We start from the raw sequence: 72,089 nt of genomic DNA on the forward strand, positions 1-72,089 counted from the left end.
TTAATATTATATTTTCAATGGTCTATCAAAATAGTAATAAGTATACATGGAGAAACAGTATATTATGTAGGCAGTGGATCATCAACACAGAAATTCCTGAAATAGAATTTCCACATCCATCCTGTTTGATATTTATCACAGTATCATCATTACATTTGTTAAATCTATTGAAGCTTCATAAAAATTTGGGGTATTTTTGGAAGTCACTAGGAGTTTCTCATGATCCACAAATAATTTATTCAAAAATCCTATCATATTTAATGAAAAGCATTAAGTTTCAAATATATATATATATATGTGTGTGTGTGTGTGTTTATGAATATTATATTATTATAATATGGCTGGTGGTCTTTCAAATAAAATTTAAGAAAAATATTCAATATTTTGTGTGCTCAGTTTAGAGTTTATATTAGTACATTCTCGGATGAAAGATTTTTTTCAGCTTAATTGTTAGCGATTGTAATTTTAGTGAATGAAGCTATTTACTTGGCATCTGAATGTAAAAGTTAATCAGGAACATGAATGTCTATGTCCCCTCGGCTTTACCTTTCATTTAAAGTATCCACTTCTCATCTCCTAAGTCACTGCCAACCTCAAGTTCCAGAAAAAGAACTTATGCTTTTCTCATTTTACTCATGGGATCTAGCAAAACGGTAGCTGCTAATGAGAAGTTATTTATACAGTATGATTATTTTGTAGTAATTAAAATATCTCTCAGTTTAACATGACCTTAAATATATAGTATAATGGATCAGTGTTTTGCTTCTTTTGTCTCTATATTCTCTCTCCTTCTTCCTCATTTTTATCTTTCCATCTCGCTTTACTCCCCTCCTAAATTAGTTTCTAGCATACGCACTGCCTAAGTGATCAGTTAAGTATTGGTAGGAGAGAAAGAAGTTTATTCAGGGGCTGGTGTTTTTAGAACATGCAAGAATTATTGATTTCACAATTCCATCCTAGGCAGCACTGAATTTCACAGATGTCCATAGGGAGAGACAGAAAGAACAGACACCCAGAGATCACTGGCCTGTGTATCCATTCTTCTTCTCCAGAAAATTACAAGGTCCATTAGAAGCCTATTTCCTATAATTATTTTTAAATAGACTTTTTTTTTTCTGTTTAAATCTCATATCAATTTACATGTTTCTGTCACATGGTACATAGTATACACATATATCTAGTATTAAAATGTAGGGGGATGTTAAAATTACGAGTTTTAGATACTTTAGATTAAAGACAGATTTTGAAGTTTCTCTGTAACATTTTTGGTGGACTTGCTCTTTATGATGTAAAATGTTAGCTAGGCAAGGTTGCATACATCTTTAATCGTAGGGAGGCAGAGGCACGCCTATCACTGTGAATTCAAGGCCTGCCTAGTCTACAAAGCTAGTCCAGGACAGCCAAGGCCACACAGTTGAACCCAGTCACCAAAAACAAAACAAAACAAAGGTGTGAAAATTTGAGGAAAAAATAGGATACTTAATAATTGTGGATATATAATATGAGGCAATGATCTTACAGAAACCCAGATGATTATAAGTACAACAGAACTCAAAATGAATCGCTCTGTTATATTCTCAACATTTTTATAACTTTTCTACACTCATGCTTCTTTATCCAAGTACAGATCATAGTGCCAGAAGAGCAGACATTGGAATACTTGATAGGGGAATACCCTGAGATTAAAACTGAAGAGCTGAAGTTCTTAGTCATAAACGATGTTTCTGTGCTTGTGAATCCCCACATCCTCACATAAACCTAAACCTCATATGGGCACATGTGGCCATGCCCCTCGACACATACACCTGTGAAATACGAAGGTTTTCCTTAAATGCGATAGTATTCTTAAATAAATTATTTATGGACCTGAATCATTGCAAATGGCTTTTAAAAATACTGAAAAAAAAGCTGCAATAATTTTAACAAATGTATGTGGTAATAAATATCAAACAGGATGTGTATAAAAATTTTATTTCATAATTGCCTATACTGATGATATTAAATACTAAATAATGTTAAGAATTGTATCTTTTTATCTGAGGACAGTGGGAAAAAAGATTTATATTATTTTATATGTTTATATTGTACCTCCCCTTTACTCCTTTAAGTTTTACCAGATCCATTATTTCATGGCAATTTTTTATCTACATATTTAGAGCATGAGGTCTATCCCCGGGTCTGATTTCAACCCTTATTTATCTCCATGCTTCCACTGTTACCCTGTTCGCTCTCTTTAACTTCTTCCGCTGTCTATTCTGCTTCCACATCTGGGTGAGATTTATGCATCCTCTCTAGGGTCCCTCTTGTTTCTCATCTTCTTTGGGTCTGTGAATAGTGGTATGGTTATCTTGTACGTTATGGCTAAAATCCACTTTTCCATGAGTACATGCCATGTGTGTCTCTAACCCTAGCCGAAACCATGACTATACCCTTACTCCCAAAACGTAACCCTAACCAGGACACTGTTAATGATACTTTGCTATGCTTCCTATGGAGCTACAGTATCTGTCCTCTGAGTGGCTCTACCCAGCAGCTGATGGAAACAGATACAGAAAACCAAAGCCAAACATTGTGTGGAGCACAGAGAGTCTTGTGAAAGACAGAGGGAGTGTGTGTGTGTGTGTGGAAGGGGAGGTGCAGACAGAATAATGCGGAGGGGACAGGAGCTCCATAACTAGACCAACAGAACCAACTAACAAGGGCCTACGGGGGCCTCTAGAAACCGAATCTCCAACCAAAGAACATGCAAGGACTGGACCCAGGCCTCCTACACAGATGTAACCAACCAGCGTCTTGATCCTGATATGGGTCTCCTAGTAAGAGGAATCAAGGCTGGTTCTGACATAGGATTTTTTTGTCTATTTTCTGCCATTTCCCCCTGGTGGGGCTTTCTCACCAGGCCACAGAGGAAGAGGGTGAGCTCAGTCCTGATGTGACTTGATATGCTCCAGTGGGCATGGGGTAAATCCCTTTCTCTGAGCAATATGAGAGTGGAGACAGGGGAAACAAGATGTGAGGGAGGGGTCTGTGACTGGGATGCAAAAATAAAGAACATTTGAAATGAATATAAAGCTTTTATTACATATCTGCTACTTTTAGTCAACACATAGCATACTTATGATAAACATCCAAATACAGAGATGTTATCAGTAAGCAGACTGATTGAATGTTCTATAATTATCTTGTTATAGTCACCCCAGACATAAGTATTAAGTAATCATATTGTCTTTATAGAACTACTTGGACTTAGGTATTTTACGCAACTACAGGAAACAGACTAACACATATGCTAACTAATTTAAGCCAAATACTAGAAAAAGTGCAAATAGATTGAACGTTCTTTTCAAAAATTAATAAAGGAAATGAGTCAATAATTAAACTCATTATCAGCCACAATTTGAAATCTGAATGTGCAATAATTACTTCATTAATAATATTTTAAATTTAAATTAGCTAGTTCAAACCTTTTTTCTTTTTCTTGACACTTGTATATGAAAATATTCCAATGATAACTCTTTATAAAATTTATTTTCTTGGTGTATCATATATCGTGCAACATGCTATTTCCATAAGTCTTTTTTATCTTCGAGACCAAGAGCGAAACCATATTTCTCTTTGACTCTGTTATTTTGTTGATATTTAATTCAAAACAAAACCTGATTATATCCTAATGATGCAGAGAATCCCCCAGGATTTGGAGAGGAAAAGCTGACATAATATGACAGATGCTTGCTTTCAACTGTTACTTTCAGGAAACACCTTCTGAATGTGAAGTCAGTTTGTAGTCAGGAAATTTATTACCGGGTAGAGTAAAAAGAAAATTAAGCAAATAACCTTTGAGAGAGAGAGAGAGAGAGAGAGAGAGAGAGAGAGAGAGAGAGAGAGAGAGAGAGCGCGCGCCTTTGGCATATGAATAACAAATCACCGCTGTTTGACCTAGAAAGAATGAAAATAAGTATATGTTTTCTCAGTTGCTTATTTCTTTTTCTCAGTCAATCAAACACTAAAACAAAAAGCAAAAATTATACTTAATGGAGAGCACACCGATATATTTCAAGAGGCCAAAGTGAAGAAGTGGTCTTGTCAGATATTTGTGCTGCTTTTGAAACACAAAATTAGCTTTATTAAATATGAATAGTTACAAGATAGTCAAAACAATTTCAGAGATAAGTACCAAATTTTAATAAAAAATCTCTGGTGTGCAGTATCATTCACATTAAACTGACATAAAGAAGTCATTAATGCAAAAATGAAGGAATCTTAGAAAATAAGTGATTTATCATCATGCAATAGAATCTTAGATTTCAAATAAATTAAATCACCCTGCACTGTGAAATTCAGATCAACATACAGAGACAAAGGTATTAAACTATACTCTATAATTTGACATACAAAACATCCATTTAAAATTGATGGAAAAAGTGATAGAGATCATGAGATAAGCACTTATAGACAGAAATGAGTTTGGAAACTTTTCTGGTTTTTGGATTATGAACTAAAGAAAATGCATGTCATATGGCAAGAGATGTTATGGAGGTAAATAAGAGAACATTATGCTATTATCTCAGGTTCTTTTTTTTCTTTTTTTTTCTAGCCTTATAGCAAGAGATGGCCATGTAACTCATGCTGACAAAATGAGTGATAATCATAATTATAAGGAAGACTTATATAAAGAAGATCTATGCACACACAACACACACACACACACATATACACACAAAACCAATATTATGTATATATGTGTGTGTGTGTGTCTCAATTCAGTCTCAGGTTACACATTAACTGTGTTATTTTTACATCAATCTATACCAGGTATGGAGCAGACACAGGGACATAGCATAGCAGAGGTCAGGTGGGCTATGTGTGTTTTGATAGAACCATCTTAACTACTATAAGAAAAACCATAAGCAAAGTGTCTTTATTATGAACACATAAAGGGAGTATTATATAATTTTTGTAGATTTTTATGTGCAAGAACTTTCAGTCTGTAAACATACTGGAGCAGTATGTTGCACTTGCTAGGGTTGTACACATTGGCTAGTTTGTATTTCAACCTTAAGAAAGATGTGCCCTTCCTCTGAGGCTCACCCCAAGATGTGCAAGAGTGTTTAGACTGACTTTGCCATGCTCATAGGTCTAAGAGTTCTGTTCTTGACATGGCCATGCCCATTTCAGCAATAAACACCACTCATGACTTTATCCACTTTACATTTTAACACATCATGAATAAGACAAGTGACCCTTGGCACATTAGAAAAAAATAACACCAAGGTTTTTGGAAATGCTGAAAACATGACAATTTACTAGTACAAGTTAGGGAATTACAATACCACCTTACATCCTTACATCCCTCAAATATTATTGTTTAGAATTCAGTGGACAAATCATGAATATGCATCATGAATATAAAAAAAGAAGTTACACATTTTATAATTTTACATAAATAAATTATACTTCTATTTAGTGTGGTGCAGGCATGTGTTCATGTTTGTCTATCTTTTGAACATCAATGTACTCTTCTACATATAGAGGCTAGATGTCTACTTCAGAAGTCTTCCTTTCAACCGAACCTGGGGTTCATCAGTTTTTCTAATCTACCTGACCAATGAGTTCCAAGAATGGACTTGCCGCTATACAGCCTTGAAGCACAGGGGTTTCAAATGTTTACCATATCTGCGCTTACATGGATGCTGGGGCTTGAATGTTTGAATTCAACTGCTACATAAAGTATTGGCATTTGGCAACTGTGCCATCACTTCATCCCATAAATTAAATTTCTTCACTTACGTATACAGAACATGTGTGTGCATTTTTAATGTTCAGGCATAATATGAGATACATATAACTATATATACTAAGTGCCTTTCATGAAAAGAATAATATTGATAAGACAAGAATTAATGCTATTAATGATAAATGTATTGTACAGTGTTGAAAAATAAAGTCTGTAACACAAGATCAAATTATATTATTCTGATTGGAAGCTTATTTCATACATTAAAAATTATGTTCTGGGATGATAATGAAAGAAGCAGTATCCAGTCTTGAGTCATGGTTATTTTTCATAATATTTAATTGAGTAATTAAAAACACTGTACAGGAATTTCATGTAAACTTAACACACAAAAAAAAAAAAACCCTAGAAGACATAATTACATATGATTCCAAATAGCTATTCAGTATTTTCATATTGTCTGGGGTGGTCTTCATTCTAATCTGAATCAATGGTGAAGACAAATGTTATATCATATATTCCATTGTTATTTGCCTTTGAAATTCTTGATCTAATTATCAAATTGTCTCTCAGACAAAACTGGTGCAAAGGAAAACATTATACATTTAAGTATAATATGTATAAATTGAAGAGAATTACTTACCTTATTACCTTGGATATAATTTCATAAGATTTCATTTCCTTTTTTCTCATTAGGATTTTTAACATGAAGAAAGTTATTGTTAGTAGGAAAGATTTCATTGTTGTTAGATTACAGGTACTACTGTGAAAAGCAACACTGGCATGATTTTCTCTTCCTGTCATTTCTGACAACACTACAATGATGAGTCATTGAGTTCTCAGTCACAATAGTAAGGTTAATGGCTTGAGCTCTCAGAAAATGTCTTAGATCATCAGTAGGCGCAAAGGTGGAGCAAGGGCAAGTTTGTTGTCTGAAGTTGATATCTAAATTGCTCTAGATCCAGCACATCAGAGTGAGATTGGTGTGCCTCTATAGCTGTGATGGATCCCTAGAGACACTTGAAATGTATAGCAGAACTGTCAAAACGTTAGTGGTGGAGATGACTCAGTATTGACCAGGTTTGAGCCTGGTGGTGATGATAATAGTAATACTGGTATTATACAGAAGCTAGGAATGAAGGAACTATCCAAGTTAGAGTGGCTTAGAGGCAAGATAGAATAGGACAGACCATTTAACATTCACTTTAAAAGACAGAAAATGTTTGTCTTCTAACTGCAGACAAAGAAATATAGCAAGGACCATGAAATTCATCCCACAAGTCACAAGCAGTTTCCAAGTTTCATGTTATCTGCCAATAAGTTCTTTGGATGTGGGTTTCCCTATAAATGTGCCTTGTTCCATTCTATTTCCCTAGGAGCTTGGTAAATAAATTTATTGCTGATTAACTACAAATCTTCTAAATTGTCTATATTTGACTCAGCACATGAGTGGGTGTCCTGGCAGAGCCGAATTTTTTTTTTTTTTTTTTACTCTTGGTTCTATTCCTATTATAACTAATGCAACATAGACATTAAAACTTATATGTAATCCTCAAGGGATGAAATATTCCTGGAAAAAAGAAATATTGATATTACAAAGTTCTTAATTAAAATAATAACTATTTGTTAATAAAGTTCCAACACTAAAGTAAATAAAAACAAATATGACCACTGTTTTGTCTAACCATCATCAGAGAAGATTCTTTATGCAACAAATGGGCACAAATACAAAAATACACAGCCATACTTTAAGCATATAATTAGAGACTTTGGAACACTCAGCCCTAAACAGGATGTCTCCATCAAATCACTTTCCTTAGGGTTCAGGAATTTTTCATGGAAGAAGGGGCAGAAATAGTATAAGAGTCAGGGTTGGGTGACATCAAGAAAGCAAAGCACTGTATACCAAGATGAGACTTGATAGCCTATGATCATATAGTGGGGGAGGAGGTCCCCCTTGGCCTTAGACCTAGGGGAAAGGAATAGGGTGAAAGCAGAAGGGACAGAGGGAGAAATGGGATAATACAAGTGATGGGATAACAATTGAGATGCAGTCTGAATAAATTAATAAAAAAGAAAACAAAGCACTCTATATCAACATGATACAGCACATATAAAATGACAGAGACTGAAGCAGCAAGCACAGGGCCTTCCCAGGTCTGTACCTTGTCAGCTATGTATGTATTATGGCTACCAGTTTAGTGTTTTTATGGGATTCCGGAATGTGCAAACAAGTGGGTCTCTGATTCTGGAGCCTTTTCTTCGGCTCTTCTCTTTCTGTTAGCTTGTCTTGTACAACTCTGATGTAATAGTTTTTGTTCTATCTTATTTTATTGTACTTTATTGTAATTTTATAATCATATAGAAATGTATAATGAGCATATAATATATATATAAACAATAAATAAATATTCCTTCATACCATTTAGGGGAACTTTCAGTAAGTTTTTCAAGGGTTTATGTTTTTAGTTTATAGATAGAACAATGAATATATGCTATTAATTAATTTTATAAACTTACTAACACCTGAGAGGAACAGATGTTTTATTTTAGCTTGTGTACTATGATGGTTCCACAAATTGAGAATTGGTGTCATTGCCTGGGGACCACGTTGAGGTCAATGATCATGGAAGAAGGATGTGGGGGAATACAATGCTTATCACGTGGTAGCAAGGTTTCAGAGGCATGGAAGGTCTGAGCATAATTTGAAAAATTGCCTGAGGAACCATGTCCTAGTTTCAACCATAATACTATGAAATGTATATTTATCAGTGATCAATATATTAAATATTTTTTTATTTTTATAATATATTCAGATTACCTCCTCTCACTTCTACTTTCCTGTTCCCCCTTCCTCCCTCCTTCTCTCTATCCCTTTTCCTTAGACCTCTAGGAGAAAGGGACTCCACCCTCCCACCATATGACCACAGCCTGTCTCACGCACATAGCCTGTTTCCCCTTCCTCTGAGTGCTCCTGGGCCTCCACACCAAGGGGCAGTTATCAGATTGGGGGCACCAGAGTTCATTTCAGAGGCAGTGCCCACTCTCTGCACAATAATCTTAACTGTCATTATGCACTCATTTCCCAAATCCTCACTTCTGTACTGATAGTAACACTACAAGCTTAACATATCAGTCACTTGGGGATATATACAAGACACAAAACATATCCCACAGTTTAAAAGAACTTTAATCTAAATCTCAGATGCAAATATTAAAATAGAATGTATGTTCCTAAATATAATTTTAATGAACATTCTTTATAATCTTGAGGCAAACAAAAATTCCCATCAAAGAACACTAATGCTTATAAAAATAAGTAAATTGACATCAATAAAGTTAAAATAAAATAAAAATTCTGAGCTATTCAATGTCAGATAACATGCATGTTCAACTTAAGACTCTCAAAATTTAGGACTTTTCATTATAGAATTCATTTTTCTGTGCTGCTTATTAAAATAAAGTAAAAAAGATAGCATTGAGACAATTTAACATAGGAAATAAATCCTAGCATATCTTTAAAAATTAGAAGTATAAAATACGTTTTAATTTCCCAAGATAAAGAACAATAGGGCATTAAAATGTAACTGTGAAAAAGACACACCACTATAGTAAGTATGACTGAGTATCAAATACTTCAAAATATTTATCAGAATATCTTTTCTGAAAATGGTTGACATATAAAAGACAATGTTTAGACAACTATGAGAACATATTTTAAAAGAAATACACTAGATATTTGGAAAATATCTCTTATTTGTAATGTCATCAACACTTATATCTAGGCACATGAGATATAATGAAAGACAGGATAGAAGAGTTATAATGTCAAAGGATAAAGATATTTGTAGGGAGAGCCTACCCTCTGTATGTAATAGGGGAGACATATCCATGAAACCTTAAGCAATATGCCTGACTGAATAGTTACAACTCTGTTTGACATGCTAATATGGACAGGGAGAATTTCACATTCTTCCATCCATAAACTAAGTGTTTCAGCCAATTATTGATTCCGAAAGAGGGGAAATTAGTCATTCCTATGGTGAGTCCCTTAATTGTTTAATTATTACATATGATATATATAATATTCTATATATGTCTGTACCATATATGTATGTAATATATGTAATACTATTTTATTTATGAATTTAATGTGTTGTATTTATATATTAATATTTATATGTAATACTTGAAGAAAAGAAACCGTGAAGTTGAGAAGGAGTTGAGTGGTAAGAGACACGCAAGAGGAGTTATTGGGAGGAGAAGGAGGAAAAAATTATGTAAACACAGTACACACATATGAAATCTAATAGTGAATTCAAAAAATAAAAATGTAGAATAATTTCCAAGCTGAATTGATCTGTACATGCCAACAATTTAAGGTGAATATTCAGTTAATATATAATGTGTAAAATATTACAAATGTCTTTTTGGATACAGAATACAGAATATGTAAAATATTATTACAACTATCAAATTTTTCTGAATTAATAATATATATAAACATGTAAAAATGAACTGGTATATTCATCATATTAAAGGTGTTATCACACACAACAATTAGTTGTTTTCTTATTATACACTTAACACAAAATTTTAAAAACACTTCAAAAAATCAAAAATGAAAGCAACCAATTTAGTCAAATTTTGGAACAGTCATAGGGGAGGGGAATAAGGGGAAAAGGGGAGGGAGGGAAGAATGGGAGGAGGACACAAGGGATGGGATAACCATTGAGATATAACAAGAATAAATTAATAATAAAAAATTAAAATAAAAAAACAATAAACTTTGCACAAGTGATGGGATAACAATTGAGATGTAATCTGAATAAATTAATAAAAGAAAAGAAAAGAAAAAAATTTTATTGTTGTATGGACTTTGTAGAGGTAGAGGAGATATGACAAAAACACATTAGAAAAATGCACAGAAGTGTGTAATTTGGAAAAACATAATAGGAGAATCTTTAGGAATTAGTAGATCTAGGACAAGAGGAAAAATGACTAAGATTTTTGTTCAGTGGTCATTGTTAGTGTTAAATGCAATAAACCAGCAACCAACCTAGGGGAGATAGTAAAATATCTGAGACACCCACCTGTATCTTGTTTGTGTTGGCTCACTAGTTCACCCAGTTATTAACTCAACTTACTGATTTAGCTTTTTGCAAGAGGCCATCTTACAACAGAACCCTACACTGTTCATTCCGCAGTCTTCACAAACTTGCTGTAAAGATTTTTCCAAACCCAGGTACTTTTAGTATAATGTTTGGTCTTATTTAAAGAACCGTATGAAATTATCTCAGTTGCAAATTAATTTGGAAATAACACAAAAATCTCATCCTCCGCCCTGTGACATCGTCACAAGGCAGAGAAAACGCATGTCAGTTGTACTTGTATTGAAAAACACATTTTAACTGACTTAAATTGCAAACAATTTTTAACTAATTTTGTATAAGGTCTCCATAGACAGTGTCCTAAAAAGGTATTGATTGGCATTAAGTCAGGTGTACAAAAAACATGGATGACGATTATGTTGGACATGTTAGGATCTCTAATACACTTAGCATTTCTTCAAGGTAACCTGGAATTCTTAGACTGTCAGATGTACTAAGAAAAAGATTCTGCAAGCCTTCATTTTATGATCAAATAATTTCTCTTTCGCTTTTCTGATGTGGAAGAAAAACACACAAAAAACACGAATATTACATTTTCAAGAACACTGCTTGATTACTCACGAAATTAAATATAAGTTGGAAGGCTGCATGAAGAGTCGAGTGGAGAACTTTCTAGTGTTAATTAGTGTATTATGCACAAAGGGAGAGCTACACATTTGGAAATGGAAAAGAGATCCAGAGAGTAAAAATAGTTACAGCCAACACATCCTCTGCATTTCCCTTATGTTGAGTGAAGCTGACTGTGGTGGTCTATTACTGTTCCTTAAATAAAATAACAAGTTGTTACTTGGGCAATTTATCATGACATTTGTTAAAGCACTATATTTTTCTAAGAAAATTGGCTTGATGGATAAAGATGAGCCTTTCATACTCAGATGTTCACTTTTTGACAACTTTAAAGAATATTTTTATCATTTCATGTACTCTAAAGTTTAAGCTCTGTGGGAAACAATCTAAGTCAGATTTGTTGAACCGGTCTTTCAGAGAGAGTCTCAGAAATTTATCCCTCTAGGTATGCTAATTTTTGGTGATGTAATGCATATAGCTAACTGTTAAATACAAATAAAAATAGGTATAAAGCACATTAGGACAAATGAATCTGTGTTTTTTTCCTCGCTCTATTCTTTTTTTTTTTATTATTAATTTATTCTTGTTACATCTCAATGTTTATCCCATCCCTTGTATCCTCCCATTCTTCCCCTCCCTCCCATTTTCCCATTATTCCCCTCCCCTATGACTGTTCCTGAGGGGGATTACCTCCCCCTGTATATGCTCATAGAGTATCAAGTCTTTTCTTGGCAACCTACTGTCCATCCTCTGAATGCCACCTCACTCTATTCTTTATAGCACTACTAATGTGAAGGGCAATCCCCAGAAAATCCATCTAATCAGTTTATGCAGTTCAGTGTCATCTGTTAAATTTAATTCCAAAATACTAAACCAATTACTCCTGTGGAAAATGCTACCTGAGACTTCTTTGATGACCAGTGTTCCAAAAGTGATGTTTCATGTTTAACTTGGACTTTGTATGACTCTATTGACTGCAAATAGTTAAAGATTTAAGTGGAGATGAGGAAATTACATAATTGGTGTTCATTTGAAATCTAGGTTTGCTACCTCTTTGAGTTGTTCCTTTAATTTCAGAATTGTTCCTAAGCTCATACTCTATACTTTGATGCTGAAAAGCCATTCCTAATCTGTTTCACCACCTGGATTATGTACTGTTGAGCATATGAGACCAGTGAATGGTCTCATTGCACTAATCTTCCAGAGAACAGGTGTCTCCCTAGTCTCTGCCTTACTCTTAAGCTAAGGACTCACAGGTTATTTTTTCTCTGTGATATACTTGTGAAATTTTAAGCACACTGTGATTGGCTTGAGTTGCACTATTTTAATGATCTTGAAGAGGTGATATTTGTTCAGAGGTTTTTCATGCTACTTTTCTGGTCCTGAGATATTATCTGTTATTATCTTTTAAGAGTGAGAATTATTATTTTTATTTTTAATTGTATTTTGTAGTGGTATTTGATTGATCAAGTTCACTGACTTGTGCAACTCTGGTCAGTAAATATATACTCCAAATATATAAATATATATGCCAAATACATAACAAATTCTGGTGTGTTTTTTGTAACTAAACAGCTTGTAATATGCTGTATTTTATTTCCTTTCATATGTTATATCCTACTGCTACGCAACTACAATTTTCTGTTTCATCTTTTCACAAGGTGAATATATCATCCTTTATTTTAGCTTTAATAATAGTTATTCTATCCCCAAGCCAAGTTTCTATATTTTTTTAAAGTTACCTTTCTACCCAAATATATTTGTGATTCTATAAAAATCTTCATAGCCTTCATGAATTATAAAGATATGAAGAGACAGAACTTTGCTTTTCTTTGGAGTTAGAAGCTCAAGATAAAGATAATGGCAATTTCAATTTCTTGTCATAGTCTGTTCTTTCTGTTTCCAGATGAAATCTTCAGTATTATGTCTTCCACAGAAAAGAAGCTTGTGTCCTCTCATCCTGGCCTTGGAGGGATGTTCTAACACATGTTGTAGGGTGCCTCCCTGTCAAATTGCAGTCCCCACAATTTATCAGCTCTCACCTTCCCATCTCCTCAGTATCTTGCATTAAGTCTTATATTTTAAAATATAAATTTTTAAAGAGACATTGAAGAACTAATTATTAGCATAATAGCTGATATATAAATTTATATTTATAATATATTTGCAGATACAAGTATCACCACAGCAAAGTTAATAAACAAACATAAAATAGCAGGTAAAATGGTATTGGTTTTCCTATGTCCATTTTCCTCACTTTGTCAACTCCTGTCAATGGCAATCACTGATCTATTTTTGAAACCTGGGGAATAATTTACATTTTATGGAATTTTATGTAATATTAACTATACAAAATATGTAATTTTCTCATGGCTCTTTTTACTCAAAATACTTATTTATGACTAAATAATGTGTTCATGCATATCAATAATTTCTTTTCTTGTGTCCCTGAATATTTTGTTTTATAAATATACCATTATTAATTTAATATTGAATATTGGAGGACAACAAATCTATTCCAAAATAAACCAGACACTTTTGGATGCATAACTTTATCCACTGTACATCCTTGCCAACATGTCTATTTTTTACTTAACTGGTGGTAATATCGTAAGATTATAAATGAAGAAACACAAACATATGTTTTAATTTACAAACAATGCATCCATACGATACCCAATATATTCTCTCTACAACTTGTGTAAAAAGGGAAGATATTTCCTACTATGGTTGTTTGCTATCCTATACCCTGAACTGTTTGTTTCTCCTGAGTTTTGTTTCGTCTCTGTACCTCTATCTCTGTCTTAAGTGGTTTTACATTTCTGGCATGGAAACGAAACATACATGGATATGCATTTATCAAAATAAACATATTTAAGAATTTTATAACAATAAATTTTAAGTTGTGAAAGGTTGCTGTTCTGCAGAGAACTGAAGTTCAGTTCCTAGTACTGGGTCAAGCTGCTTAAAACTACCCAAACCTCAAGCCTGTGGTTATGTAATTCACTTTTCTAGCCTCCCCAAGAATCCATACACCCATGTATGTATGTGCATATAAATGTATGTATGTATGCATATATATATATACCTACTACAAGCAGATGGACAGACAGACACATATGCTCGCAGACATAAAAAATATAAAACAAATGTTAAAAAATTTAATAACCACCTTTTTCTCAATTATGTTCATTTTATATTTAAATGTTGTTTTACGTTAATTCAACATGTCTGACACAGATCGGCATATATTGTTTTGTTATAAACCGATAAAAAACATGCTATCTTTTGTATTTAACTACTCTTTTCTTTCTACATTTATCACAGAAAAAAAATAACGTATAATGAGCGTACAAGGCAGAGAAAATTTTCATAATGTCACATGACCTTAATCCCTCATTTCACACCTTTACACAGCCGAGTTGCAATGTTTCACATGCTTAATGTGCTATGCTCATTCATTCATTTTGCCTTTCTGTCATCAAAATGGAACCTGAAGCACAACCCTTGGATATTTCATCTCCATCCCTATGCAATACTTGTCCAGATGCTCAGAAGAGTGTGAGCAGCAAAGGTTCCAGATACATCTTTTTATCCCTACAGAAATGAAGCAAGAAAAACTGGACACATTCTACCAGGCAAAATGCACTTACTTGGGCATTTACCTTAGAAACCAAGGAAAATTGTGACTTCGCTCAAACTGATTAATACCTGTTACACAAAAGGGTGTGGCTAATTCTAATTGTCTCAGGGTGAGAGTGCACTCATAACGATGTTGGGTTTGGAATGGAGTGATGTTTGCTAGACTATGGTGGATCTGTAAGCCACAGTTTAGGAACCCTCATCACCCACATGCTTTTGTGTTTACTACAGCTAAGATGTCAGTGCTTTAAAAGTTGCAGCAGGAAATTCAAGGCCACACTAATGTATTCTGTTTTATCACTCTGTTCAAATAATATTATGATAGACTATATGATCATTATAAGTCACATCACTATCATAAGACCACTTTAAGAAAACAAACATTAAGATGCTTTGATTTTAATTTTGCATTGACATTTATTATTAGTGATTGTGTACATATGTGGCAAACCATGTAGGTGGCAGTCAGAGGACAAACTGGGGGTGCCAGTTTTCTCTGCTGACCTTGAAATGCAAGATCTTTCCTGTTCCTCCTGATACAAAATATTTCTTCGGTTACTCAAACCAAGACCTTTCTTACAAAATGATTGGACTGGTTTGTTTTCTACTTCAATGTAATTTTTTTTTCAGAAGAGTCTAATGACTTTATATTTTAAACAAGTCCTAAATGCACTTCATTTCTCATATCTAGCTATAAAGGAAATTACTATTTCTAGTTTGTTTTGCTGTACCAATTTTCCATCACAATTTCTCTCTTAGATATTTTCTTGTTTTATAATGTTAAACATGGAAAAAACTGGGTTGCTTATATATTTAAGCCATGCTCTATCATTCATAAAATACCTGAATAGTTTGATTGATTATCACCTCAAAACTGTCATTTTAGTTTTCTGTTACTCTCATATCACAGGTGTAAACCTCAATGCATATAACATACCTAGTAAATATTTTATTTTATTTTTACAGACTATAAATTTACTCCAGAGATATCAGTCTGTTCAAATACCCAAACAAGCCTTCACTTCTTGTTCACTTCGGGGAATGTTTATTGTTTATTTTCTGTCTTTTCAGGTTATTTTTGAGGCAAGATCACAATAAGAACCCCTGGTTAGCCTGGGACTTGTTAGGTAGTCCAAGCTGGTCTTAATGCAGAGATATCTGCCTCTCTTTGCCTTTCAAGTGACAGGATTATTAGTATGTGACATCAAACCTGGCTTTATTATTATTATTGTTGCTGTTGTTGCTGCTGCTGCTGCTGTTATTGACAATGGTACTATAGAAACAAGAATGGCCTAAATGTTTTATACCTTACTATGTACCCGTTGTTGCTTCAATTCAGGATCTTCCTGTTTCTATCTCACAAGTGTTCTGTCCACCTTTTCCAAATACAATTTTTAACTGTTTTGATATGAACCGAAAGAAGCAGGTAAATGATAAATGGTCTGCTTAATCAGGCATTTGGACATTTCTCAAATAAAGCCCTTGTTTACAGTTAGGTAGGCTAGAAGGCAATCCCACAGTAGTTTCCTAAGAGGTTCAATCACTGCTCAATAGTCACATCTCCACTGCTCACTTAGTCTGAAATATGGAGTATACAAATTCAAAGACAGAGGTATAAAAAATTTTAAAGTGTGACTATTTTGTCTTTCATGACTAAATTCATGTAATTACTGAGAAACGGGTTATATTATTATAATAATTATTTTTACAACATATTAATTGGAAATTATACATGAAAAATTTGCATTCTCTTTGAAATTTTAGAGACTTTGATTTTTAACAGTTCTAATACTGCTTCTACCATAACCTTCTTTGATTTTAATGTGTTTCATGTAATCTGAACAAAGTCTTCTAAAACTACTAAAACACCAAGAACTCATTAACAGCCTTTCAATTACATAGTACTAAAGTCAAACTTTAAATTTACTTTGTCTAACTCAGCTTCTGATTAGGTAAACTTGAACCACTTGCTTCAAATGACAAAAGAAAGAAAATAACATGTTACTGTTACATATTCCTTTGACTTCAAGGATGGTGAGTATTGCATTCTGGAACACTAGGTGTCCTTTGTCTAGATCAGAATGTCATGGGTTCTAACATTTGTTTGCCTACTTCCCAGTTTCTCTTCTACTACCCATTACAAATTTGTATAATCTGAACGTAACCCTTATCACTGAATAGTGACTAATACTTGCGTTTAGGTAACGGTAATTCTCAAGTTATTATATAGGAAGCAGTTTCTTTCATCTGTTCTCACTGTCATTAAGGAAAGATGTTTTATTCATCTATGCCTTATTTGATTTGTGACTCTTCCCCATGGAGAAATTGTATACTAATTAGATATTATACTTGTCGGAAATAAGGGATAGACTGTTGTTATTTTCTCTCCTTTGAGTGCAAAGACGTGTTCAAGAAGTGTGAATTGTTTATGAACTGAACAGGTACGCAAAGGAAAGGCTGAAATTGAGGAAAGAATAGCCAATGGGATTTGTTCCAGGAGCCCGTTGGAACATCATGAGATCCAGAGGAAATCTGACTTTTCTTGGAATGGTCCTAACAGTAGTATGATGGATGACTAAGAAATAGGATAACAACTTTGAGTAATAACATTACAGACTATTTTTTAGCAACTCTTCTCTTATAAAGTTATTGATTTAAGAATAAGAATAAGAGTTTAGAGCCAGGATTGGTGGTGCATGCCTTTAATCCCAGCACTTGAGAGCAGAGGCAGGCCGATCTGTATGAATTAGTTCAAGGCCTGACTGGTCTACAAAGTGAGTCCAGGGCAGCCAAAAAACAACAACAACAACAAAAACTTTATAATTTACCTCTGCCGAAATATGTCCCGTCACAGGAAATCAGTACTTTAAAAATTACTTTCTACTTGACCAAGTGCAGACACTATTCTATAATAGCAATCAATTGAGAAATTATATTTAAATTTTCCTTAGCTGTCAGGTATAGTTCACAATGAATGCCAGGCTTCTATTGTCTTCTGCTAGATTAAGGTAGTAATTTAAACAAACACTTGCCTAAATCCAATGTCTATTCATCTCAATGGACTTCTATACAGTTAAATAGCAACTCTGATGCCATGGAATTTCACTTGGTTTTGTATTTTCACCATTGCATAGATACGAACTTAAAAAAGAAAAATAAATAAATAAAAAGAAATTCTAAAATAAAACTAAAACTAGAAAAATAATTAGTTTCACATCTTCTGTCATGTCTCCATGCTCGTGTTTCACATGCTAAAAGGTTCAAGTATGCTCAGCAATTACGATAAACACAGCGCTAATTCGGAATTCATGGATTCTGTTTCTGTTCTGAGTTCATGGTAAAACTGCTATTCTTCCTCTTCCTCCAAGTTGGAATTGATCTGGGTTCATGTTGATGACTAATATGACAGTTGTCAGTCAATTTAATATTCTATCTTGTTACCAGAAACATATTACATTTGTTTTGTCACTAATTAGGATATCATGAGAGCCTGAAAAGACATCTAAATTGCTATACTAGATTAATAGAAAGTAGACTAACTTTTTCATTAAAATAAAGAGCTTCAAAGTATTTTTATGTGATTACAAGTTTTATTAAACTGCAGAATTAAGGGTCCAAAATCCACATCACAGTTCTCATCATGAGTCAGAAGAGAAAGAGAAATCATTGAGATTTCAAAAGGGGAAACAGCCTCTATCTTGGAAGTCTGTAGGAACCTCTTACCAAGCAAGGATTTCAGCTTAGTCAACTGCTTATGCCTCTTCCCACTCTCAGTGTTAAAGTTTCAGCATTCCAGAAATCTCACTAGAAATTGTATTTGCAAGAAGAGATGTAGTATAACTTTCTGGAACCTTACTGGTTCCTGATCTTATTTCATTAGATTATAACTCAACCCAAAGCTACATTTCCTATAATCTGATTTGTTAGATGAAGAAAAAGTAGAAACAAAGGTAATCTTTGAAGATGTAGCTCATGAGTCATCAAAACTATATGTCTGAGACATTAATTAAATTTGACTGAACTTAAGGAACTCATATTCATGCTTTATGTGGGCTATTGATAAAAGTATTTTCTACATTGAAGTCAGGAACACCATTTGGGCTAGAGATGAAATCACTAAAAGTTAGGAGACAGTATAGGCCTTTGTCTCTGCCCTTTCAATGACTATATATAAAAGACACGCATCTACTTAGGTCTCTTTTACAGCACTTAGAAAATTTCAAATAGCTGTGATGAAATAACACATAGAACAGAAATAATTGTTAGATGGACCTATACAGAAAAGGGGTTTAATAGTTCACAAATTATTAATTTTATACCACTTAGGAAAATATACATTTATTCTTGGAAACTTTCAAAACTTGGGGGCTGTCTTAAGCCTACATGCATTTGTTTCCATAAACGAGAGTTTTTATTTATGCTAACTAAAAGTACATATAATACTTATGCTGTACTCAATGTTACTATGCAGCCAAGGCTGACCTCAAATTGATGATTCTTCTGAATGCTGGAATTGCGAGCTCATGACACCATCTCCAGATTCATTTTTGCTTGCTTTTTTTTTTCTAAATATCTCACTGTGTAGTTAAGGGTGAGACTGAGATAGCTGTGTGATTATCTTGCCTCAACACTCAGCTCTTTGACTAGGCATATATACCTCCTCATCTGGCTTCTAGTTCTATTTACTTCTGGAATATATTACGGTATTTAACCTCAAAGTTATATAAAACTAGTGGTGAGAACTGTAAAGTTTTATTTTGAAGCTATCTTCGGTTTAACTTATTTATTTAAATGCATCTTCTTGTGAACCACGCCATTTTTCAACTACGAATTTTAAAATAAGACCTATTTTATAATATAAGGATGATGAAAATTTGTTTCTAATATTCATTTAGAAGATACCAGAATGGTGATAGAATATTGAAGTTTAAAATTATTGAGCTAACTTCCCTTCTATAATAAAGTTTATAAAAAAGAAACAAAGGTCTTTACAAAAAAAATTCACATTTTACTTTTTAAACAATTGTATGTGTGACTGACTGCTTTCACATGTGTAGGTGCACCAGTACATTCCTCATGCTCATCAAGGTCAAAAGTGGGCGTCAGATCTTCTGGAACTTGAGCTACAGATCATTATGAATAACCATGTGGGTTTTGGGAACTGAGCCATTTTTCCTCTACAAGTGTAAAAATATTAGTCACTGACCAAACTCTCCCACCCACAGCCCTATGATGTTTGTAGCCGCATGGTAGCTTGTATTACATGCATTAATGATAAAAATATAGAAATAGAATAGACTTACATGGTAATGAACTTTTAAAAGTAATGAGAATGATAAGAAAATTGAATGACAAGCTGATGGCAGTAACATTGTGAAGGTACGCCTTTAATTGGTTTCCTCCTGTAGGGGGCAGCGCCTTTTATTAAATCAGTAGTGATAATAATTTCTTCTTCACTCAGTATGGGATTCTGCAGTAAATATCCAGCTACATGGAAACTGAAATGGAGGCAGATATGCTTGCCTTCCATAAGTTAGCATAATGCTCATTTCTCTTCCCTCCTTATTGCAAAATTTTTAAATATGTGAGGACTTCTAAGCAGGGCTTGTGGATGGGAGGATTAATAGACATATCATAAAGTATTAATAAAATTTAAAATGTATTGGCTACGTTAAATAAAACTCAGCCTTTAGTAACACTTGAGGTGTAGATTAATATCATCGAATAAAGCACAATAAACCACCAACATAAGATAATACAATGTGTTCAAAAGGAACTACTTGCGTTGATTTGATAATGATAAACTAAACAAGTCATTGGGGTTGTAAATGTATTTGAACTTAGTTTGCAAATTAACCCAGTGAGTCACTCCTATAATCGTATAGAGTTTGCATTGCATATATGAAAAGTGTAGTCATTGTTGCTTATGTCATTGCTCAAGAAAAAAAATCATGGTCAAGAGAACAAAGAGACAGCCTACAGACTGGGAAAAGATCTTCACCAACCCTACATCTGACAAAGGTCTAATATCGAAAATATATAAAGAACTCAAGAAGCTAAACACCACCAAACCAAATAACCCAATTGAGAAATGGGGCTTGGAACTAAACAGAGAATTCTCAACAGAGGAATATCAAATGGCTGAGAAACACTTAAAGAAATGCTCAACCTCCTTAGTCATCAGGGAAATATAATTCAAAACAACTCTGAGATTCCATCTTACACCCATCAGAATGGCTAAGATCAAAAACTCAAGCGACACCATATGCTGGCGAGGATGTGGGGAGAGAAGAACACTCCTTCATTGCTGGTGGGAATGCAAACTAGTACAGCCACTTTGGAAATCTATCTGGTGCTATCTCAGAAAAATGGGAATAGGGCTTCCTCAAGACCCAGCTATTCCACTCCTTGGAATATACCCAGCAGATGCTCCAGCACACAACAAGAAAATTTGCTCAACCATGTTCATAGCAGCCTTATTCATAATAGCCAGATCATGGAAACAGCCTAAGTGTCCCTCAGTAGAAGAAAGGATAAAGAAACTGTGGTACATATACACTATGGAATACTACTCAGCTATTAAAAACAAGGAATTCCCGAAATTTCTGGATAAATGGATTGAGCTAGAAATGATCATAATGAGTGAGTTAACCCAGAAGCAGAAAGACTCAAATGGTATATACTCACTTATATCTGCATATTAGCCCAAGGGGCATGTCCCACAAAAGCCTTCACCTACCAGGAAACTGGGACAGAGGGGAGGACATCCTATTGGGACTCTAGATGAGAGAAGCATGGGAGAATAACAAAGTAGAATGATCCAGAGGGTCCTAGAAACCTACAAGTAGAACATTATGATAGACAGATTTGGGCCCAGGGGTCCCGCTCAAACTAAGGCACCAGCCAAGGACAATAGAGGCGGTAAACTTAAAACCCCTACCCAGATCTAGCCAATGGTCAGAACAGTTTCCACAGTTGAGTGGAGAGTAGGGTATGACTTTCTCACATACTCTAGTGCCTCACATTTGACCATGTCCCCTGGAGGGGGAGACCTGGTGGCACTCAGAGAAAGGACAGCAGGTTACCGAGAAGATAACCTTGATACCCTATGAGCATATACAGGGGGAGGTAATCCCCCTCAGGAAGAGTCATAGGGGAGGGGAATAAGGGGGGAAAGAGGAGGGAGGGAAGAATGGGAGGACACAAGGGATGGGATAACCATTGAGATGTAACAAGAATAAATTAATAATAAAAAATTTTTAAAAATCATACTAAATCTAATTGTACTCTTTACATCTATCAGTCCATTTCTATCATATCTGACAATTTGAAGAAATGTATAGAGATGAGAAACTATATTGTTGAAAGTTGAATTCTCCTATGATTAATGTGTGAGAATCGATGTGTGGTTTAATCTTTATTAATATTTCTTTTACAAGTGTGAGTGCCCTTGTATTTTGGGCACAGATGTTCAGAACTGTGAGGTCACCTTAACTAATCCTTTGATAAGTATGAAGTGCCCTTCCTCAACTCTTTTGATTAATTTTGGTTGAAAATCCCTATTATTAGATATTAGGATCGCTACTACAGCCTGCTATTTGAGTCCATTTGCTTGGAAGACCTTCTTTGAGCTTTTTACTCTAAGAAAATGTCTATCTCTGTGGCTCACTTCAGCAGCACATACAATAAAATTGGAATAATAAAGATTAGCATGGCCACTGCACTACAAGGAAAATTTACACCTTCTTTTTAAAATTAAGACATCTAGCTACCAAAATGATTTGAATCAATGCACAATCTACATGATTGCAGGATTTTTCTCAGGCAAACAAGACTGGTAGCTGGTCTCTATGTTTCTGTGCTCCCCCATGGACTTTCAATGGCGTAAACATTTGATAGTTTAAAAATTAGTTATTTACTAGGACACAAATCAAATTAAGGCTAGATCCCATTCTTTTAGCCTAATATCAATGGTATTGATATTACTATTTTTTATATTCTTGTACGATGAAGAAAATTTTTCATATACAGTCTGAAACACATATACCTTCATTAATGAAACAAATAGCATTAAATTCCTATTTTGCTTTAATCTGGCATATTGTATTTTTAAATATCTAGATGTAAATTTTATTATTATGATTTTGAGTCAATTATTGCCAAATAACTTGGATAGGATCCCTCCTAATCCCCTTGCCTTTAATAGATTTTTTTCTAATTTTTTAAATTTATTTTCCACAGAATATTTTATAGATTATGGTTTTCTCTCCCCTGCCTCAATCTGGACAACCTTGACCTCTCCTCCTCTCCTAATTCTAACTACTATATTGTTTTGAATACTTCTTTCATGATTTTTTTGTATATAGAAGTTTGACAAGAATTTTTTAAAAAATGGACTGTGAATTTTTTTGTATTTATGATGATAAATACCACTCTACTTGAAGTAAGATCTCTTTTTTCTCTTTGAAGCATAAATGCTTCCCTATAGACTGGTACATGCTACATAGGAAATAAGAGAAAGGATCAGGAATGTCAAAAATACATGTTAAGTTTTTAAAAATTATTGATTAATACCATTGTATAGCATGATTATTTTGAATTCACCATCATAATTAACCTGTACTGGAACTTGAAGGCTTTACGTATCATTTATACTCTAAATTCCTATTTTCTTTTCTTACCTTTCTTTCATTCTTTTTACCCCACTTTGGCAGTTTCTCTGTGTAAATTTGACTCTCCTTGATATGCTTTGTAGACCATGTTTGCCTTGAGTTCATAGAGATCGGCCTGCCTCTTCCTCTGAAGTGCTGGGATTAAAGGCATGTGCCAACACACCTGGCCCCATAAATTCCTACTTTCAATCTCTGTTAAAAACTATAAACGAATTGACCTTATTGATAATGAGATGGGACTCCTCTGGATAAAGTTAAAGTCTGACATCTCTGGATAGCCATTTGCACTCATTCTATGATGGAGGACTACATTTTCCCAGAGAAGTTCCCACTCTACCTGATCTGATAGCCCCAGTTCTTGTAAGGAGTGTCACATAGCCCTCAAGGAAGATTACAGGATCTACCCTCTTCTGATAAACAACTTGTTTAGCAAGCAAAGGGGAATTCCTGGAAGTACCCCATTTCTAGCAAATGACCTTGAGTCATATCTAGAAGCTATTCCTTCACCCATAAGATACTTAAATACATTTTTTCCTTGTGGTAGGACCTATGTTACTCCATGTAAACGAGGTACTGGATACTTATGTAGATTAAGTATCCTGATGATATAACTCAGTTCCAGATCATTGCCTAGTATGCCCAAGTGATAAATACCTTCCAAAATTTATCATTGTATATACAGATTAGCCCAATTCTTACGCCCATCAAACAAACCTTTCATTGTCCCATACAGAGGACATTGCAGAATTCCTTTTCTTTTTAACTGACAGAGACAAATGTTTTGGCAGATATGGTAGATGATCAATAGAAAATCATTCTGAGGTTTACTTTCCCACATTTTTTGTGTAATATTTTCTTGAAGATATACTAATGTATTTTATATGATATTTTTTGGCTTCTGGTGTTTGGCCATGAATATATTTCAATTACAGAATGAATGAACCCACGAAAGCCTTCACTTACCAGGAAACTGGGACAGAGGGGAAGGCATCCTATTGGGACTCTAAATGAGAGACGCATGGGAGAACAGCAAAATAAAAGGATCCAGAGGGTCCTAGAAATCTACAAGTAGAACAATATGATAGGCAGATTTGGGCCCAGGGGTCCCGCTCAAACTAAGGCACCAGCCAAGGACAATACAGGAGGTAAACTTTAAACCCCTTCCCAGATCTAGCCAATGGTCAGAATATTCTCCACAGTTGAGTGGAGAGTGTGATACGACTTTCTCACATACTCTGGTGCCTCACATTTGACCATGTCCCCTGGAGGGGGAGACCTGGTGGCACTCAGAGGAAGGACAGCAAGTAGCCAAGAAGAGACTTGATACCCTATGAGAATATATAGGGGGACGTAATCCCCCTCAGGAACAGTCATAGGGGAGGGGAATAATGGGAAAATGGGGGGGGGGAGGAATGGGAGGATACAAGGGATGGGATAAACATTGAGATGTAACAAGAATAAATTAATAAAAAAAATAAAATAAAATAAAATAAAATAAAAAAAAAAAAAAAAAAAAAAAAGAAAATACTCTCAGTTTTTCTAATTTTCCTATAAATACATTTTAAATAATATATCTGAGATTGTATTAAAATTACACTTCTCTTCCTCCACTAACATTCTTATATACCATTCCAACTCTTCTTCAAGTTCATGGTCTAATTTTTGCTTATCGTTATTACATTCAATAGGAGTGCACACACACACACACACACACACACACACACACACACAAACACACACATACACCAGACACACTGATTAGATTACAATCTCACACATTGAAATGGCATGGCATCTTACCCTCCAATATTACACAATTTTAACTGTGTTTATTTTGAAACTCTCAATAGACATGTATCGTTTTGTGAATTAATTCACATGCTTACACAATAATTTCATAACTACCATGGAATCAAAGAAAATGTAATACATGCATGTTTCTGTGTCATAATTTAATACTCTGTAAAAGTCATTTTATCTATTTTTTCCTTTGCATATACATGACATTTTTTATTAAAACCTTGTCAATTTATTTACTGCAGTCATTTTGAGAGCAACTATTTTTACTCTGTAGAGACATTTGTGGAAAACTGCCTTCCTAAAGGTTATTGAATATTTACTAAGAGAAAAATTACATTATGTATACTTAGTTCTTCATGTATTTTAAGCAATGTGTTGAAATTCTCATCTCTGGTGCCTCACATTTGACCCTGGAGGGGGAGACCCGGTGGCACTCAGAGGAAGGACAGCAGGTAGCCAAGAAGAGACTTGATACCCTATGAGCATATACAGGGGGAGGTAATCCCCCTCAGGAACAGTCATAGGGGTGGGGAATAATGGGAAAGTGGGGAGGGGGGGAGGAATGGGAGGATACAAGGGATGGGATAAACATTGAGATGTAACAAGAATAAATTAATAATAAAAAAAAAAAGAAATGAAAAAAAAAGTGAGCCCCAAAAAAAAAAAAAAGAAACACTTGTTGTCTTTAATTCCTAAGGAAACTTAGTCTGTTTCAGACAGAAATATTACTAAAATAAATAGTTATTTTATACATCAAAGTGTTTTGTCCTTTCCATGTGAAGGGTCAGGATTTCTAATATGATCTAACTCATTTGTATGTTATTGGACTTCTAGGTAGATTATAACCTACCACATCATAAGGAATCATTCTTTGGAAGGGGAAATAAGCAGCAAATGTTTCTGTTCATTAGGTTCTTTTGTGTCATTATTTGTAAATTATTTCATAAAGACATTTTGAAATGGGGTCATGGCTATAATGTTATCATTTTGTTACATGTTTTATCAAAAACATTTAATGGATTATTTCTTCAAAAATTGATACTGTAAAATTTTCATGCAAAAAAGCTTTCATCATAATTATTTAGAGCTACAAAACTTTTTTTATTAATATAGTTCATGTTTTCACAAATAGTAGCTATCTGAAAAGGATGTTTTTATTTCCTTGATAGCTTAGTCTCAATTTATTTATTTAAAATATAATTTTTGTGCAAAAGATAATATAAAGATTACAGTTAAATTAATGCAGTAGAAGACCTGAGAATTATTACCAATTAAATATAATAATTCATATTCACAAGTCTTTCAAAATACACATGAGTTCATGTAAAATGTTAGTATGATATTATTTTATTAGATTATTCATGATGAAACTAAGAAAAATTAAAAAGTCAGTGTTTATACAATGAAATATAAATGTAAACCGAATTTCCAAAGCCAAAATGTTTCTCTTTCCCCACTAAATTTTCTAAAATGTCTTAACACTTCATAAGGATTGGTTTGATATCTATCATTATAGTCTTACCTATCATGAAATTTACAGACATTGATGATAGTGCAAAAATATAAATTATTTAATTTCTTATATGTTTCATTGATTGTAATAAGATGTTTCACAGATGGGAATAAAAATGTATAAGTTATTCATTATGGAAAATTGAATGAAATAATGAATAAAGTTTGGTGGGACAAATTTCTTCATAAATATCCTGCTGAAAATGGATTACTGACCACTCTCAAGACTTACAGTAAGTCATTCCACTCACACATAACGGATTACCTAATGCACAATTAGCCAGGTTAGGCTCCAAGAAATGTCACAGATTAGCATGTTTATGTAATCACTATGCTCATAAAGAAATAGACTGCGTCTCCTCATATGTCCTGATATGATTTGTATTAAAACCACATCTTCCCATATCCTTAAATAGTTTGTATCCTTGATGATCCTGTGCTCTGTCACTTAATATTGTCATTTTAATATCTCTTCCCAATATTAATTACTGTTATGTCCATGGAATGTCAATAAAGTTCTTATAGAGAAAAAGGATTCAGGTACAATAACCATCAACATCCCTATGTAGGTAGAATTCTTATCTTATATAATTGAAAGTACTGGTCTTACAGAAGAGTCTCAAATATCTTACATGAAATGTGTATAGTGTTAATTTAAATAATTCTATTAAAATATAATTTTAAAATGATTACACACAAATCATGTAAAGTATGTCATAAATACGAGGTTATACCTTCATTTAAATTAAGTTATATTGAACCTATTTACAAATGACAAGAAGAAATTCAAAAGAACACATTATAATTAGTGACATAATTGAAGATTTTTTTATATATTATTTACAAAAACAACTTGTTTTTATATTCATGTGTCTGTGTCTTCATATGTTTGTAGAGATGTGATAGTTAAATGTAAGAACAGTATATGTAAAAATAAATACTCACACAATAAGAGACACAGTGGTGAAACATGAAGGCTGCAGAGGAGAAAGTTGTGAAAATACAGGTCCTAACTTTACTCTGTGATTTGTTACTGTATGAACTGTGACAACTAGGAACAAAGCTTCATAATGTAACTAGGGCAAGTAAATGCCTCCTTGTAACATTTTTGTGAAACTTAATGTAACTTAAACTTATGGTTAGAAATAATTACAAACATGTGGTTATTATTAAGTCACCTTTGCCTTATTATTGGTTTGGCCATTCACATACATTGTGAATATAAAACAAATCAAAATTATTTACAATAGTTTTCAGGGTCTTACTTAGAGTCTTTAAATCAAGGACCTGTATATGACATAAAAATTGATCAAACATTTAGTTTCTGTCATTCGACAAAAGATTTGAAAATAACCAGTTGTCTTCTCAGATTTAGATCTGGTTAACAAATTCTCAATCAGTTGAAAACCTTCTTCTCACTTTGATTCGGTCACTTCCACCTAACTCCTTTCTATTTTTTGAAACTTTTCAATGCATTTCCTACCTGCCATTGAAAATAACTCCCCAGGCCCAGTATCCTGCCACACATGAGAGGAGAAGGAAACATTGTTTGTCCCAAAATTCAGCTCTTTACTCTTCATCTAGTTAACATTTGGGATATGCGCAAATCCCATTATGAATCTACCTGAATGATTGGCTAGATTTTAATTTAATAGGTTAACAGATGATATTGGTATGTTTCCTAGTAGTCTGATATGAGTAATAGATACTTTGGAACTCACAAATTCTAAAATTTAGAAATTATGTTCTATAAAATGGACCAGTGCCAAAATATTTTTGTTAGGCATTGATTACTTTCTTGACATAAGGGAAGCATATAATTTTACCTGTAATTCTTCAGGATAGCACATTGTTTTTCAAAGAAAAGACTCTAAATTCAGATTCTATTTTATGCTTGCTATATAAGATACTTAAGGTAAGAAAACCTTGACCACATAAGTACAGAAAGATTACAATGGTTGGTATCTCTGAATATACTGATTCACTTGTCCTTTCAGTTCTAAGGCATTGATAACAATGTTCATTGCCATCCGTCTGTTTCAAACTGTATTCACCATGTGATATATTTCAAAACAAATTTTTGTTCAAGATAGTGAACAACAACCTTCAATTTTACCAGGAAAAAAAAATGAAAGATCTTCGAACATACAGATTTACAAATAGGCATGTGTTGATTTATGTTCATCGGTAAAATTCAATATAAAGTGAAATATGGAAAATTGAGTAAATATGAATATACTTAATAGTAAAATGTCTTAGTCAAAAAGATATGCTAGATTTTATACACTTATTGGTATTGTTATTATGACTGTCAATTGCATTTGAAAAATGGATCTTAAAAACTGGCACATTGTAGCTTAGCTATTGTAAACCAATTTAATCATCAATTTTGTGCAACATTAATGTGTAGTGCTTAATGTTAATCATTAGTCACTAACTGAAAACATTAAAATATAAATTAATTTCTATTATATAATATTTATTACAGTTTAATTAATATAAAATCACAGCTCATGTCAGGTAATGTTCAATATTAAATTTAATCAGTAATCAAGATCATTATCTTTGCATTTGAGTTGCCATAGGTATAAAAATGACATATCAATAAAAGTTTCTATGTGATATTCTAAAATAATCAAACAAAATTAAGAAGAAATAATCTAAATAAAAACTATCATGGGGTCTCTCCAAATCTTTTGAAGCCACTTAGTAGTATGAACTTTCCCTTTAGCATTGCTTTAGTTGTGTTCCATAAGTTTAAGAATTTTTACCTTTATTTTAATTGCATTTTAGAAAGTCTCTAATTTTTTTATTCCTTCCCTTACTCTGTGGTCATTTATCAGGGAATTGTTCAGTTCCATGAGTGTGTAGGCTTTTTGATATTTCTATTGTTTTTGAATCCAGCTTTAATCAATGGTAATCTGAAAAAGTACAACGGATTAACTCAATTTTCCTTGTATCAGTTCAGGTTTTCTTTGTGAGAAATTTAATGTAGATTTTGGAGAAGGTTCCATGCTATGCTCAGAAGAAGGTAATTCTTCTTTTGTGTTTCAATGAAAACTTCTGTAAATATCTATTAGTCCATTTGATTGATGGCATCTGTGAGATTCATTACGTTTCTGTTTCTTTTATGTTTCAATGATCTGTCCATTGGTTGGAATGGGTGTTGAAATTACACACTATTACTGTCTGGGGAACAATGTGTGATTTAAGCTTTAATAATGGTTCTTTTACAAATGTGTGTGTCCTTGTATTTGCGGCCGCTATGTTTAGGATCACTCTCAGTGAAGCCAAGCTGAAAGGATACTCTGAAAATTAGCTGAGCTGCCTGCAAAAGACTTAGACCAATTGTGTCAACTGGGAAAGGACACTCTCCAATTTATTGAGATGCCTGGGGCCTGTGTAGTGTGTGTCAGAGTCCCGGCTTTCGTAAACAATCACCCTTGTTGGAGTGGGTTTTGGTGATGCACCTGTCTTTGGGTCAAGTTTGCTCCTATAAGTAACTCTTCATCCAAATTCCTTAACCCAGACCCAGAAACCCGTGCATGGTATACATAAGCAGATATTTGCCACATAATACGTGTAACCACACTACAATACACAGATGAAAGAAGCTAAATAACAAGGAGGACTCTAGAGAGAATGCTTAACTAATTCTCATTCAGAAGGACAAATAGAAAGACACCAGAAGCAGTTGAGAAAAAACAGGACAGGAGCCCACCATAGCGGTCTTCTGATAGACTCCACCCAGCAGGGGATCCAAGTAGATGCTGAGACTCACAGCCAAACTTCTGGGTGGAGCAAAGGGAATCTTATGGAAGAATTTGGTAACAGAAGGAAATGGAGGTATCAAGAGCTCCACCAATGGAGCCAAATCCAGGTGGTGGAGGGTGGTGTTACAAAGACTGATTCAACAACCAAGCACCATGCATGGTGAGGGCCAGGACCTTCTGCTCAGATGCAGTAGATAGGCAGCACAGTCTTCTTGTGGGTCCCATAATTTGGGCAGCAGGGACTACTTCTGATTCGGACTCTGGTCCCACATATAGAGCACTGTCCTCTAGCAAAGCAACATTGTCAGACCAAAAGGGAACAGGATACAGGCAGTCCAGATGAGATGTACTGGGCTGAGGTCAAATGTTAGGGGAGGAGGGCCCCCCCCCCCCCTTTGAGAGGACCAGGGGAGGGAAAGAAAGGAGTTTGAGGGAGAAGCTACAATTGGCATGTAAAGTGAACAAATTAAAAAAAGGAACTTAAGAATCTATCATAAAGGATATCTAAAATTTGGATAAGACCGTTTTTGCTATAGTGTAAAAAAAGGAACAAACCAAACCAAACCAAACCAAAACAATAATCCCAAAATTTATTGATTCACCAAGTTGGAGTTTGCTGGTATCCACACTTTGATCTCTTTTTGGGTTCCTAGGTTTCCTAGCTAGGGAGAGTAAATGACTGTACAACATCGCCCCAGGAAAAGTCTTGTCACACAACAGGTATTCATAAGAGAGGAAAGAGAAACGTTATAATTATATCATTTTAAATGGCACACTCTTAAGCAGTTGCTAGGCTAACAAGATTAGATCACCAGGTGTGCTGTTACTGTTGAACATGAACTTGATAAGCTCTAGAAAAACTAGGTCACCACCTCCTGTTATATCAGTGAGAGAGTTCCTGGTTTTAAGTTAATTTAGTTGACAATAGCTATCCTATTTGTGGAAAACAAAAATCCCTGGGCTGCTTACCCCGGCAGAATAATATTAAGAATGGAGGAAGAGCACCAGCATTCTTGCTTTCTGCTTTCTAGCTATCATCTTAATGTGCCCAGCTGTCTCACGCTCGTATGCCATGCCTTCCCTGCCATGACGTACTGTATCCTGAACTGTCAATAATATAAAGCCTCTCTTTCATTAAATTGTTTTCTCAGGCAAGTAGTCATGGCGATGAGAACAATAACTAATACAATAGGAAATTAAGGAGTCGTGTAATTTCATAGATTATAAATAGCCCAAATTTATAGACTGTAGTTAGACCAGTGATAAAAGGAGAGATGTACTACTATGCATGTTTATAAACCTATACTGAAATACTAAAAGTCATAAACAAATACTTAAATTAAATAATTTTTAAGGTAAAGATAATTCATATTAATGGAAGTTTATATGAAGTAAATATAATAACTAAATGGCCTCAGAGAAGCCCAATATTGGATATATTAAAAGGTCGATAAAATAAATGAAATATTAAATATACTAAGAAACAAGATGTACTAAGAAGAATATGAATTGAATAGTATAGAATGGGAGAATAATGGGTAGGGTGTATGTTAAAACACATTTACGATGTAAAAATTGTGTAACGAGGTTACTTATATCAATGTACAATGAAACATAAATGAACATGAATAATGACATTAATTTTTATGCTAACTTTAAAAAATAACTTATAAGAGAAAATATGATAACCAGTGTTTTTGTAGCTAATAGCTAATATGGTAACAAATGTACAGTTTATACCACAAACATAGTTAAAGCTGAAATTGGTTGAGTTTTGTGTCATCACATTATGCAGGAGACTGAGGGAGGAGTATCTCACACGTGAGATCCTGTGTTAAAACTATGACAAACAACTGGACATGTATAAACATTTTATACTAATGAACTTGGTAATCTGGACAAAAATGATACCTTATGAATATATGAAGCATCAAAATTAACCCTGGAAACAAAAATATCTGAATGGAACTCTTCTAAGAGATTTTGTAAGCATAAAATTATCTTAATAACAAAGATAGAAAGGTACATCTCAAGATGAATAATACAGGCCAATATTCCTTACAAATATAGACTCATAAATCAATACTACATAATCCAATTTTTAAAAAAAAAGCAAATTCATCAAAATTACTAGAAATCATGATTGATCACAATATTTCACATGTGTGTGAGGAAGGTTATTTTATTGAGCTATTCAAATATGCTTATACACTTGAGGAAGTATTGATTAATCAAACAAACATAGAAATGAAGTAGCAAAGTAATATGGCTCATTATAAGATGTTTTATTTTTCCTTTTAACCAATGACTGGTCATACTTGAGGCCTATGCCAGGAGAAGGAGTCCATGCCTGACACTGCTGGGATGTCCAAGAACTGGAAGCTGGAGAGAACAGAGACAGAGGATAGCAACTGACACAACTGGCAAAGAAAGAAAAAAAAGTCAAAGAGATGATTCCTAATGATATTCTACTATACTCATGGCAAGGGAAATTTAAACAAATAAAATTAAGTATATTCAGAGACAACCTAAATATGTATATTCCAAGTAATTCAAAATACATTTCCAAATTTGCAGTAGATTTCTAATATTTATATTTATCACAGTTGGGTAGTACAAAATCAGTGCACATATCAGATCTATTTGTAGAAAAACGTGAATAATTCAAAAAAGTTGAAAAATAATTTAATTTATTATAGCATACAAAACATTTACATGAGGGTCTATTTAAGCAGCAAAAGGAAAATACATGTTTGTCATAGCCTATAAAATTTTTCTGAAATCTCTTAGAGAACTTGAAGATGACTCTGGGCGGGCAAGTCTTTTAGCCTGGAATGAGATTGCCTACCAATGTCCAGTGCTGAAGATTATAATAATAGTCTTCCGACATGTGAGGAGCATCATGGATTAGCTAGGAAGTGTAGCTACAATAATAACCTAATAGTATAAAATTGAAAAAACCACAAATATTAAATCAAACAGTTATTACTTAGGATGATCCCTTCATATTACAGGGCCTACTAAACCCTGTGCCCACCAAAATAAAATACTAAAACAAATCATGATATTAGCAGGCAAGGTGAGTAGTCCTACATAATAAAACGTTAATGTATTTACCTACTGTATTTTTACTTCTAAATAAACACTTTCTGACTTAAGACGTTAATTCAATTCAATATGACATAAACAATTATAAAACACTTTAAAAAGGAATTTGAAAAAGTGAATATCAACAGCTGTACAAATTATAACGCCGTCCTGATAGTAAAGAGAATTTGAATCATAATATTTGGATATATAGCTTTGATTTAGATAGGTTGGTGCTTTCTTATGCTCTTTGCTGCACTTCCTTTCTTTGCCCTTTTATATCACTACCATTAATTGCATCATTACATTTCAATCTTGTTGTTAAATAAGGTATTCAAAACCATAATTTTTAAGAGGTTAATGATGTATGGGCTGTTTATATATATTTTTTCTGTTCTTTCTCATGGATAGCACAAAATCTGCCCTTTTAAAAATCCGTGTTTTGTCTACTTAATTATTTTAATAATATGTTCCTCTATAGAACATAAGTATATGATGCATCATCCAGAAGGAGCAAAATTACAGAAATCTTGGAAAATAATATAATTTCTAAATGTCAATTTATTTAATATAATTGTATTAATGCTAATCAGCCTGTAAATACATATCACTGTACCAGTATTACTTCAAGGAACAACCTCAAACAAGCTTTAAAAGTGAAACAGATTAATTCACTCTTGCCACCATGCATCTACAGTGAGTGATTCTGAATAAAATTTAGATAGCTAAGGATACACAGTACTTATTTTACTGGGTGTGTTTTAGGTATATAATGTCTGTTCATTATCTGGATCATTACCATATCCGATATTAAGAAAATAAATTTTCGGAACCTACTAATGCCAACAAGGCAGATGTTGAAAGTCCTTAGGGCTCTCCACACATAAGCAATTCTTTCTTTTTGAGTGTAGAGATCCTTCTAACTATTTTCTTAAAGACAAAATATAAGATGGGATAGATACAAAAATATGTGTACATGCATACTCACATAAGATTTACACATGTGAAAGCTACGAATTCAGAATTGGTGACATGGTGACAGTAGCAGGAGATATAAAAAGTTACACATTTTATAGAAATTTGCCATGGTATTCAGACTTCCTTTTTCAAATCTTATCATCTGAAAATGTTGAAACATTTTTTCCTGTTACACCCATGTAATTTTCAACCATTTATCTTCCTTTTTTTATGTAAAGCTTATCCTGCCATTAGGATCAATTGGGATTAGAGACTTATCCTATGGCTAACTGTCAATGCAAAAAAGACCAAGAGTGGAGTGACCTTACATATTCAGAGAAGCACTGGAGGGTAAAAACAGCAGGTGCTCTTCCTCTTTCAGGTTTCTCCACAGGATATGGTTCCAGCATTCAAAGGTGCAATATTTATTATCTATACGACAAAGCCACATTCTCAAAGCTAACTTCTTGGAGTGTACTGTCACAAAGAAATATTGATCAATATTTTCTATAACGGTGGCTAGTTTGGTTTTATAGAAAGACATAGTGATATCAGTATGAATGCAGCCCTAAAATATTTATAAGAAGGTGTGGAACAATATTAGTTTATCCGACAAATAATTATTTACTTATTTTTTTAAATTTAGTGGGTTGTTTTTATTCGAACAAGCGGTTTGAGAATATTTCTTTACATCAATGCTAACTTTTCTAATCTGACCTTTTTATGTTATATGTTGATTTTATAATGAAATTAGAATAGATGAGTCATTTAATACTACTTTGATTAGCAGATCTAATGAAGTAGAAAAGTGGATAAAAATCATAGTAAGAAGACTCAATGAACTCTCCCTTACGTGTGTGCTAGTATGTATTAGACATAACACATTATCCTTTATTATGAAAAAACATATGACCACAGCCTATCAGGTCTCACCCTGGTAGCCTGCTTCCCCTTCTTCTGTGTGCTGCTGGGCCTCTCCACCAGTTAATGCTTTAGAAGAATAGATTTTTACCATAATTCTTTCTACCCTATGCTTTCTTAACAAGAATTAATATGATAGGTCTCATGGGAATTAATCTACAAAGAATGTTGTTTTAGAAAGTTTGAGAATTTTATATATATACCAGTCGTGTAGTTTTTTTCCTGAGCAGACAGAAAGTCTTACTATATAGCCCAGGCTTTCCTTTATCATTTGTTCCTCCTGACTCAGAGTGCCAAGTGCTAGGTTAAAGCTGTGCTGGAGTGGTTATGACTCCTGCCTCCTACAAGATAAACAATAATATGGGAATACACAATATTTTAGCCCAAATTAATTGACTGCATCCAGAGTACCCTTTCATGACCTACAAAAATATGATTTCTTACCATTAATTCAAAAATAAAGTCCTCTTTTACCACAGTTCAGAAGCATCACTTTATGCATTACTATATATATATATATATATATATATATATATATATATATATATATATATATATATATATTCTCCAATTCTACAGTTCTCTGACTAAGAGTAAACAAACATCCTACACTTAATAATGAGTGTGAGAGTATTTTTATTTGGTAAGCTTCATACTCAATGAGTGGTAATCTAGAGTCCACATTTTGATATCTGATTATATACTCAGTGGGATTTTCACTGTATTATATGATAATTAAAATGAAATAATATTAGAATTGAGTTAACTATTTAATTATGCCCCCATCTACAATGACGGGTGGTTTTATTTCTAATAAAATGAAGATGGGATACTATAGTAAAGACAGCCAGGCACTAATCCATTACAGTTTATAGTCATATTCTTCATGATAAGCATATACATTGGCTTTATTTTACAAAGTGACTTGGACACAGTTTAAGTTAGATTTACAACATAGAATAAGTTTCAATTAGTACTGCAGCACTTTTGAGTCTGCCATCCAAAATTTCCTCACCTCCTTTCTTCAATTTTTTTTCTAAAAAATTGGAAATTCAAAATCGTACAGTTTTGCTATCCTGGAAACAAACACACAGGCAGAACCTGAGGGAGATGTTTCAAAAATAAGTGATATATTCTTATAAAAGAGAGCACTGCTTGAAAAGTCCAGGGAAAAGCCCATGGGACTGCAGGGTTCCTCCAAGAAGCTGTGTGTGCACACAGAACTGAAAACACCATCCTGCAAACCTTGCAAAAAGTGTGGGAAAAGCAGCAAGCACAGTTTGAATGTCATTGAAACATAAAGTCGACATATCAGTAATAAATGCTCTAGATGTCTTTTTATATCAGAAAAATAAATTCTATGTTTGTTATATACTTAGTTTATCTTTCAAAGTCTTAGTACCTTCACTTGTTCTTAGAACGTATCAGTAACAGTAGGTTCAGCATATTTTTCTGAAGAAATCACTTGTCATAAACTATTAAGATGAATATAATTGATGCCACCATTTTGATTTATATAATAAATTTTAAACTTACAAAATGTGTGTGTGTTGCACTAATGCCACATCCCTATCATCTTAATCTCCATTCAGTAATTTAGATCCAACAAGATAGGAAAGATGGTTACTTCAAGTTTGCCAAATACAAATAGCCAAATCACTATGACTATACCATTTGTATAATTCCCGATTGCCTCGTGGTTCTTCCTGATGTATGTAGTTTATTTTATGCATGTGTAATAATATAAATGTATGTGTTAAAAATGAAACATAATGAAACTTTAAAAAAAATGTCATCTATATATACAATGTATTTGATCACATTCATTACTCCAAACTCCATCTAACTATAACTTTTCATTAATTTCTCTCCTGATCAATTTTTGTAACTTTATAAATTTATTTAAAAATTTTAAACTCACTGAGTACTATTAGTTGTATCCTTTCACACATAGGTGTGGAACCATCTATTCAAGAATGATAAAACTTCAAGAACACACCACCAAACCAATTGCATCTTCTATACCTGGCCTCTTAGTGTTGGAGGTTTGGTTTGCTTGTCTGTACTTTACATTTTACTTAGATATATTGATGTGTTTTAATTTAAATTTCCCTGTTTAATTTCTGTAGACAAAACAAAAACAAAACAAAGACCTGGCTAGCTAACATCTCTAATACTGGGATGCACAATAAAGCCTTGAGAAGTTAATCCACTTCTTCCCAAGATAATTCCTACTGTCCCTGAAGGTAAATAAAGGACCATAAATACCAGTGGTTATTTTGTAATATTCAACCTGTGGGGATTGTATAAGAGATTTATCTGAGTCCAGAGCCAAAGCTGTGCTGCCTTCAATAGCATGCATTAAATTATGTATACCTAGTATTCATTTTCCTGCAAGTTGTTACCTCCAGGATAACCAAAGAAAGACTTCTCATATTGTTTGCTGTCTGGCCTCCAGATAACAGGCTCCTCCTTTTGTTTCATGGATAGTAAGAGATTATCTTGCACATCTCTCTTAGATTAACAATCTCTAGCCCAATGTTTTCCCTTTCCACAGTGGCTAGAATACCCTGGAAGTCTTGGCATATCATTACCATCATGGCCAAAAGCTCCTGGTACCCTTCTATGACTACCATTTACTCCAAAGTTAGTGCACCTGTGATTTTGAGGTCTAGAAGTTTTAACCTTACAGTTTCTTTTTAAATGGACTAATTAACCACAATTAGAGCACTAGATGTTTTGATATCCGAGACCTCTACTTATAGCTTGTCCTATGATATTGTTTTAAGCTCCTGAGAGCTAATGTTAACTCTCTCTCTTACCCATTCATCTAATGAAGATCCTCATGCTTTTAATGTTCTAATTGCTCTCTTACACTCAGTATTTGCATTCTCATAAGCCATGATCAGTTTCAATGCCTGTCTGGCCTCAGGATCTGGTATGGCTCTATCTAGAGCTGAACCCAAACTCTGTAAGAATTCTGTGAAGGCTTCTCCACGGCCTTGAAATACCATAGTAAATGGAGTAAGTGTTTTACTAGGCTCCTCAACCACGTCCCAAGGTCTTAAGGCTACAACACGACATTGTTCAATTACTAGATCTTTGGGTTTGTTCTCTTAAGTCAGCATAATGCCCCTCACCAAACAATTGATCTTTAATGACATTTATCCCTCTTATTATATTTTGTTGTTCTATTCTCGTGGCTTCATTTCCCCACCACAATAACCACTGTAACTGTTGAGCAGCTTCTAACACAGCTGGCTCCAATCCCTTCTAATCTTGGGGAATAAGTCTGTGGTGCGTAGCCCAGTTGCTTAACATTTGTTTAGCAAAAAATGAGTGCATCCCATACTGTACAATAGCCTCTTTAAAATCCTTTAAATCCAGCATATCTATTGGATCCCATGCCATCTCGTCATAAATAGCACCACCATTACTAGCAGGGATACATTGCACTAAGACTGGAAAAGCTGATGGTGTCTGTGCAGCCCTAGAGAATTCCTCTGTCTCAGCATTTTTCTCCAAAGCCCTTTTGGCCTGTCTGCTTTCTCTTTCTTCTAGAATCTTTACAACCTCTCCAGATTCCTGTTTTTCTCTGTTCCCTTCCACATGCTGCTGCTGTGGACACCTTGCTCCTGGAGCAGGGGAGGGTGGCAATTGTTCGAACCACTGCCTTTCAGTTACCAGGAGTTTTAGCAATGGCACTTTTTGCTTTCCAAATGCTTCAACAGCTAACTGCAAATTCTCTAGTTGTACAGCCAGCTCTGCGATCCTTTCCAGATTGATAGAACTTACTGACCCTGTTTTTGTATCTTATCGGTGTTTCTTTCAATCTTTTAAAAAATGTAGTACAGTAAAAAGACAAAGGAAAAAAAAAAAGAAGAAAAAACAAACAGAAAAAAATCCGTCTGGGTATAAAGCTGGAAATAACTTTGCAACAGCAGCTGCAATTCTGCTGACACCCTGAAACAGCATCTCTATATCTTCAAATCTATATCTTTCTCCACAACATTAGAAGTTAAGTTATCCATCATGCCCAAAGCATGTTGGGTGCCACCTTTAGGCTTTGACCTTTTCATAACCTACTTTATTTGGAGTTCCTTAATGCTTATACCTCCCTTCCAACTCACCTACCCTAGAAAGGAGAGAAAAGAGATTAATAGGAACAGGAGAAGTAGACCTTTCTGGACTCAGTTCCTGGGTGAGATTCCCGTGGCATAGTCAGCAAGATTTCAGCAGACCTGCAATTCAACCAAAGTTGCTATTGGAACCTGTAAATGAAATAACAGAGAAGGATCCTGAACTGGGGAATAGAGAAAGAGTAGGGAAAGATAACAATAAAAAAGGAAGCGGAACAAAGTTTAAATGATACATTTGTTTGATAAAACCTCAAGGAACCATACTATATGTTTGTGAGTGCAAAGAGTAATAAAAAACACACACATATATGTAATAAAGTGTGTGTGTGTGTGTATGTGTGTGTATGTATTAAAGGTATTTAAGCCAGTTGCACTGATAGTGCTACCCACAATAACCATAGACTGATAAAATTTCTAGGATTCAGTCATATTAAACTTCCTTTTGAATTTTTTTGGTCAGGATACTACAATTGACTCCCAAAACAATATGCACAATTGATGTAGCCCTTAGTTTCCTCTCAAAGGTGTAAGGTAAGCCCCCATTGTTGGAAAACCCACATGCTTAGGACACAACTACAATGATTCAAGCTGGATCTGACATGAAACAATCTTTCTTGCTGTCTTGAGTCTATGGTACCAAAAGACTTATGCAAACTGCTAAGGAAGGGAAGCAATTAACTAATAATACCCAGCTGTAACATCCTGGAACCAAGAAATTGAGCATTGGCTGAAATTTATTTTTCTCCATTTTATAGCACTACTTAAAATGCTTGTTCTACAAAATTTAAGCAAAGCAAAATTCATTTGTAGCTATTGTCAGTGGAGAAGCCAATTTCAGTTTTGCAATCAACTGACACTTTAAGCACAGTTGTGGGCTACTAGAAAAGTTAAGATGTGGAGAAATCTGCCTTTGATAATAAATGCCTATTGTAGTTCTGTAATTTGTTCCCTGTGAGTCAATTTTTTGAAGACTGTACCTTCCTTCTTGTGTACTTCTGTTCCTAGTTTCTTCTTTCCTGACTTATATTCTTTTCTTCTAGTCTGCCTTCCTTGCTTCATGCATTTTCCTTTCCCTTCTACCTATCTTTAGGCCTCAGCTCTGTTTAGATTGATGTACAAATCACTGTATATTTAATAATCACAATTTTTTGTGCTTGGAAATAACCAGCCATGTATGAATCCATTATTACAAGGAAGGGGATAGATAAGTGAGCATGTATATCATCTTCTAAACTTGTCCTGTTAGCTTGTTCTATATATGTATCATATTTTTATTTTGTTTGCATGGGTCATGTTTTTAGGCACCTGATATGGCAAAAAAAAATGTGGAATGCACCCTTATAATAGTATTTTAAATGAATGATGAAAATCTTTTCAGTTGATGCAATTTAAATTGTGTAGTCATTGAATAAGCTCCCTCCATTCTATCATTCTCCAGCACAGTGGTTCTCAACCTTCCGAAAGCTGTGACACTTTAATACAGTTCCTCAGGTTGTGATGACTCCCACTCATATTTTGCTGCCTCTTCATGACTGTAACTTTGCTTTTGTTGTGAACTGTAATGAAAAAATCTGATATGTGGTTTCCAAGGGATTCGCGATCCATCGTTTGAGAATCACTGCCAGAAAATAACATTTTACTCTGTTTATATGATGTGGCTGTTTTTCTATAAGCGGAAAAGATACAGGAATGGTAACCAAAGTAAAGAAACAGAGGTACACAGATTTTCTTAAGTTTAACCATAGTAATAAAGATTTCTACCTAATATTTTTGATTGGCAATTTTCAAGTCGTAGTCTGTTTGTCCATGTAATTAAAAAGAGCACTTTGCAGCTTCCCTAATGTCTCTCACTAAAATAATTGTAAAAAGTGTGGTAGTTTTCTTTACAAAGAAAGTAAAATAAGAAAACAATGTTTCTACTGTAACCTTGAATTCATTATGTGTTTTGAAAGTGCCTAGCAGATGTCCTGACACAAATTTACTTTCTCAGAAACTTGTACAGATAGATCATGATTTTTATTTCTATGACTCGTTGCATTAAACTGATTTCTCAAAGCACTTTATTCTCCACATAAAATGCCTGAGCTCATTATTCAGTGAAGAAATACGCACTATTTGTTCAAAATTATTGTTAATTCTCATAGTATAAATTACAGGCCTTGTAACTGCTTAAGAGATATTAAATCTCTTTACTTAACAATGTAAAGTTCTGGAATATACTCCTCAGTCCTAGTTTAAAGCTCATTAGGGCAAACATGAAATTGACCTTTAATTGTGCAGGAGTTAGTTTTGTGAAGAAAAATAACAAGCAATTATTAGGCTAACAGATTCTCTTGCTTCTAAATCATTGCCTTTTCGCTAGTATTGTGAAGAAACATTATTCAAATTTCTCTTCAAAGTAATAGGTGAAGTTTTTCATTAGAAAATCTTTTGGCAGACATGAATGCTTTATGATTTTTATGCCAATTATAAAAGTACATTTTAATTTTTTTGATAACCAACCCACCATTTTTCAAAAGCTGTAAAATATTCAATGAGTAATGGCCACATGGTTGTAAATGTGTGGGAACATATTTATTTTATGTCTTATATCTAATCATAATGGACCCAGGGAAATAATTACTATATGAGTTCACAGTCTATTCCTATGTATAATGCTATCCACATTTAAAATGCATGGAAAATTATTTCAAATATACTATTCTACTGTATCTTTCTTATGAAGCTATTAAGTTTTAGAGCAAAAATTTGACTCCAAATTACCCCCCCCCCCAACTAAGCCATTCTCCAAATTAACTTCTTTGTACTACTTTCTTTTATTAATTTAATGACTGTAAGAATAAAACTCCAAATACTTTGACTTTCTTCTTGATGGTCTTCACTAAGAAATAATAGGCTACTGAAGTCCTCATGACTACTGTGGTTATAGGGAAAAGGAAATGTGTGAAAGAACACTGAGTCTTCCCTTTACATAGTTTTAATAATAAAAAAGGAGAAAGAAACAAGGACAGTAGATAGGAGCAGGTGATGTTTCCTAGACTTGAAAACAATAAGTAAATTTAACATGTTTGGGGAAGAGTATACAACCTATATTGTTGACAAGATAGAACTGTAAAAAGGAATGAATACAATTCTTCACTGAGGAGAAAAATGTGACTAAAACCAGAACTGATCTATATAAATTTGGGAAGCTGTGTTGCATCTGACATTCAACATTAAAGCAAGAACCATGACCATATGGGCTCTTGTAGTAATAAGCTTGATTTCAGAGGTGTTTGGATAAGAACTTTTCTACAACAATTCATTCTATATTCCAGAAACACACACACACACACACACACACACACACACACACACACACACACACATAACACTACCACCACCACCACCAACAACAAATACAATAAGAGGAATCAGGTGTGCCTTCCACCTCAAATGTGTATGAGCGACTGTGATGAGCAAATGTGTGGGAGAGAGTTAGGAGAGACAGGGGAGCCAAACAGTATGTGTGCTGTGGAGAGAGGCAAGACTTGAGACACAAGTGCAGTAACAAGCATGTGAGGGGGCTCAGGTCAACAGTGGAGCAAATTGTTTCCCTGTGGGTTTGGTGTGATGGTGTGCAGCGGTTTAGAGCTTATGCAGATAAAAACTTAGCCCCAAAAGGACCACCATGGGCCCTGAAGCCACTGCGGACCCTGTCTGGGTCCATGGTTTTCCCATAGCTGGACTCTGTGTTGATGTCTGTGCTTTATGTTACCATCAAAGCCTGGGTGGATGTCTGTTGTCCGTGCTGTCACCTGAAGTCATGTTGAGTCCTGAGGGACAACTGTGTTGCCCCTGAGGGCCAGAATGATCTAAGTGGCCTGTGCGACCACCTGAGGCTATGGTGATGTCCAGGCAAGTATTGCCATCTAAAGCCATGTTTGGTTCCCTAGTCCTACTGTGTTTGGGGACATTACATTATCTCTGCTGCCATAAAAAACATGAAAGGAGCCTATGATCTAAGCTCCAGCTTACTGTAAAAAAACAAAAACAAAAACAAAAACAAGAAGGCTACGTAAACAATGATATGCAGTTAGTGACTGCAGACACACCATTGAGAAAGAGGGACATGGAAGGCTTCTGTAGCTGCTATTTCCACACTAAGCCTTCTACCCACCCCCAAAAGTAGAAGTCTGAAAGAAAGCCACCAAAGAGAATTCAACTGTGACAAAGATAGTGAACAGTGGCTCTCCACAATTGATGGTTTCTGTCAGGGGTTCAAGTGGAGAAGAACTCAATTTTCTTTAGAAGGTGGCCCACTGGGAGCTTATGCTCCAGTAAATATATGGAGAGATAAAAAGATAGGACTTGAATATACCCAGAAGATGCTCCTGCATACAGCAGGGACATATGCTCAACCATGTTCATAGCAGCATTATTCATAATAGCCAGAACATGGAAACAGCCTAAGTGTCCCTCAGTAGAAGAATGGATCAAGAAACTGTGGTACATTTACACTATGGAATACTACTCAGCTATTAAAAACAAGGAATTTCCAAAATTTGTGGACAAATGGATTGAACTAGAAATGATCATAATGAGTGAGCTAACCTAGAAGCAGAGAGACTCAAATGGTATATACTCACTTATAACTGCACACTAGTCCAAGGGGGAGGTTTCATGAAAGTCTTCACGTACCAGCAAAGTGGGATAGAGGTAAGGACATCCTATTGGGACTCTAGGTGAAAATTATTTTAAGAGATAGGGAAATAGATGGATCCAGAGGGTCCTGGAAACCTACAAGAAGAACACTACGATGGGCAGATTGGGGCCCAGGAGTTCTGCTTGATCTAAGGCACCAACAAAGGACAATACGTGCAGTCATCATCAAACTCCTACCCAGATCTAGCCAAGGGACAGAACATTCTCCACCGTTAAGTGGAGAGTGGGGACTGACTTTCACACGAACTCTGGTGCCCCATATTTGGCCGTGTCCCCTTGATGGGGAGGCCCGATAGCACTCAGAGGAAGGGTAGTAGACTACCAAGAAGGGACTTGATACTGTAGCATCATATACAGGGAGAGGAGGTCCCCCTCAGTCACAGAAATAGGGAAGGGGAATAGGGTGAAAGCAGGAGGGGGGGGGAGGAATGGGAAGGTGTATGGGATAGGATAGCAAATGAGATGTAATATGAATTATTTTATTTTGTAATTAAAATGTGTAAAAAAAAAAAGATAGGACTTGTTTCTTTTATTTATCTTGTTAGTGGGGGCAGGTCAGGAAGGCTAACATGGAAGGACTGGAAATTGAGTGATGAGGCATGTGAGGTGAAATTCCTAAGAATCAATAAAAATATTCTTTTTCACGGGGCACTCAAGACATTGTGAGAATATGTAAATGATAAACAGATCTTAAGAGGACTGTTTCTAGCATTAGACTCAAGTTGGGCCAGGCATTGGTTGACTGTGTCAAGATGTTGTGTGTGGGTTGTGTCCCCCTCCCTGCACTTATATTTCCCCCTGGCTGTTGGAGTTGGCCACTTCAGGCTGCTAGCAGTCTCAGATAGGATCACCACCATACACACTCTGGAGCCTCTTCTGTTCCACAGATGCCCCCCTCACCAATTTTAATTCTTTCTCCCAGGCATTTTCCCTTTCTCCACACCTGATATCCAGCCCTGTTCTCCTGCCCACCCCCCTTTCTCATTCAATTACCTCTCTCCATATTCTTGAAATGTCTATTTAACTTGAGTCACATGCCATGAGAGAGAGCCCATCACCGGCACTACAAATAACATTTTAGTATTCTTGCAGACTGGAGACTGGCATAATGGTAATCTGTGTGGCTTCTCCCAGCACCTGATGAAAACAAATGCAGAGATGCACAGCCAGTCATTAGACAGAGCTCTGGGAATCTTATGGAAGACCCAGAGAAGTTAAGGACACCAAAAGAAAGTCTACAAAATCAACTAACCTGGACCAATAGGGGTCACAGAGACTGAACCACCAACCAGAGAGCATCCATGGGATAGTTCTAGGCCTCACAGACATATGTAACAGATGTACAGCTTGGTCCTCATGTGGGTCCTCTAATAGCAGGAGCAGGGCTTGCCTCTGACTCTGTTGCCTGCCTTGGATACCTTTTTCCTAACTGGACAGTCTTACTTACCCTCAATAAAAGAACATGTGCCCAGTCCTACTTGATATGCCAAGTCATATTAATACCCATAGGAAATCTCCCATTCTCTGAGAACAAAGTGACAGGGGCATAGGGGGAAGCAAGGTGAGGTGAGGAAGGTGGACTGGAAAGAGAGGAGGGAGAGAAGATTGCTACTTGGATATAAATAAAATAATTAATTAATTAATGTAGAAATAACAATAAAAATAGAAAAGCCTTTTTGGAATGCTAGCCTGTATGTTTAAATATTCACAGTGCAGCAGAAATCATAGTAATTGCATTCTCTTATTCAGAAGTAATTACATTCAAACAACTCATATGGCATTTCAGGAGTGGAGGGCTCTTAAAGGCCTGTTAACTATGTTGATTCAGAGGAACATTTCATGAACCTTCTATTTATAAATGACAGGGACTCTCTGGAAGCTTCAGGGACATAGGGTTATGTGGCAGGGCAGGAGCTCCAGGTGGGAAGGCATTAATGCAAATATAACCAAAAGGCAAAAAGGGAAAAGCATGTGTCATACAGAGGGGAGTTTGTTTCTCACATCTACTTTGGAATGTTTCATTTCTAAATAAAACAAACAGGTGTTGGATTTAGGAGAAGACCTCTTCTGTGATAAATAAAATCATTCACAGTTCATATAGCTAACCTCTTGAAATGATCAGTATTTTAAATAACAGCCAAAATTTTTTACTTGATGCTAAAATATGCATGACATAGTGTTTGATTTAGCTTTTTACAGTGTGTATATTTAACCTAAAATTTCACATCAGCATATCAAGAATCCTGTACTTTGTAATGATTCTTATAATGAAAATGTTTTTAATAAAAGCACACATTTTATACACACAAACACACTAATAGGAATCAACAGTCATTAGTCCCTAATTTATCTAGATATTTATAGTCTCAATTACCCAATAAAAAAACACAGAGTAACAAAATCGATGTGAAAACAGAATCCATCCTTTCCATCCATCCAAGAAACACACATCAACATAAAAATAAACATTACCTTAATGTAAAGTATTTGGAAAAAATATAAAAAGCAAATGGACTTAAGAGGCTATTGTATCCATTTAAATAACAACACTAAATAGAAGTCAACCCAAAAATAACGCAAAGAGATAAAGAAGTACAATGCATACCTATCATAGGAAAAAAATCCTCCACGATTACTTTTCAATACTTAGCATCTATGTCCCAAAGTCAAGGTCATTCAAATTTGTAAAAGAAATATTACTACAGCTTAAATCATAATCTGACCATCATACACTGAGAGTGAGAGATTTCAATACTCTACTCTCACTAACGGACAGGTCATCTAGACCAAACTAAGAATAGAAATATTGGCACTAACAAACCTTATAAACCAAAAAGACATAAATATTTACATATTATTTAACCAAACTCCAAAGTATATAACTTCTTTTTAGCATGTCATGAGACTTTCTCCAACACTGAACACATGCTTGGACACAAGATAAGTCTCAATAGATTAAAAAAGAAGTTTAACTAATTTACTGCATCCCTGTCAGATAACCACAGATTAAAGATGGATTTGAAGAAGAGAAACAATAAAAGCTTAAAATCTCACGGGAACTGATTAACTCTCTACTGAATGAAAAAAGCATAAAGACAGACAAAAGTTAAGTAATTTCTCGAACTCAATGAAAATAGATGCACAAAACACCTAAACCTATAGGATACAATGAAATTATATCAAAGGAAAAGCTAATATCACTAGGTGTCTACCTTTAAAAATATGGAGATATTATGCTACCAATTTAATACCATATTGACATTTCTAGAACAAAAAGAAGTAAGCCCAACAAAGAGCAGTAGATGTCCAAGAATTTTTCAAAGTAAGGGATGAAGTCAATAAAATAGAAATAAAAAGAACAATAGAAATAATCAATGCAACAGATAATTGTTTTGTTTTTTCCCTTTTTAATTAAATATTTTTTATTTTTTAACATATACATTTATATTATTACACATCTATCAATAAACTACCTACAAGAATAAGAACCACAAAACAATTAGGAATTATATAAAGGTTACATTTACAGTGTTTTGGCTATTTGTTTATATGAGGAAAATCAACAAGATAGGCTTGAGCCTTCTCCAATTTAACTAAAGGTGGAGAAAGAATATCCAAATTAACAAAATCAGAAATGAAAGGAGATACAGAGCAACAGAAACTGAAATCCAGAGAATCATAGGGACAAACTTTGAAAAGCCATACTTCACAAAATTTGAAAATCTAAAATAAATGTATGATTTTCCAAATAGCTACAACTTACCAAAGTTAAATGATGATCAGATAAATACTTTAAATAAGCCTGTGACCCCTGGTAAAATAAAAGCAGCTATTAAAATCACATAAACAAACAAACAAACAAATGAAAGAGGGGACAAATGATTTTAGTGCAGGATTCTATCACACTTTCAAACAAGAGTTAACACTAATACTCTTCAAATTATTCCACAAACTAGAAAAGGAAGGAACACTGACCAGTTCATTTCATGAGGTTTCAGTGTAGTGATATTCAAACCCCAAGAAGACCAAACAAAGATAATTAAATAGCTATTTTTTTATGAACTTAGATTCAAACTTCTCAATAAATACTTGCAAAACAAACCTAAGTACACATAAAGAATAGTACCCAAAATGAACATGAAAGATTTGTCCCAAAGATACAGGAATGGTACAATATTTTTTTTTAAATCACTAAATAAAGTCTACCATATAAGCAAATTGAATAAGGGGAAAACAACACGATGAGCTCATAAGATACAGAAAAGTTTTTGACAAAATCCAACACCCCTTCATGAATAACTTTTGGAGAGATTAGGAATACAAGGGACATACTTACAGAATGAGTTTGATAAAACTTTTTACGTTTCTATTTTGTGGAATAGTTTAAAGAGAATTTGGTATAAGCTCTTCTTTGATGGTCTGGTAGAATTCTTGGCTAAATCCATCAGGCCTGGACTTTTTATGCTTGGGAGACTTTTGATGACTGCCTCTATTTCCTTAGGAGATATAGGACTATTTAATTTGTTCACCTGATCTAGACTAAAATTTGGCAGTTAGTATCTATCAAGAATTGTCCACTTCATTTAGAGTTTCAAATTTTGTAGCATATAAGCTTTTGAAGTATGATTTGATGATTCTTTGGATTTTTCTCAATGTCTTTCATTATGTATCCCTTTTCATTTCTGATCATGGTCATTTGAATACTCTCTCTTTGTTTTATGGTTAGTTTGCCTAGGGGTTTGTCTATCTTGTTGATTTTCTCGAAGAACCAGCTACGCTACTGGTTTTATTGATTCTTTGATTGTTCTTTTTTTGGTTTAATTTATTGATTTCAGCCCTGACATTGATGATTTCCAGCCTCCTAATCCTCTTTGGTGAGTCTGTTTCTTTTTGTTCTAGAGCTTTCAGGTGTGTTGGTAAGTTGCTAGTATGGGATCTCTCTAATTTCTTTATAAAGGCAGTTAGTGGAATGATGCCCCATTTTCCTTGAGGATGGTTGGGTAGGTTTTCAGTTGCTCTCTACAGATATTAATTTTCATTGGAAGTTGGTTACAAGTTATTATTGGTCTTATTCTGAGAGTAATCAAGGTTCACTCGGGGTTGTTTCTCTTTTTCTTTATCTTTCTTTTGTAGGTTGGAGATAGGGGTTGAAAAGAAAGAAGAGGCGATATAGATATATATGGCATGATAGGACAAAAAGTAGATTAGTGAATCTACTCCTCAACGTAAGGCCTTAATTAGTACTCACAAATAAGGTTATTTTAAATTCATTGGTATAGAATTTTGTATATTGATGTAAAATACATTTAATTATGGTTTTTGTATAGAATTCAAATTGAAGATGTTCTTCTCACACATTGTATACATTTTTACGTTAATATGAGTAAAAATTTGCTCAATTATAATACAAGGATTGCTTCCAATACTTTGAAAGTGATATTGCAGGCTGTTCAAGATAATTAAGTAATACAAATTAATTGTTAGTTGATCAACTCATGGTCATGTCAATTAATAGTCTATTTTTATCTCAAGACTATCCATCCTAAGTTTAACAGATAGATATGACTCTACAGATAGAAAAGGTAAAATAGTTAGATAATATCTTTAAAAACCTCAAAGACCTACAAAATATGACATTTAAAATTGTTTTTATTGTTTTAAAGATTCTTTGACAAGACAGGTTAACTCCTGGCAACACCCAGCCTACCTCAAAGAGGATGATAAGCATCAAAGAACCTCCTTATGGAAATGGCTTCAAATGTGCCAAACAAGCCACTGGGCAAAATGTCTTCCCTTCTGCCACAGACAGAATTCTGACTAAAAAGGGCAAGCTTGGATGCATGCAGAGTCAATGGCCAAGCTCTGCAAAGATAGGCTAAACAAGTCCTCAATAGTTCCTGCTTCACAAATATGTCTGTCTGATATACTGGGCCAGAAGACTGAAGATGATGCTCCAACATTATAGAGAGTTTTGGGTGACTGTTCAGGCAGCAAACTGTCTCTGTCATATTTTTTTTTCATTTTGGAAGCTGCTAACCTGCACTCCTGTGTACTCAGGTAATTAATTTTATTCCTTTTCAAGTCTCTGAAGGACACTGTCAATCTGAATAGAAAAAGATTCTTCCAACTCCACATCTAATAGAAAACGAATATCCAAAATAATTATGTTACACAAGAAATGAGATAACAAGAAAAACAAATAGTCAAATTAAGTTATGAGATATAGAAAGTAAGTGGAGAATTCTCAGTAGGAGAATCTCAAATGGCTTAGAAACACTTAAACAATTGTCCAACATCTTAAGTCACCGGGGAAGTGCAATTCAAAACTGCTTTGAGATTCCATCTTATATAGGTCTAAATTGCTATGATGAGAGAAACAAAAGACAGTTCATTGGGCAAAGATATAGAGTAGGGAGAACTCTCCTCCACTGATGGTGGGAGTGAATACTTCTAAAGCTGTTATAAAAATTAATGTAGCAGTTCCTCAGAAAATTGGGAACTGATCTACCTAAAAATCCTACTATGCCCCTCTTGGACATAAATGAAGATGACAGGGCATCATAACATATGGAACCTGCTTAATGATGTTCATTGCAAGTTTATTCCTGAAGACTCAAACTGGAAATAAGCTTGTCTTCCCTCAACTGAAGAATGGATAAAATAAAAATGTTGTACATTTACACAGTGGATAATTGTGTAAAAATTGAGTGGTTGAAAAAAAAAAGGACATTATGAAATTTGCAAGCAAATGTATGGAAGTAAAAAACAAATATTATGAGTGAGGTAACTCAACCCAGACATAGAAACACAAATATGGTAGGTATTCACTTATAAGTGGATATTAGCCATTAGGTAAGTGATAACCAAGCTCCAATCTGTAGATCCAGAGGGGTTAGGTAAAGATGAGGAGACTAGAAGGGATGTACGAACCTCCTAGGGAATGAGAAATAAAGTATATTTTATGAGTGGACTGGGGTAAGTATGGATAGAAGCAGGAGAGATCAGATCAGGGTTGGGATGGAGAAACAATGGGGAGATACTGTAGGAAATGTGGGGCGTGTGGTAGATGGGGTAGAAACTTAGTGTAGTATAATCTGGAATGTGTTGCACTCAGTTAAGTTGTTGGCCAAGCAAATTCCAAGGAAATCCACAAACAAGCCAGGCTGATGCTAAGACAAAGGTTCACTCTCCACAATCTGACAGTTTGTCCACTTTGCAGAAGAAAACACCCACACAACTCATTGAAAATAGAGAAGTCCAGCTGGTGCCTATGTGGAACTGTCACCCTACTTTTAGGGTCTTTGATATGGGACAGTATTCTGCAGGCTACCAAGTGAGAAATGTGGACACTAACTCAGCCACAAACCTTTGACCTATAACCCTTTCTGCCTAAAAAATATTCTAGGGCAACGGTGGCATAGAATTGGTGGGAGTAGCCAGACAATTCCTTATTTGACTTAAAGCCCACTCCATGAGGAGGAACACATTCCTGATACTGCTTCTATAAGAAAGAACCAGAGACTAGATATCCCATAAATCTAGGATAGAACCAAACACTATTATCAGTCAAAAAACAAAACTATCAACAAAACAACTTGTGTCATTCTCCTAGCTTATCCAGTGATCACCAGAGGCATCTTTTGTCAACAGATGGTAGCAGATGAAGACAGCCACAGCCAGACATTGTGCAGAAAGGGTCTCAGTTGGAGGTTCCTATCAAATCCCTCCCCTCAAAGCTTGGTGATTTCTGTGGAAGAGGACGCAGAAAGATTATAAGAATCAGAAGAAATGGAGGGCAACAGGAAAACAAGGCCCTTGGTTTATTCAAACTCACAGAGACTGAAGCAGAAAGCACAGCACCTACGTTGGTCCACACCAGAGCCTATATCATATATATTAAAGCTTTTATCTTATCATTTCTTGGGACTCCTGACTCTGAAAATGAATGTGTCTCTGATTCTTTTGCTTGCTTGAGAATATTTTACCCCTGTTCGGTTGCTACATCCAACTTTGATAAGAAAGTTTTTGTTTCATGCTATTATGATTTGTTTTGTGTTGGTGTACTTTTAAAAGAACTGTTTTTATTTTGGGTCTCATAAATCTCTTTCTCCCTTCTACATCCCAATCTTTTCCAACACCCCAATACCAGGTAGGAGAAAAAGAAGTTTAATGGGTAGAGGGGTCATAGTTTTCCTTAGCTACTTTCTGCTTAGGGTCATTGGGTTCCTTGGAGCAAATCCAATCTTCATTTCAGGACGTCTCCGACTTCTTCATGTCAACCAGCATCCACAGCAACCAGGAGCAGCAGGGGGGAACACGAGCAGCCTTCTTCTTCCCGGGAGCCTCAGTCTCCTTCTGAGTTTCATCCCCACTGACAAGGACCAAGCCCCAACAGGAGGTAATACACAGCTGACAAACATCATGTGCCCTTTCAGGAGGCAATATTTGGCTGTAGACAAACTGGAGCAGCCCCCATATCCCACATCTGGGATTAAAACAAAAACATGTTTACATATAAACCAAAAGTTATACAACAGTTTTGCCATGTTTTCTTGTCAACTTTTATAAACCTATTCTTTTTTAAATCAGAAACAGAAAGAGAGGATTTTGAGGGGAATGAAGGTGTGGAGGGACCAAGAGGAGAAGAGGGCAGCTATAGTCAAAAGATAAAATAAAGAAAATAATATATTTTAAAGATATAAAAAAAAACTGTGATATAGAATCATAGTTGGTATAGGTTACACCTAACAGAAAAGACTAAAAATCCTTAAGTTACATGGAATATTAAAAAAAGGAAACATTATGAGTCCATATGGCAAAGTTGTCATGTATGGGTCACAAAATGATTCAGTTGTTTAAGCCAATTTTTGCCTGTGCAGAGGACAGAGAATTCAGTTCCCAGCTCCAGTATCAGATGCCAAAGAACTGCATATCCCTGGAGTTCCAAGAGATCAGGCCCTTCTGAACTCTGGGCAACCTTTTACAAGTACACATGCTATGCATATACACATCCACACAGAGACACACACGGGGAAACACACACACACACACACACACAGTAAATAAACTAAATCTTTAAATCTGCATGTATGTTATTTTGTTGAAAAAATACACTCAGAGAGATATTTATATCCAAAATACAATATATATATATTATATATATATTAGTATCTGCACATAGGTATGTGATCCTAAGATCCTAAGATTTGAACTGAATTACAGAAAATAACTATAATCTGAAGGGTTAGAGTCTGAGTGTAATAAATTTAGTCTAAGTTATGTTAATTACATTTATTTACTTTTTAATTTTTGTGTATCCATGTGAAGCACAGGTATGTTCCAGTGGCCATATAAAGAACGGAGGGCAACTTATAAAAGTCAGTTCTCTTTTTCACCATGTGGGCTCCAGTGAGGGCAGACAGTTTTGTCCACTGAACTCTTTCAATGCCACAAGAAATTTAAATGTATTTTAAAAAGGAAATTAAACAGTAATTGAAATACATAAATAAGAAGTAAAAAAAAGTAACAAAAGTGAAAAAATGTGTGATGTACATTTAAAAAGTCTATGGAAGTTTGAGTAATGTGTTTTTCTAATAAACTCTTAAAACTGGATAAATGCACTAGGGAATAAAGGGCTCTTCGTGAAAACATGAATAGCTTAGTTTCAATCCCCAGAACCCATGCAAAGGTAACACATACCAATAATCATTGGTATATTTCTCCGCGTTCAAACTTTCACCCTGTGGCAACATCAGGATACTGCATTTGCAGCCAAGTTACTTGCTTCAGCATTTTCCTTGTTATAGAATCTTCAGGTATACAGAAGGTCGCAGAAGCACAACCAGAGACGTGGACTGTGTTTAATTGGAGGAAACTTTAGATAATTAGAATTGCTTCCTACTAAAATGTGTTCTCTTTATTTTTTACCATTTATAATCAACTTCATAGCTCAGGAGGGAAGAAATCAATCCTTATCTACTGTTTCCTTTAGCTGAGTCTTATTACTTGATCTGATTTAACTGTCCTTAAATCAATTATTCCAACTAAATACATTAAGTGGAAAGTGAAAGTCTCTCCTCACAGAAGCTGTGAGGAAATGAGTAAAACTGCTTCAGGGGCATTTTTTCCTGAGGAAAATAGAAACAGTGTCTACATTTCTCCTGTTACTTGGTATGCTACCTTACTCTATTTATTTTATAAAGCAAAGATTTAAATTTTCCAGTGTATTTTCCATTAGACAGAAATGGCTCTTACATTTATGTAAAGCAAATGCAACACTTTTTTTTCAGTTAGGAAGATAGTATCCAAATTCTAAATGAGTTAATTTTAATTCTTTCAGAATTTTATATAATATATTTTAATCATATTTACTCTGTCTTCATTTCTATATTATATTCATTTATGAACATTGTGATCGCTCTAGAGACAGGACAACCTGTTTATACTTGTTTCCCTAGTATCAAAACGTGTTAGTCTCATTCCTGAACCTTCTCAAGGATAAAATAATATCTTGAGTTTATTTTAATTTTGGTCACATTTCATACCACTAGTTTTTATCTCCTTCTTGAAACTAAGAGGTCATCAATTATTAGTAATCATAACTGCTGCACAGGGCAATGATTCAAATACTTGGATTTTAGTTTTAATCTTCAGATTCCATGCAAACAGGGCATGGTAGTTTGCAATTGTAGTCCCAGCAGTCCTAAGGATGTTGTGCTTTGATATTCTGAAAATATCTTTTCTAATATAAGAGCCTGGAAGTTTTGCTGGACCTCACAGCCAGAGTTAATAACACATCTTGAAGTTGCTTAAGATTGATATCCTGCGGTGTACTCCATCTGTTGAACTTTCTCCTAGGAGAACAATGTGATAATCAACCTTATTTGCTTTAGACTTCCCAGGCAATCATGTAATTCAACTTTTAAAACATAATGCATAGCTGTGATCTTAACTTATACCATCTTTCATGCCGCTGTCCCTGAAAAATACATGTGCAACATTTCCTGAAAACACCAAACACAGCAGTCAAAAACAACTCCTAAAATCTACCATCATGGTTGAAAACACCAAATTATGGATATTTGTAGATAGGCAATAAAGTATGTAGTACTGTTTGTTGTCTGGGACAGTTAGGATCATAGGATCCAGTGAATTAATCTTTTGTAAAACATGAAGGAATATTTATTTAATTTGTACAATTTGTTTGCCATGTGATAATTTTTCCACTGTTCAATAGGAAGTGAAGGTTTTTGTGTAATACAAATAAACAGAGTCATATAAAAGACACCCGCAGACATAGACAGACATAGTCATAAGACAAAAAGTCAGTCACACACAGATTCAGACTTTGCAATAGGAGGACAAAGTAGAAAATTCAAATCTGGACACATTCTTGGTTAAATGACTCCAAGGGAAAGAAAGTACTCTGATGTTTTTCCTAAATGCAATACCAATGCATGACTGGTAACTCGGAGTTAAGGACTAATGTGTGTCATTAGTGCAGTATAGAAAGATGGAAAACACAGAAACATAAAACAATAGAAGCTTCTGGGCTAGATAGCCTGCTGCCTTTGGTTGACTTTATTTATATGATAAAAGTTTAACTTCACAAACTACTTATTTTAACAAAGGCTTAAATTAATTTAACAATGATGACATACATGAAATCATTTAAGCTGAGAGGCTGGAGAAATGGTCCAGTTGGTAAAGTGCCTGCTGTGCATGCATGGAGGCGTGAGTTTGGATCATCAGGGAACACATAAAAGTCAGATATAGCAGTGTGTGCCTCTAAGCCCAATGCTTAGGGCAGGAGAAAAATTGATTCTGGACATCAGTGCATATGCTACGAGATTGTCTTCTATATATTACAGGTTTTGTTCACATGGAAGTACTGTGATTATAGATGTATTCAATAACTCTCAACAATATGGTGACCTAAACAAACTTGAACAATGACAACATCTGTTCACATGAAAATGTGGGTGAGCACATCTCTTAAGTGCCCACTCATAAATTAAGAACTAGGGCAGTAGTGTCCAAGATCGCTGCACCAATTACAAACTGTGTCTTATCAGTGGGACAGCAGTGACTATAACACAACCTAAGGACAAAACTGAGAGCTATAAAACACCAGGACTGCTTTTTTTCCAGGAAATAGTGGTCCACACTATGTAGGGCATGGGTGGGTATGGCTTTGAGTGACCTGTTAAAACCACAGAAAAGTGCCTGGTTCCCTACAGGCATGTGTATAGTCTTCAAGCTCTAGCCACTTACCTGTCTGTGTGTAGCACATGAGATCTGTGTCTCAGACTGAACTCTGGGCAACAAGACAGCAACGTCTGGATCTTCCAGTCCAGAGGAGACCCCGTGGACGGGAACACTAGTGGATCTGACCTCAGCTCACCCAGCTGGTCCATTGAAAGTTCCCAGGTCTGACCTCATGTCTCTCACCTGAATCACCACAAGAGTTCCCTGATCCGCACAGGTAAGGGTTCTCAACCTTTAGCCACTCACCTACGAGGTGCTCTCAGCATCCAGTGAAGGACATCAGAAAATACCATCCAACACCAGAGACAGCCAGATGGCTAAAGGCCAGTATAAAAACACAAACAACAAAATCCATAATCATAGGGGACCCCAGAACACAGTTATCCCAATGCAATCAGCCCTGGACACTCTAACATAACAGATGATAACAGAAGAAAACAGTAAAATCCATAAAGAAATAGAAGAAGATACAGCCAAACAGATGGAGGCCCTTAGAGAGTGCATGACAGAGGCCTAAAGAGAGGAAATGGACAAATCACTGGATGAATTTCAGGAAAATGCAAACAATCAGGTGAAAGAAATCAACAAAATGCCTCAAGATCTGAAGAAGAAAATGGAAACAAAAATATAAGCACAAACTGAGGAAAGCCTAGAAAGAGAAATCTTACAGAAGAAAACAGGAAACACAGAGGTAAACACCATAAACAGAAAACAAAAGATCGAGGAAAGAATCTCACGTATAGAAAACACAATGAAATTATTTGAAGCAACCATCAAAGAAAACGTAAATCTAAAAATTTCCTGGCACCAAACATCCAAGAAATCACAGACACCATGGAAGGGCAAAACCTAAGAATAGCAGGAATCAAGAAAAGGGAAGATGCTCAGCTCCAAAGGCCAGAAAATATTTTCTTTCATTTTATGTATATTTTATTTATTATAATTTATTTACATTACACCCTGATTGTTATCCCCTTACTCTTTTCTATCCATTCCCACTCCCTCCTTCCCTCTTCTGCCCTATTTCCTTCCCTCCTAATAAGGGGGACACCTTTCTGACTGTCTGGCCACAGCCTATTAGGGCTTATCAGGATAGCATGGATCCCTTTATTCTGTGTGCCAGAAAGGGCAATTTGCCAAGGGGCAATGACCAAATTTTAGGCACCAGAGTGCACATCAGAGGTTCAACAGAAGTCCTCTATCCCCACGTGGAGAACCAGCTGTCCATCAGCTACATCTGAACAGGGGGTCTTGGTTCTCTGCATGCATTGTCCATGGTTGGTGCATCAGATTGTGCAGTCACCCCTGTGCCCACATTCACAGGCCTTATTGTCTCTCAGTGGAGCTCCTTCTCCCTCCTGGGCCTTCCATTCCTCCAATCTTCCCTACAACTCTCAGCCCTCTTCCACTCAGAGTCCATCTTCAAGTGCCAGCATCTGTCCTGATTCTCCACTGGGTGAAGTCTCTCAAAGGAGATCTAATTTGTGCCAATATCCACTTATATGTGAATATAAACAATGTGTGTCTTTGTGGATATGGATTGCCTCACTCAGGTATGATCAATTCTGGTTCTGTCCATTTGTTTTTAATGGCTGAGTAGTATTCCATCTTGTAAATGTACCACAATTTCTGTACCCATTCGTCTGTTGAGGGACATCTAGGTTGTTTCCAGAGTCTGACTAAAACGAATAAATCCATTTCTTCTTCATAGGGAGACACTGCACCCCACTTAGAGTCCCCCTTGTAACTTAGCCTCTCTGTGCCTATGGATTGTAATATGATTATCCTTTACTTAACAGCTAATTTCCACTTATAAGTGAATACATAGCATTTTTTGTCTTTCTGCATCTAGATAACCTCACTCAGGATGATTTTTTTTCTAGTTCCATCAATTCATCTGCAAATTTCATGATGTCATTTTTTTTTCACAGCAGAGAAACACATTTTCTTTATCTATTTTTTTGTTGTTGTTGTTGAGAGACACCTAAGTGTTTTCAGCTTCTGGCTATTATGGATTAAGCACCTATAGACACAGTTGAGCCAATGTGTTTGTGGTAGGATGGAGTTTCCTTTGGGTATATATTGAAGAGCTAGATTTTGAGGTGTATAAAGTCACAATTTCCTAAGGAACCACCATATTGACTTTCATAGTAGTTTCACAAGTTTGCATTGCCACCATCAATGGAGAATTGCTCCCCTTGCTCCACATCCTTCAAGCATGAGTTCTAGTCACACTTTTATTCCATTAACTCCTAAAGTAATGTCAGCACAGCATTACTCATTTTTTCATTAATTATTTTCTAGATAAGTACCAAATAAGAAAGCATAGGCATGGATTATTAGAAATGTAATTAATGGAACTTATTTCCACAGTCAAAATATTGTCTAAACATTTATGAAAATAGAAAAAATAGAGGACCCATCAGAATGGCTAAGATCAAAAATTCAAGCGACACCACATGCTGGCGAGGATGTGGGGAGAGAGGAACACTCCTTCATTGCTGGTGGGAATGCAAACTAGTACAGCCACTTTGGAAATCTATCTGGTGCTATCTCAGAAAAATGGGAATAGGGCTTCCTCAAGACCCAGCTATTCCACTCCTTGGAATATACCCAGAAGATGCTCCAGCACACAACAAGAAAATTTGCTCAACCATGTTCATAGCAGCCTTATTCATAATAGCCAGAACATGGAAACAGCCTAAGTGTCCCTCAGTAGAAGAGTGGATAAAGAAACTGTGGTACATATACACTATGGAATACTACTCAGCTATTAAAAACAAGGAATTCCCGAAATTTGTGGATAAATGGATTGAGCTAGAAATGATCATAATGAGTGAGTTAACCCAGAAGCAGAAAGAATCAAATGGTATATACTCACTTATATCTGCATACTAGCCCAAGGGGCATGTCCCACGAAAGCCTTCACTTACCAGGAAACTGGGACAGAGGGGAAGGCATCCTATTGGGACTCTAAATGAGAGACGCATGGGAGAACAGCAAAATAAAAGGATCCAGAGGGTCCTAGAAATCTACAAGTAGAACAATATGATAGGCAGATTTGGGCCCAGGGGTCCCGCTCAAACTAAGGCACCAGCCAAGGACAATACAGGAGGTAAACTTTAAACCCCTTCCCAGATCTAGCCAATGGTCAGAATATTCTCCACAGTTGAGTGGAGAGTGTGATACGACTTTCTCACATACTCTGGTGCCTCACATTTGACCATGTCCCCTGGAGGGGGAGACCTGGTGGCACTCAGAGGAAGGACAGCAAGTAGCCAAGAAGAGACTTGATACCCTATGAGAATATATAGGGGGACGTAATCCCCCTCAGGAACAGTCATAGGGGAGGGGAATAATGGGAAAATGGGGGGGGAGGAATGGGAGGATACAAGGGATGGGATAAACATTGAGATGTAACAAGAATAAATTAATAAAAAAAAAATAGAAAAAAAAAAAAAAAAGAAAATAGAAAAAATACAAAAAAATATTTAAAAGTGGAAATTCACATAACTCTTATTTATATCAAATTCATCTAGTTGAAATCAGGTGTACTTATATAGAGATAGAGACATTAATTTTCTGATTGAGACATATATTATGAAACTCTATATTTTCTGTAGATCAAAAAATATTTTTTCATCCTTTTTTTTCTAACATATCAATGTGAGAAACTTATTCCCATGCTTATCTACTCCATAAGCAACCTTTTAAATATCACTATGAACAATATGGTGTGTTGAATTTCGTTCTAAACATATATGCCTACATTTAAAATATACATGTTTTGTAAGAAAATTTCACAATTATGAAGTAATATTCTTGTATTACATGAATGTGTTGTTTTATAACACTTTGGTCTCTGTTGTTGGACTGAAGTGTAAAAGTTAGAGATTTTAATCCCATACATAAGGGTTTTTTATGTATATAATTAATTCATTTTCATGTGTGATTTATGTGTGTGTATGTGTGTGTGTGTATGTGTGTGTGTATGTGAATTCATTTAAACCATGTTTTTCCAAGAATCTGGAGAGGCCAGAAGAATCATAGAATTCCCTACGATTGGAGTTCCAGGTGGTTGTTAGCCATCATATTGTTGATGAGAACCTGACCTATATCCTCTGCAAGAGCAGGAAGCTCTCTTAACCATTAATTCATTTCTCTACTACCATAAATGAAGTTTTTACCTTGTTTCCCATTACCTCAATAACTGGAATAACATTTAAAAATACTCCTCTGCCATTTTTAGTTGAAAAATTTATCACTATCATTCAAGTAAGTCTCCTATCTCCATACATGTGTTATCTCCCTATTATACATTTCAGGATCGCCTATGCAGAAATTGGTCCCACCCACTGGAATTGGGTCCTTACAGACCAAGAAATATATCCAAGTGATGTTTGCTCACAGGCAGTTCCCTATGGACTGTTTCTAGCTGATTCCAACTAATATTACCAAACTTAAAAAAAGAAAGTATTCTTGGGTCTGGTTGGAGGCCTACACTATAGTTACCAGATCCTCGCTGGGCATGCTGTCGGATATCCCTTTGTTGCTGTGTGTCAAGGAGATTCTTAATCTTTGATTCGGCAGATCTGGTCCCTTCATGTGTTCCAGCAGGTCATACATGGTACGACTTGTAGCAATGAGCATTTGAAAGTAAACATATGTGGACAATAGGCTATACTGTGTAATACACTACAGCTTCTGTGACAAGATTTTTTTGTTTGTTTTATTTTACTGGGGGGAGGAGAGAGATTTTGGTGCATGATGTACAAATCATACATTTTCAATAAAAGTTAAAAAAAATTCATAATAGGCAGAACATGGAAACAGCCTAAGTGTCCCTCAGTAGAAGAATGGATAAAGAAACTGTGGTACATATACACTATGGAATACTACTCAGCTATTAAAAACAAGGAATTCCTGAAATTTGTGGGTAAATGGATTGAGCTAGAAATGATCATAATGAGTGAGTTAACCCAGAAACAGAAAGACTCAAATGGTATATACTCACTTATATCTGCGTACTAGCCCAAGGGGCATGTCCCACGAAAGCCTTCACTTACCAGGAAACTGGGACAGAGGGGAGGACATCCCTATTGGGACTCTAAATGAGAGAAACATGGGAGAATAGCAAAGTAGAAGGATCCAGAGGGTCCTAGAAACCTGCAAGAAGAACATTATGATAGGCAGATTTGGGCCCAGGGGTCCCGCTCAAACTAAGGCACCAGCCAAGGACAATAGAGGCGGTAAACTTTAAACCCCTACCCAGATCTAGCCAACTGTCAGAACATTCTCCACAGTTGAGTGGAGAGTGGGATATGACTTTCTCACGTACTCTGGTGCCTCACATTTGACCATGTCCCCTGGAGGGGGAGACCTGGTGGCACTCAGAGAAAGGACAGCAGGTTGCCAAGAAGAGACTTGATACCCTATGAGCATATACAGGGGGAGGTAATCCCCCTCAGTCACAGTCATAGGGGAGGGGAATAAGGGGAAAATGGGAGGGAGGGAAGAATGGGAGGATACAAGGGATGTGATAACCATTGAGATGTAACAAGAATAAATTAATTTTAAAAATTTTTTAAAAAGGAAAGTATTCTTCCTATTACCCCACTGATATATTAAAGGAGAGGCATCTGTTTTCTATGTTGCAATTAAGAAATAAAACACAGGTGTTTGGTTGGTGTAGCTGTTTAAAAGAGCCATCTTTATTTTGTCTCAAGCATCTGAGTACTTTGTTCCCAGCTGTGAGCTCTAAGCTTGATGCTCTACCCACAATTCCTGGCATCTCTCTGGTATTGGAATCCCAAATAAACCCTTACATCTGTAAATTGCCTTGGCCATGGTGTTTTATGATGGCAACAGAGAAGTAGCTAAGGGAGGATACAAGGGATGGGATAAACATTGAGATGTAACAAGAATAAATTAAATTTAAAAAAAAAAGAAGGTCTGAAGAGTCATACAAACCAATGCTCTCCAAAATAGTAAGTAATGTATGTAGTTTTATTGATTCCATCCGTTGAAAAATAAATGAACATAGAGTTACCAAGTTTACTGGAAGCCAAGGCAGTTAGAAGTGGAAAGGAAATTGCACTCCCATGTAGACAGCTCATTATAGCATAAGTCACAGTGTTCCCACCTTCTCTCAACTACACATATAATGCTTTCCACAATCACTTCTGTCTGTGTTTCTGTCTAAGTAGCAGGCAGTCAGCATGCATGTTTTTTCCTGCTAATTAGTCCTCATCACTTTGTACAAAGCACCCCTTGAACTCCCTTCACTCTTAAATTTATTCCATAACTACTCCAAATTCATACTGTCAGTGTTCAGAATATAAAACATGTCATGGGTACTTTTCATTCAGGACATGTGTGCCCTTTTACTTTCATGGATATCTTTACAAATACTTCCTGAAATCTTTGAGAGTTGGTACTTATCATGTCTAGAATTTACTACCAAATTTCTGTTGCAACTAGCAAATTTACTTCCCAGAATTTATGCTTGTATTTTATTCGGTTTTCAGAATACTTGAAAATGCAGTGAAGGCTCACTATCTCTTCATTGGTAAATTCTACATGCAAAGATACAATATAGACGTTTATGTTTAAGTACTGTATAGATTACCCACAAGTTCATCATACATAATGCTGGCTTCTGATCTGAAATTTAACCCGGTGATCTAATAGGTCTGTAAGACCAGAAACGCTGTTTAGCAGATTTGGTGAGGCCAGGCTAAGGATTGGCTGAGGGAACAGTATTATTACATGAGTTTTGTAAATTGAAATCCCACAATACCTTGGTGCAGGGTGCATTTGAACTGTCCCTATAATATGAAAGGAACAATGAACAGGATGTGTTGATATTTGTCTGTATTCATACATACATTACTATCCAGGAGTAAACAGTACAGTTAGAGTCCTGATATTTATATTGATCTCTTCCACATGTCTACTCAGCCCCTGCAAGAACACAGATGGTTACCCCAGAGGCCCGAAATTAGCATAGAGCTTTCAAACTTGTAGACAAGAGCAGGGTTAGTCTTTACTTTTCTAGTTGGAGGCTCATGAGATGGTTAAGATATTAACATACCAGACTCTCATTTATGGCCTTCATTTTTCACTTAACTGTATTTAATTTTTATGTTTGTTCAGTCACACTACTATACTTTTAGTCACAAATCATAATGAAGTTATACAACTGAGATTTTCAGCTCAATGAACTTTGACAAACATTAGTATCCTTCTAGATACAATTAAAACGAGTTTTAAAATATTCCTATCATTCTCAAAAATTTTGTGGGACTTCTTTCCATAGAGACAGCAGTTTTGTTTTGTTTTGTTTTAAATTTTCATCATTAGAGATTGGATTTTATTAAATATTTCCAATATACCATAGTATCAACATTTTAGACTTTGTGATATATTTATGTTTTACATTTTTACTTTTTATTTTAACAGCTTTAAACTGCTTTATTTTGTGTTATATTAAGATTAAATCGAGAAACAGAGGTCATATGGACTTACATTATCTTTTGCTAGTCACTGACTTACTTACATAACCTGGGGCTGTTTGTTAACTTCATACAAGCATAATAATTCAATACAAAATCTTTTGTTTCTGCTTTATTATCTTAGTATGTTGTTTTTCTAACTTATGTATATTATTATTCCAATCAAGAGTTTATTTTTTAATGTTTAACAGTGTAACTTTAAGGGTTTATATGAGCTATTTATATGGAAATATATTGAGAATTTATATAATAGGAGCCTAAAAGAGAACGTGAAAGACCATTCTGGACTTGACAGATATTTGGGGAGCTTTTTGTAGAAGTGTTTCTGGAATTCTTAACTTTCCATTATACATAATTGTTGCATCTCTATATGTTCTACTAATAATCCATTAACCTCAGTCTCTTGGCTAAGGCTTTCAGGTGAAGGACTCAGGTGAAAGTATGTCCAAATCTGGTTTCCTCTTAATAATTATCCAAACCTACAGACAATCTTCTGTAAAAAAAAAAAAAAAAAAAATCAGATAAGTAGGTGAAAATGGACAAAGAGTCATCATTAGGATTTACAGTTTCACCCTAATGCAGCGTTGCAGTGTTTCTCTTCACTCATACATAGCTACTTTATGATTTTATGACATCTGGTGCTCTTTGACACCTGAGGCCCTAAGTAGAAGTATCAGGGTCACTGTTAACTGAACAGTTGCTGAGATACTGTAAAAAGAGCAGCATGTGGTACAGGAAGTTAAAAAAAAAAAAAACCTTGTGAACTGTGTCCAAATTTACTGCATTTAGTGTATGAAAAAGTGTGTGCATTAGCAGAGATATTCCCAGGAATTATGATTGACTATCCAGAGAAGAGGCTGCCACTGATCTATTCTATACTTTGTTTTCTCTCAGTTTCTGATTTACCTTAACTCACATTACCCAGTCTCCCATGTATAAATACACACTTACAAATAATCATAGACATAGACACATGAGTGTGTTTGCCCACATACCTCCCATAACAATCTATATATTTAAGAAAACAACTTTGCCATCACATCTTGCACAATAGTAATAAACTTTCTATCCAAAGAATTCATAACCAAAGTACAACATTCTTAGTCTAAATGCTTCACTAATTATAAAGATTATTTTTTCTGTTGGGTTCTGTCTCAATATTCTTAAGGTATATTCTTCTTTTAAAATGTTTAGTAACTAAATATTATCCCTCTGACCTATAACCTAATAGCTACTAATGCCTGAGTCTAATGCATTAGGCATATTGCAATCTATGTGTTATTTTTATCTATAAAAACTGCAGCAAACTTGCTTGGGTCTATATGTTCATTATTACTTTCCAACACCAAATAATATATCACAAAGAAAGTTATCCAAGGATCTAAGAACAAACTGTACTAATTAAGAACTACTAAAGCTAATAGATACTCAGGTAAGTGCTTTCATGTTTATGTACTCCATTATATAAAATTGTGCTGTTCCCTCCCCATTAGGTCTCTGTTATAATACCTAACAATAAAACCCTAAATACTTGTTTTATAGTGAATTCTAACACCTACTGAGGCTTTTCATCTCAAATAATAATGGAATATCCACTAATATTCAACATTATAATCTTACCTATATAAGACTGGGCATAACATTAAACAATACAAACAGAAAGCACACCCATCAATGTACTAACCAGTGTCTCTACTTCTTTTAACGTACATCTTCTAAACATTAATAATATATAATTAAATTTTGGTGGATATAATTTTAAAGAAAGTTTTGAAATGAGGTAAAGAAACTTTCTATAGATCAATTTTCTTTAAATATAGGTGGTGTTAGTATTAAACCATTAATATAACCTCAGGGTAGGTTCTGCATCTCATTGAATTTTGGATCAAGCATATGCTATAGGTAGGTGGGTTGTGCTAACTCTCATTTCAAGGTAATGCATAAGGCTTCTAAGATAAGTGGTGAAGACAGTGAAGAAAATCTGGCTTAGTGTATATACCCCAGCCAAATAAGCCTCATGACACCCCAGTCACAAACTAGGATGAGTCTCAAAGTATATTCATTCTTGATACTCAAAGTATCAATATATTCATGTAAGTAAAGATTATTTGGGATTTAGGAAGGTAAAATTGCATGATATACTACAATTATCTCTTTTGAGTAAATTTGTATTCTTCTTTATGGATCAATTTTTTTTCTTAAGAAGAAAATATTACTGTTTAATGGAGAACCCTGATAAAAACTGAATGTCACTAAATGACATATTTAGTGAGTATTTAAGTTTCTTTCTTGCTTCCTGAAACCTGTAGTGAAATCATAAGCAATAGGAATCAACATCAACCTATCTTCTTGTGCCTGTTAATATGTCAAATCAGGCTACAAAAAGTTGGGTTAGAATAATCTATGAGAATAGTTGGCCCAATCCTTCATGACACATCATCCTGTTGCATCAGCACTTCATCTTACACAAACACGTTTAAACAACCACACAATCTTTATAAAATCAATGGCAACTTTCCTAATGGATGCTAAGAAAAGGAAAAACACAAATGTTAAGTACATGTTTTGGCACCTGTTGGATGAGTACTTCTAGAGCATTTCATTTGTTCCCCACAGTGTCACTGAGTGACAAAGGTGAATTTCTCCAAATAAGAACATTAATTAATACATCTAAATAGCATGTTTACTGGAAAGACAGTGCATTCGTTACTTTTCCAGTCACTGTTTTTCTTCAGCTCATAGTGACAAGGACTGACAATCCGTCATGATGTAGATTACAAATAGAGTAACTTGTTCTATGCGAATGGTATCTGTGGGTACAGAACCTTTTCATAGTAGAAATCATGGCACAGAAGATAACTTGGGCAGAAATTAGCTCCCAAGTTCTACCATTACAGATGCATTTCCACCACCTTTAGTCATCAGACTTAATTGGGATCAAAATTCAAATCATGAGAATCTGAAAAGAAAATCCCAATTTAAACCATAGTAGATTGAAAGGGGTAGACAGAATAATCATCTCCAAAAAGATTCACATACAGTATTATGAAATATTGATTAGGTTATCTGGCAGAAGGAAATTTGCAAATATGATTCAGTTAAAGATCTTGAGATGTGAAATATGTCTTGACTTCTCAGAAAAGATCACTGCCAATATAAAAATCCTTTCAAGGAAGGATCAGGGGTCAGAGAAGAGAGACTTACCCCTAGAAGTTGGAAGGGTTGATGAAAGAAATTAATTATTAGAAATTTCAGTTGGAAAAAAATCACCTGGCATTAGCTTTAGCTCCACAAGATTCAGTTCGAACTATTAGGAGAGTTATTTAAGACTCTGACTTCTAGAACTATAATAGAATAAAACTATGGTGTTTTAATTCATTCCATTCAGAGAAAATTGCATCAACAATAAGAAAAAATACTCTTGTTTTGAATGGTTTCCTAGTTACATGGAAAAACTATGTTCAATTATTTGTCCTGTTTGGTTTTTATTTTTATCAGGGTTTCTATTTTTTTACACATTTGTATATTTGAAATTATTAATACAATTTTACCATTACTTTTTTTAAGACGATGATGATATTAAATTATGGCACAAGCTCTTGATGTTTATTCTTAGATATAATTACAAAAGTAGTTTATTCCTTTTGAAAACTTTAAACTTTCATGTAAAACATAATAGAATCAATTTTGGAGCTAGTTTAGATGCATCACCAAAGTACTACCTTTCTAAGCATTGTCCATCTATTCATGGGCTAATGAAGTGATCTGTTTGCATTGCTGAAACTCAATTCCTAGGTCCACTGAATGTTCCAGATAGTATATCTCTACTTCTGTGATTTTTTTTTTTTTTTTTGCCCTTTCTTTAACTGATTTCACCACATACATTAAATGATCATTATGATGGTGAAAACTACGAACTAGGCCCCACATAACTCCGATGATATGACATTGATCTTCGAAACAGAGTAACATCATGACCCAGCTCTGATTTCTGTTTTGGTTTTTCCCTGTTGCTCAGCTTTGTACTGATACATTAAGTAAGTTTCTTTCTAATTATGTATGCTTTAGTTACTGATCATTTGGCAAGCTGCATATTTGTTTAGTAGACTTTGTGATATGCATCTGAGTGGCTGGACTATGGAGAGCTTTGGGACTTATGGCTCTATTAAACTGGAAAATATGGAAAGAAAAGTAATGTGTAACTAATTTTGATTATCTTTCTTTCTTTGTTATTTTTGTGGGGTTTTTTTCACCCTTTGGCGGTAATCCCCATGGTATTTCTTTATTATTTCAGTTCTCAGCCCCTTAAAAAGAATCCTATGGTCTTATTTTCACTATCGATCAATACATTTATTCTAGAAATACACGAAACCAAGTCTGGTGGTTCAAGCTTGTAGTCAATCAATCAACCTAGAATATTTTCAATTATTAAAAAAGTACACACTTGGTTAATTTTAAAACTCAGTTAGTCCACTCTGTTGCTATTTTCCTCCATCAAATCCTTCCTCTGAGAGCTCAGGTAACCCCATAGAAGAGGAAGCAGAAAGATTATACAAGCCAGAATGTGTATTTTAATCCACAATAAAAATGGAATTTTAACCCAGCACATGGCTGCTTTGACAAGGGGTCGTTTACAAAGGTCTTCTAGGTATATGTGATCCTGATGGAGCGCAGACACAGTCTAGATTTTCAGTATGATGTGGCTAAAATACAGATATGCCCTTAGTACAAACCTTTAATCCCAAACAATGAGTGTAAGTTTAGTTTATAGACGGAGACAGACATGCTTGAAAGCGAAATGTACGTAATTGAAGGGCAACAATTTTCCACAAGGCTCCGTACTCATTGGCTGTGAGTCTCAGAATCTATTTTGAGGCGCTGCTGGGTGGAGCCTCTCAGAGGGCAACTCTATTTGACTCCTACCTGCAAGCATAGCAGAGTGTCCTTAACAGTATCAGGTGGTGGGTCTCTCACATGGTTTGGATCTTGGCTTGGACTGGGCGTTAGTTGGATCATCCCTCACTCTCTGCTACATCTGCTCTATCTGTATCTCTACACATGTTTTAGGCAGGGTGAATTTTGAGTCTAAGTTTTTGTGGGTTCGTTGATGTTCCACCATTAGGAGACGAGTCTAGTTAGAGAGTGTCCTCTTTAGTCTCTATGACCGCTGCCTGCTAAAAGTCTCTGACGGAGACGCTCTCACATTCCTCTGGGAAGCCTACCCTAACTTTGTTTTTAAAGAATGTAGTCATTGATCACAATCCAGATAAAGGGTATGGATAATATTTTATGAGAAATATATAAATTTTTTTCTGATAACGCAAATGCAAATACCTTCAGTTTTTTGCTTGTTTTTTAAATTAATTTATTCATATTACATCTAATAGGTCACTTGATACCCTATGAGCATATACAGGGGGAGGAGGTCCCCTGAGTCACAGACATAGAGAAATATATAAATCTTAATGGTGGAGATCAATATTATGTGCAGACAATAATAATCTATAAACATAGATTTTTTTTGTACATTATTTTATGTGGAACATCAATAATATTGTACAATATCAACATTTGTGTTTTATAGAAGAACTTGGTAACATAATAGTTTGGCAAATCTACATTGCGGAAATGATTAAGGATAAACACAAATTACTTTTTTCTGTTTAAACATCAATATTAACAAGGGGGAGGAGGTTCCCCTCAGTCACCGACATAGGGGAGGGGAATAGGGTGAAAGCAGGAGGGAGGGAGGAACAGGAGAATACAAGCAATGGGATGACAATTGAGATGTAATCTGAATAAATTAAAAAATAAAATAAAATAAAACAGCTGTTCACCCCATACTCTCACATAAATAGAAATAAAATAGATTTTAAAAACTAACATGAAAGTATCCACTAGAACATGGTAGACTCTCAATGGATACACAACTAAAGACAATGCCTTCTCTTTCCTTAGTCCTGGTAAGGGACTAAGATAACAATGATAATAATCTCTGTGTGTGTGTGTGTGTGTGTGTGTGTGTGTGTGTGTGTGTGTGTTTATAAATATACATGATATTGTCAAAGAACAATTTTATTGATGTAAATAAAATTCTAACATTAGAAAGTGTTAAGTAATTATTAAGAAAGCAGAATAATACTTTAAAATCTTGGATTAAAGCTATGCTATGTCACCTGACTTCTAGTCCAATATGCTCTGTACTAGCTACCAACATGCTAATTGAGGGCATTAGAAAGTAAAAGATATAAGCAATAGTACTGAAACCTGGAATGAAGCACAATTCTACTTTGTAAACTGAAATTCTCTAACCTATCAAACAGTTCTGAAACATATACCTGATAGATAAAATTATGCAGTAGTCAATAAGCTAAATTTGAGTTTTTGTAATGTCAAGGATTATTGTCATTCAAAGGTATAAATATACATTTTTGAAAACAACATTGTGTTCATTCCTTTAAAAGATTTTTTTATTATGCCTTCTGTAATGGTACTATAATTTTTATTTAAAATCACTTATATGAATAAAATATCTTAGTCTGACTACTTCACAAGATGATATTCCATATAGTAAGAACTCTGATAATAGTAACGGAATCGGTTTTAAAATGAGATAAGGATGAAAAGTATTGTCTTATTTGATTTTATAGTGATGTAGCATACACCCTTTCCCATTAGTTAGAGTCAGAGAAACTGCATGAAATGGCATGGTCATTTTTGTATGATTATATTATCATTACATAATTTATCCCTTGTGTTTTATTCCTCCACGTCTTCATATATACCGGTCCCTGCCATCCTTTAAATTCATAACCTCTTTTTTCATTAATTTTTACTGCATATACATATATTTAAACACACACACACACACACACCTAAATTTAATCTGTTCAGTGTATGTCATTTGTATGTTTTTCTCCATGGTTGATAATTTGGCAATGGACAAATCTTTTGTTTACTCTTCCCTTTGCATAATTTTTAGACCTTTCATGGGGCTTTCTGTTCATTTTGGCATGCCCATTGGCACTCTCCTTGTTCAGTACACATTGAGTCATGTTTGTGAGATTTTATGGGCATTAACTTCTTAAATTACTAGGAAACAGTTTCTCACAAAAACTCCTTGATGGTATAGAATTTTGATACTTCAATTTAGAACTCTAGTGAAACACCTCATCCAACAAGGCCATATCTCTTAATCACTTTTAGAGGAGCCTATAGAGGTATTTCTCATGCAAAGCACCACAGGTTTGTTGAGAAAACCAAGTAGGTGTATTTTTTTAGTACAGGGCTTATTTTGCTCTATATCAGTGGCAGTTGAAAATTTGTATAACAGTGTCAGGAGAAGAAGAAAGTATAAAATCTATGGAACTGAGCTCTAGTATTAGGAAGTTAATAACCTGTGTACTTGGTGTATAGCTTGTATTGTCTCAAAATTTGTGATAAGTCTTCCAATTCTTCCTTTAGTTAAGAGTTTTACTGCCCTTGGCTATTTTTCCCTTTTCCAATTTGCTATGAAAAAAAAATTCTGACTTCCTTATTTCAACCCGAAGTTCTGAAAAACTTGACAGGTTTTGCTGACACTTGGGGATTCAGTCCAACTTCTTCATACCATGTAAAATGTAAGAACTG

This window comes from Acomys russatus, chromosome 17 (genome assembly GCF_903995435.1).
Source record: "Acomys russatus chromosome 17, mAcoRus1.1, whole genome shotgun sequence".
NCBI classification, from domain to species: domain Eukaryota; kingdom Metazoa; phylum Chordata; class Mammalia; order Rodentia; family Muridae; genus Acomys; species Acomys russatus.